At 38.7% G+C, this 57,690-nt stretch overlaps 5 protein-coding genes across 6 annotated transcripts; 4 read left to right on the top strand and 1 right to left on the bottom strand.

The window, feature by feature from the left end:
- Positions 1–1,192: 1,192 nt before the first annotated feature.
- LOC585996 (pancreatic triacylglycerol lipase) lies at positions 1,193–4,823 on the bottom strand. Its single transcript, XM_030986303.1, has 4 exons — positions 4,549–4,823; positions 3,871–4,102; positions 2,753–2,892; positions 1,193–1,846 (listed from the first exon to the last, which is right to left on the bottom strand). The coding sequence occupies exons 1-4, from the start codon at positions 4,777–4,779 to the stop codon at positions 1,553–1,555; spliced, it is 897 nt and encodes a 298-aa protein (XP_030842163.1). The 5' UTR covers positions 4,780–4,823; the 3' UTR covers positions 1,193–1,552.
- A 6,858-nt stretch (positions 4,824–11,681) lies between these two features.
- LOC584482 (pancreatic lipase-related protein 2) lies at positions 11,682–16,024 on the top strand. The gene is made up of 6 exons (XM_030986084.1): positions 11,682–11,770; positions 12,549–12,826; positions 13,615–13,847; positions 14,077–14,081; positions 14,560–14,699; positions 15,706–16,024. Exons 1-6 carry the CDS (start codon positions 11,722–11,724, stop codon positions 15,994–15,996), a joined length of 996 nt encoding a protein of 331 aa, XP_030841944.1. The 5' UTR covers positions 11,682–11,721; the 3' UTR covers positions 15,997–16,024.
- A 4,281-nt stretch (positions 16,025–20,305) lies between these two features.
- Positions 20,306–25,874, top strand: LOC586017 (pancreatic triacylglycerol lipase). Its single transcript, XM_030986083.1, has 5 exons — positions 20,306–20,354; positions 21,066–21,243; positions 23,179–23,345; positions 24,074–24,213; positions 24,995–25,874. The coding sequence occupies exons 1-5, from the start codon at positions 20,306–20,308 to the stop codon at positions 25,397–25,399; spliced, it is 939 nt and encodes a 312-aa protein (XP_030841943.1). The 3' UTR covers positions 25,400–25,874.
- An 8,787-nt stretch (positions 25,875–34,661) lies between these two features.
- LOC586032 (pancreatic lipase-related protein 2) lies at positions 34,662–39,834 on the top strand. 2 transcript variants are annotated; one of them, XM_030986302.1, is made up of 5 exons: positions 34,662–34,765; positions 35,778–36,055; positions 36,510–36,762; positions 37,736–37,869; positions 38,859–39,834. In XM_030986302.1, exons 1-5 carry the CDS (start codon positions 34,717–34,719, stop codon positions 39,147–39,149), a joined length of 1,005 nt encoding a protein of 334 aa, XP_030842162.1. In that variant the 5' UTR covers positions 34,662–34,716; the 3' UTR covers positions 39,150–39,834. The 2 variants fall into 2 exon arrangements, with proteins under 2 accessions (XP_030842162.1, XP_030842161.1); XM_030986301.1 differs by having other exon boundaries at positions 38,846–39,834.
- Positions 39,835–45,325: 5,491 nt separating this feature from the next.
- On the top strand, positions 45,326–56,361 carry LOC589218 (pancreatic triacylglycerol lipase). The gene is made up of 6 exons (XM_030986300.1): positions 45,326–45,412; positions 47,058–47,257; positions 49,114–49,206; positions 50,042–50,267; positions 52,557–52,684; positions 55,537–56,361. The coding sequence occupies exons 1-6, from the start codon at positions 45,361–45,363 to the stop codon at positions 55,819–55,821; spliced, it is 984 nt and encodes a 327-aa protein (XP_030842160.1). The 5' UTR covers positions 45,326–45,360; the 3' UTR covers positions 55,822–56,361.
- The last annotated feature ends 1,329 nt before the right edge of the window (positions 56,362–57,690 follow it).

Genomic DNA, 57,690 nt, shown 5'->3' with positions numbered 1-57,690 from the left:
AACATCAGTGCCAGCGTTTCGGTAGGGAAACAAATGACCTGTGTTTTATCAATTACCTTTAAACTTAGACATGAATAGGACTTTTAGAAAAATCTCAAATCAAGAAAAAACTTCGACCTTGTTCGGAATATTATTTTGCCAAGATGTTCAGATACATTTAAATGTATACAACAGAAGGAAATAAAACATTACAGCATCACTAAAGAAAAGCTGTGACCCTTTTTATAATAATTGTAATCATGCAAACAATATTAGAAATAACATTATTAAATCGTATAGTTGTGGAAAGTTAACCAATAATTTTTTTTTAAAAGAACACTATTTTTAAAAAAATCCCTCCTTTCCTCTTTCTCCCCTCTCTCACTCTCTCTCCTCCCCTCTCCTTTCTCTCTGGCTCTTTCACCCTTTCTCACTCTCTCTCTCTCTCTCTCTCTCTCTCTACCTATTTCTCTGTTACTTGCTCTTTTGTTCAGGCTAAGTAGAACACAAGAAAATCCTATTTTACATTATGTGAGCTGATGTTATTGTTTATTCCAATTCATTCTTTTCCCAAATCCCTTGAACGCCAGCGTCTGTTTTATAATCAATATCATTATTTGAATTTGCATACTAAGCGTTAGATATATTTTATCGATTATTCATGTAGTAATTATATTTGTCAAAGAATAGAAGTGAAATAAATTAAATCACTAAAAACCACTCTTTTGTCACATATACTTTTTCGCTATTCTGCTAGCCTGCCCAGGTCGGGAAAAATTCGTGCAAATTTATGAAATTTCTGTTATGAGGAATTTGAGAGGACAACTTTATAAGTGACAACTCGATTATGTTGCAAAACAATATATGCCAGCACAACAATAGCTTCCTGAGAAAGAATAACAATCAATAAATTCTAAAGTGCGTATTTCCACCGATTCATTGTTTCATTTCTAGTTACATGAAACGAAAATAACAAGAAGTCCTCTCCTTTTGAAGTATAAAGCCCAATAACATTACAACGTTCAACATCTTTAATAGATTCACTAAAATCCCAATCTCAATTCCACATTAGCAATTGTTAATAATTCTGTAAGCTTTGATTAAATGGGTTGTTTTGAGAGTCAAAACTTTCTTTCTACGTTAAATACGTTATACTATCTATAACATTCGCACAGTTAAACATTTTTGTCCATCAGTAGATCAGTAAATTTTGTTATGATATATAGATCTCAGATCTATATTCAATTTTGTACAGCAGTTGATGTTTCTTCACAAAATATACTCCCAAATACAATATCAAGTAAATTTGATGATAATATCCGCATTTACAACCGTAAAACAAGGAGTAAAAACTGCTTCTGATAGTTGGAAAGTTTCATATGGTTTCGAGTCTCCCTATAATATGGAATATCATACCGAGTAATAAAGTCAACGATTATTACACCAGTAAGTCTACCGATGTTAAATTTGTGCCTTACACCTCCATTACATAACCCTTACCCCTCCTTTAGCCCTATCTCACCCCCTCCCTAACCCTTTCCTTACCCCTCCTTTGCCCTCCTTTATAACTTCTTTACCCCTGGCAGTAAGGACTATCCCCGTTGGTCTCAAGATAGAATGCCCCTATCCCTTTGTTGAGGTCCGCCTTGTACCCCATCTGAGGGCAGCTCCAGCTGGTACACGGCGTCCATCTTCCAGCGTCGATGTCGTCCCATGTCGACCCCGTCCTCGTGGAGGAAAACGTACAAGATGACGAGATGCTTTCGATGTAGTACTCGACGGCTCGGCTGTGATCGCATGAGGCGTCGAGTCGAGGGCAACCAGGCATTTCCATGCCACCGTTCGGGTAGAAGTCTTGATGGCCAAGCTGTGACAGAAAGTAATCATGCAAATCGCAAGTTTTGGTTATTAGGACAACACAACTACACAAGACGACATTCTGAAGGGCAATAACCGGTGTTAAATCCCTTCAGGATAGGTTCCATTTTGGCTTTTAGTACACAAATATAATAGTCAAAAGGCGGGAAAAGTTTATAAAATCTGAAATTGTATTTGTTAAATAAATGTCAAGCTTTCATCTTATTCTTTATATCTTTCAATATCAATGCCTGCGTGTTTTGTTTATTCCTCTATTGCTCAATTACTCAACCATCGAGCCATTTTTACATGATCGCAAGCTGAATTGTACCGCAATCATTCACAATAGAGATATGGCCATTAAACTTTGTAGAGGTTTCATTCTTAAACTAGATACACTTGAAATATTGTGAGTACGTTGAATCTTAAAAATTGATGTGCGGGTTCTGTGACTTGTTTTTGTTTTTAAATATTGCTTCGAAACCATCTTGTAAGAAGTTTGAAGCCCCTCTAAATTGTTGGGAGCCCAGAAAAAATCTGATGGCAAAATTTCACTTAAATTGTATCATAATGTGAAAGAAAATGTAATTTAAGACACATTTCTGGAAGGATTTTCAAAAATGTGTTCGTCAAAAGTCGAATATTGATGAAAGAATACAAAATTTAGGTTTTTCGCGTACAACAGAAAATCCAAATTATGTATTCTTTTCTCAATATTTGTCCTCAAACACATTTTGGGGGGGGAGAAATCTTTGCAGAATTGTGTCTTAAATTACATTTTCTTTCACATTATGATACAATTCAAACTTATGTGGCTTCAGAGAATAATTGTTCTCCCCCCCCCCCCCCCCATGTTTTCTACAGCAGATGTTTGTCAACAAAGTCGTTTTTTTAAGAAATATGTCATAAGCCATACCTCATCCATGAGTCCGGCACCACCACCAATAAGGATTTCACCATCAGTATGCATAGCATCGACGAAGAGGGCGTCAGACCGATCCAGTCTACAGGCGTTATCAAGATCACCACTAAACTCTGGACCAGCGGGATCCATTCCTGAGGGGAAAAAAATCCAGAATAATTATCAATCAATTTCATTCCAAAGTGTGTCGAAATTATATTATGCATTGATGTAGAACTTTCATCATTGAGCAAATGAAACAAGGATATTTCTCAAGCGACAAATTGATTACTTTTAATTTGTTAAATATCTCTTCTTAAATTATCCTGTGAAACCATACCACAATGTTCAATGTTCTTATATATTTGTTATGTTTATGTTATCATATTTTATGTTTTATGTATTGTTTTACCCATCTTTGAATTTTATGATAATAATGCAGACATGTGCAGGATTTGATTTTCGCTGACGATGGTCTAGTACTTAATTTATCCTGGGAATGTCGCTCAACAAGCCTAGCTTTTTTGAGATTCCCCTTTTTCCCCTTTCAGTTAAAACAAGCAAGGCGCGTACGCAGGATTTTTTGAAGGGGGGGGGGGGGGGGGGGGGGGGGGGGGGTAAGAGGACATTTTTTTTGTTTTTTTTTTGGTCTCGAAATTTGAACATTTGACATTTTGCTCCGTTGGGGGGGGGGGGTTAAGGTCACCTTTTTTAGGTCAGCCATGGGAATATTTTTTTATTTATTTTTTATTTTTTATTATTAAAAAAAAAAGGGGGGTGGGTTTTTTTTTTTTTTTTTAGGGGGGTTCATACACATAACAATACCAAAGGGGGGCGTACGCGCCTGAAACAAGCAATATAAAATATTTTGTCTTATTCTCAAACTTAAATGTATTCTGTAAAACTTTTTTATTACGTACATACTTTTAAATACAGTATTTCGCTACTTGCATCATTCATTTGATCTATTATATATTGTAATGCTGTGTGGTATATATGCCATTTTAATTTGTGGAAATTTGAGTGGAAAAATAAATCGAATCATATAAAAAAAAATATATATATCTCTCTGCATAACAGGGGTTCTATAATGTGATGACGTGACAGAAAGGATTGAGAAGTAAGGTATATACCTGATACTCGACCAATGGTGCCCGAGCATGCCTCTCCAGCGTAACCACCGATGTGAGCGCCCAGGCTGTGACCAATGATGTGCATGGAGCCGAAGGTAGCACCGGTAGCAGCGTTGAGAGCCTCAATGAGCTTAGCGATCTCCCTGCCGACCACGCGAGTGTTAGCTCTACTCCGAGTGTACCCCATCAAAGCACCGTCCGACCAGTCAACCATCACGACGTTGACGTCGTACTGAAAATCAAATGGACGCATCAACATACAAAGGGTTTTCCTTCTATCACGTCGACAATGATTAACTTTGTAGATTTTTAGTTCGTCATTATTGGGAACTTTAATATGACCATGCGACTGTAGCTGTTATCATTTGGCCTGTTATTCTATGGGTATAAAGGAAGATCTCGAGCTCTTAAGTTAAGCTCCATTTGCTACTCTCGACCCAGGTCTAGATCTCCGTGGCGGCTACCCGGTTATAAATTATTCCTTAAATTCAATATTATTGTGCACTGAATAGTTTTCACTGCTGTAGCATAACGCAAAATACGCTTTACAAAACGGTATATAATCATTGTGATGTGATGTGATCAATAGATTAATAATCACGATAACTTATTTTCCCTCAGGAAAACTATCTCTTTCGATATCTCGATTAATAGCTTTTGTTGTCCGTCATTTCTTACGTTATCAAGTAGGGCATCCCTCATGTTGATCCAGCTACTTCCTCTCATACTATCAGTCCAGCCGTGGACGATGAGTTTGGTATCTCGACTCGACCCGAAATTCGATGAAGTGATCGTAGCGTCGTCCGTACGATCGAGGACATCGCCTGAGTATCTATTCTGTCTGGTATAGAGCTTGAAAGTGGTTCCTATGTCGGCAGGAGAGCTAGGGTTTCTCCAATGGCACTCCATCGAAGTGGCGAAACATCCAAGATCATCGTAACAAACACTACATGAAACTGATCATCATCATTGAGAAAGAGAAACAAAATTATACAAATCGTTGATTGAAGTGAAATACTGTTATTTCACTTATAAGTTGTATTATAATGTACCCATGTACCTCAGCTGGTACACCCTCTTTGACTTCCTTTTTCTATCCCCTCCTTTGTTGGTAATAATAATCTCACTATTGCATGATACTTGTCAGGTCACGGACGACATAGGTACAATATTATATAACGATGGTTGATGATGAAGAGATAAACCCAAGTATACACGATGCCATAGCCTGTAAATATTACCTTCCTCATGAATTTAATTAAAATGTTATGAATCATAAATAGTCATTCAGCCTATTTCATACGAATGATCGTAGTCGTGACTTCTCTTACTATACACTTTTCAGTAATAGGTGTTACTGAAACTTGGTTTAGTGACAACTCACCACCTATAATATCAATGATTATTCACTGATACGCTCTGATAGACAATCTGGTAGAGGTGGTGGAGTTGCAATGTATATATCTAATTTGTTGTCGTATAAAACAAGACCAGATCTTACCTTCAACAATTATTTCATTGACTCAAAAAGTGTAGAAATTAACTTGCATAATAAAAAAAAAAATGTTATTGTTTGTACGGTCTATCGGCCTCCAAATACGAGCGTTGATATATTTTGGAAGATTTAAACATTTTATTAGAACGGATAAATCATGAAAATAAAGATGTATACTTGATGGGTTATTTTAATATAGACCTGTTGAACTCGGATAATAATTATTATAATACTTTTGTGAATACTTTACAAGCGAATTCTTTCATTGGAGCCATTGATAAACATACACGAATTACGTAGAACACATCAATATTTTTACGAATGTTGTTTATACTGAAGATATGAATGCTGGTCTAGTAAACAGTAAAATATCTGATCACATTCCTGTATTTCTTATTTGTAATAATGATCTCATGTCTCGTACAAAACAAAAGGAAATATGAATGTCTCGTAAATTTAAAACAGAAAATATATTATCTTTAAAGGCCCACTGCACTACTTGTAGCTACTTGCGCCCTCTATATAACAAACAATGCCTAATCGGTGACCATTGGTCCCCCATGATCCTCTTTTTCTTATGTTAACTGAGAGCTGAGTTGATGAGATAACCACCTGTCCAGTGACCTTGCAGGGCGGTCTAATCCCTCCTGTAAACTATGGCAGATAAGCTTTAAATAATGATTTAATGATGGAAACATGGAATAATTTAGTATCTTGTAGTGAAACTGATACTGCATATGGACTATTTAAGAATATATTTTCAGCCAACTTTGATAGATGCATTACAAAGACGAAACAAATTATAAATAAAAGAAAACCACAAAATAAGTAATTTTAATTTGTTAAGTTATGTTAATAATATTTTGTTTTCTTGGTAATTTGAGTAATGTTAATTCCATTCGTAATATTAATCCTCTTTTTTTTTAAAGTAATTTTGATTTGTGTACATGTACAGCGCTTTGAAACTTTTGTCACAAGCGCTATATAAATTGTTCATATTATTATTGTTATTATTTAAAATCCATGGATAAGAAAGGGAATTTTTCGTTCGATTAAGAAACGAAATATATTGTACAAACGTAGTGTCCGACATCCAAGTAACGAGAATAAATACGAATATAAATTTTATAGGAATAAATTAACAAACAATAATTAGACTATCTCGTAATATGTACTGTGTAAAAGAATTTAAAAATGCTAACGGCAATATGGCATCTACCTGGAAAGTCATAAAAATCTCTTTGAAAGCAAAAGACTAAGTCAAAAAATAATATTAACAAAGATGGTCAGACAATTTCAGACTCTTAAGATAATTATAGCAGATTGTTTTAATAAGTATTTCGTAAATGTAGGCCCTATTCATGCATCTAAAATAAATTCCAATGGTTCAGATCATTTACAATACCTTTCAAATCCATGTGATAAATCGTTTTTCTTTATGCCTACAAACTGTGTTGAATTTTGGAATATTGTCAATTCATTGAAATTAAGTTATTCTTGTAGTCATATTGAGATGAGTACGCACTTTTTAAAACAAATAGCAGGAAGTATTGTAACGCCTCTAGTACATATTTGTAATGTATTACTTACAATAGGAATCTTTCCGGACTCACTGAAAATAGCAAAAGTAATTCCAATATACAAAAAAGACGACTCTTATCTAGATTCAAATTACCGACCTGTTTCTATCTTACCAAGTATTTCTAAAGTCTTAGAAAGACTGATTTATAATAGACTGTATGATTTTCTAACAAAAAATGAAATGTTGTATGAAAATCAATATGGTTTTAGAAAAGTTCATTCAAATGACTTAGTATTGTTACAATTATTTGATAGAGTGTCAAACGCCTTAGCAGATCATAAGCATGTTATTGGAGTATTCATGGATCTGAGCAAGGCATTTGACACTCTTGACCATACAACACTTATATGTAAATTGGAATATTATGGATTGAGGGGTGTTGCTATACAATGGTTTAAAAAATTATTTAGCAAATAAAAACCAATATCTATGTTATGATTCAAATGAGTCAGAATTATTATCTATAACGTGTGGAGTTCCACAAGGGTCAATCCTCGGCCCTTTGTTATTTTTGATATATGTAAATGATATTTATAATTCATCAAATGCACTACAGTAAATTTTATTCGCTGATGACACAAATGCATTTTGTTCCAATTCAGAGTTTCAGATCCTTTTAAGAAATATTAACACTGAATTACCAAAATTATCAAAATGATTTAGAACTAATAAACTGTCTCTTAATTTAAAGAAAACAAACTACCGTGTGAGTCAAACAAAAGTTTACACCTAGAAAATTGCAAATTATTAAAAAAATTATCTATGAACAGTAAATTATTATACATCTCATGAAAGAGTGTTTCATCCCCAATCATTTGGTATCACTTTTGTGTGGTATGTGTTCACGCTTGGATGAACATGAGGCATTGTTTGCGAGAGTGCAAAAATCGAGTCGATAATAAACGAGTGTCCTCAAATGAGAAAGGTACAACGTTGAAATAGGCCTATAAGATCTTTGCCAACATGGTGACAATAATATATCATACACTCTTGCCAATAAAGTTGGAATAATTTTTCTGTAACTCTTGTCATGACATTACATATAGCGGTATGAATTATTCTTAATAGACAAAGTATGTCAGAACTTTATTGATCAATCAATCTCTATAAAACTTTCGATTAATCGATAAAGTTCTAAGATGATGCAAACTTTGTGATTTATGAATAATTCATATTGTTACAATCATGTCGTGAGAAGATGCAAAGTCAAATTATTCCAACGTGATGGGCAACTGTGTATCTGGTGAGAGTAAATGACAAGTTTTTATCATTACCAAATTGAATCACATCACACGCACTTACACAAACACATACAAATAGAAGTTTATACTTTACAAAAATAATTTACCTGCTGCTATAAAACATGCGAAAACCAGTATATGAACGAGGGATTCCATGATACTAGAAATTGATAATCCAAACTTCAGCGATCTCTTGTAATACTGCAGTCGAAAACGTCCGATTTACAAAATCGACCACCTTTATATAAATGTTTATGGTCATCTATAATTAGTTAATATTAATCTGCCCAAGATAAAGCAGCCAATGACGTTCATTATGACGGTGTTAGATAAGGTATCAAAGTCAGAAAACAAAGCGATTGGTTATAATCCCTTACGAAATATTGTTTGTAGGCTACGTCGGACGTTCGTTTGGCATCAATACTAGAGCGCTTTCGCAAACACGACGGAAGCAGAGAACAAGGGAGAATGACCCCAACCGATATCAATTAATGTATGCAGTTGGAATTCTGTCTATTGAAATACTATTATTCTTATCAGGTGAATAAAATAATTTGTATTGAAGCACTTCACACAGACTTATGCATTAAATTTGGTTACATTCCGAAAATCGGAATTGTATGGCGATACAGCTCTTTCGTCGTGTCTAGGGAACAAACGCTAGTATGGCCGACGGACTGTCGTGAAAATCAACCAGACTGAGAAAATTTTGTTTCGTGCATGCGCAGATTGATTGTTTCGCTAGGTTACCCTCGTCTTTACATTCCGTCGTGTTTGCGAAAGCGCTCTATCGTCTAACCTCGTTTTCTGTGAAGGCCCATACTCCCATACTTTTCCAAGAACATTTCTAGAGTAGGTAGCAAATATTTGTTTTTGTGCTTTTATTTTGCTTCGTGGCAAAGGGAACCCTCTTAGACTACCTCGGATAAGAAGTCAAGACTCCCTGGCTAATCCATTCCTGCAAATTCTCCTTTTGTATACCATTTATTCAGATGGTCAAGGGTGTTAACACCTCTTTAAATGTCTTTCTTGCTCTCAGTGTTGGATTTTGACAGCTATACGTCGAACCTGTGCGTTGAGGCCATCCAATGGAAACATCTAGAAGTATAGCCTTTCTAAACAGGTTCTGTCAATCCACAGTACGTGATAATTCGCGTGCATTTATTAATTTTTATTCATTTAAAACAAAATGGTGCGTGCATACGTAATAAGCGATCCATGGGGCTGTTTAGATCTTTAATTTTGATTCTTAGAATCGCTCATTTTGCATGACTTTGGTCTCACTTAAAAGATGAGATTTTAAAGTTTTTTGGGCAATGTATGAAAATTATGTCGGTGAGGTGATTGGAAATGACATTTAGGTTCGGATATTGGCTAATAGAGATTCCTTTTGTTGGCAATTAAGTGCTAATTTTCACCATTAAATTACTTTTTCGTCAACAAAAAATTTACATCTCTCGAACGAGTAGATATTGATCTTTATATAGGTACCAACAGTGGCGTACCCAGGATTTTTTCAAGGGGGGGGGGGTTAAATTTGGCCCAAAATTTGCTTCCGAAAATTGAAAATCGCGCCGGCCGAAAAGTCGCTCATGGGGGGGGGGGCGGGCGGGGGTAAGCGGACACTTTTTTTTTGGGGGGGGGAGTCCCAACAAAATCGCTACGACTCAGCCAGCCGAAAATTCGCTCAGTGGGGGGGGGGGGGGGGGGGGGGTCTCGAAATTTGAAAAATTGACATATTGTTTCGTGGGGGGGGGGTAAGGTCACCTTTTTTAGGTCAGCCATTGGCATAATTTTTTTATTTATTTTTTATAACAAAAACAAAAACAAAAACAAAATCAAAACGGGGGGGTTTCACAAAAAATATATACAAAACATACACTTAAAAAAAACTTAAGGGGGTTGAACCCCCCCCCCCCCCCCCCCCCCCCCTGCGTACGCGCCTGGGTATCAACATGTTGAGACGAAATGGCGTAGCTGGGTCAGGAACCAATAAAAAACACATGTTTTTAGATTAAAACAATTTTAGATAGCGGAGATAGCGAGTCAGGAGTGGGGGGAATAGCTGGCGTGCGTGAGCTTACAGAAATAATGGCTTTGAGAATACCGCCCCTAGCCTCTTGGAAGAGCCAACTGGGTCCTAACGTATAAACCAAACTTCGTGCAATAAGCATAATTTCGTGCCCGCTTAGAATTATTAAAATGTTTAGTTCAAATATTTTGTATTTTTAGGCTAAATTCGTATTCTAAATTTCCAAGAATACAGTTTTGCGTCAACATTCAATTTGACAAATTTTGCTCACTGGAATGATTTTGGTAAACCATTCGAATTATGCGATGTACCGAAATGATGGTCAAATATCAGAGCAATAAAATAGTCATTAAGTCGTCCCTTTATAATAAAAGCAAGAGTAAAGAATATTTGATAAAATAACGACCGATTTTTATCTTGCCAACCTTTTCCAGAATGTTAGGAAAAAAATCTTACTGATTAAAAACAATATGTTGTACTCTGCATAATTAGGATCTAGGAACAATATACTAAACTTCCTTGGCTTTATTTGTTTAGTTATAAATAATGTATCTAGTGCAAAAGAAAATAAACTCAGTTGGTATTTTCCTTGATTTCTCGAAAGCTTTATATAATGTGATTCGTTCATTTCTCTTACAAAAACTCTTATTCTATGGTATTAGAAGCATTACTTTTAAGTGCAACGAACTTCGACATACTTTACCCAAGACAACAAACAACAGAGAGGGAAAGAAGGAGAGAGAGAGAGATAGAGAGGGAGGGAGAGAGAGAGAGAAGGGTGATATTTTTGCAAATAACTTTAAAGGGAAACAACCAAGAAAACTATTTTTAAAAAGAAAAATATCAGAGAAGCAGGCTGGTGAATATTTGAACAAAAATAAGAAAATTATGAATTTCCGGAAGTTGCCATCACTACACGTATCGGTATGGCAACTTCGAATTGGCTCAATAGAAATTGTCACTGTGATGTAATGGCGGACAATTTTCCACTTTGTTCCAAAACAAAATGACTAAAATTACATCACCATGCAGGAAAGCCTTTCTTCTTTTTAGATGTCCTATAATGATATACTATCCAAAGTATACTTTGAGTAGTGTCCCAACAAATAGGCACTCTTTTATTATCACCGATTTACTTTTCAAACTTTCGTCATCCTATCTCTCATTTTTTCTGTTTTTAGTGCTTTCATACAAATTAAATCATAACACAGATTGGATAGCCCTTTAACGTATAATGCTAGCTCTCTGGCACCAATTAAAACTCTTTTCTCTTTATTTCTTTACAGTTTACTTATCAGGTCGTAAACATTATCGTAATTACCCCATAGCTTGTTTTAGGACCATTAAAGCCAAGTGCCGAAATAAATTATTAATATCCAGCTGTAAATGACTTACAAATTTCTTTATAAAAAGGGGATATTTTTGCTGGTGAGTATACTTCCTATCCGAGAGGACTTTTGAAGCAGATCGTTGAAAAGTCGGACCGACGTCCTCAAGTATCATGGCAACTTTAGTCCAGCTACTGGTCTTCGCATGTCTTCTTCTAGCAGGTATCGTTGCTTCTAATTATCAAAATCAATTTTTTTTTTCATTGCATTTTGCCCCGACCCCCAACATAAAAAAAAATCTTCTATGGGGGCATGCCTTGAACCATAATGCATGGCCCTACAAAGGTTTTTTTCCTGCTGGGGACTGGGGGGAAATGCAATGAATTATTGAAAATTTATTGCATTTTCTCTCTTTTTTGTTTTTGTGGGGGCGTCGACGTACCCTAGCGCCCGCTGCGTACAGTCATGATTCATTGGCTAAGCAATGGCCTCGTAACTATGAGCCCCCAGGATCAACACCGTGTCGATGTGCTATATTAGTGCCCTTGTATGAGGTATTAATCTCCATTACTGTCAGTTATGACTTAAGGACGTAGGTCCCTAGTTGATTAGCATAGCAGCACACATATGTTTTAGCAGTCACGCAAAACAAACTCTCCCCAATTGTCATTCAATAAAATCTGAGAATGTATACTATTATCTAGATCTATTAGGAATAAATCATTGTCAAAATCATTCAATAAATTGGGGTAAAAATAATTATTCCACCATTATGACCAACAGTGTATAATCCAAGAAATTACAAATAGCACACCATGGTTCATTGTTTTTTTCGTCGCATTCAACGTCAGTATCATGTGAATTATGTTACGACGATCTCGGCTGCTTCGAGACGTCGTTTTCATGCCATGATCGGAAAGCAAACACCCCAGCCGAAATCGGAACACATCAATCAACGATTTGTATAATTTTGTTTCTCTTTCTCAATGATGATGATCAGTTTCATGTAGTGTTTGTTACGATGATCTTGGATGTTTCGACACTTCGATGGCGTGCCATTGGAGAAACCCTAGCTCTCCTGCCGACATAGGAACCACTTTCAAGCTCTATACCAGACAGAATAGATACTCAGGCGATGTCCTGGATCGTACGGACGACGCTACGATCACTTCATCGAATTTCGAGTCGAGTCTCGATACCAAACTCATCGTCCACGGTTGGACTGATAGTATGACTGGAGATAGCTGGATCGACATGAGGGATGCCCTACTTGATAACGTAAGAACAACATATCATTTTCAGAATTGAGTTACTATGGAGCGCCTTGAACACCTTGCAGGTGGATATATGCGCTATATAAATATCCAATAATATTATTATTATCCATATTATCCCAACTCTTGTCTCGCAACTTTCATGAATTTGATTTTTTGTTTGTTGTTTGTATAGTTAAAACTGTAATAGAAAAGATCAGAGCCCACTCGTTTTACATAAATGATACTTCACGACTGTAGTCTAATCAGATTTGCAATGTTTATAATAATATTCCGCTATCATATAGCGCTAAGTAATATGCTGTTTAAGACAGTCACTGGTCTTCATAATGGTTTAATACATTGCCACTAAGTGACACCAGTCTTAATGCTGTTTGGGCTTTTCACCAAGTACGAATAAACATATGAATCCAATAATCAGTCCATCCATAATCTTGGCAAATAAATATCACAAACAGTGGGCACCTTTGCCCTTGATGCTGGTTTATTCTTAAGCTTAGTATTTGTGACAATACTAAAACGGTTGAAATAATGTGTTTTTTCTTCTAGTATTTTCTTAATTAGACTGATGTCAAAGTTACCCTATTATGTTGTTTTACTCAGCCAAATATTACTCATTGCCTTTACCGAAAATACGTCGTAATCATTAAAGATCATTGACAGTATACATGGGATAATAACAAAGAGTTTCTTTGCTTAGACAGACAATATAGGCAGACAATACTTCATCGGATGAAGTGTATAACGTACATAAAAATGAAGAAAAAAAAATCAACGTTATTTAATTAACAGTACGACATCAACGTCGTGATGGTTGACTGGTCCGACGGTGCCAAAATGTTCTACACGAAGAGCAGAGCTAATACTCGCGTGGTCGGCAGGGAGATCGCTAAGCTCATTGAGGCTCTCAACGCAGCTACGGGTGCTACCTTCGGCTCCATGCACATCATTGGTCACAGCCTGGGGCGCTCACATCGGTGGTTACGCCGGAGAGGCATGCACGGGCACCATTGGCCGAGTATCAGGTATATGTTTTATATCAATCATTTTTGTCAGGTCATCACTATCTTAAAGATGTAGACCGGTAGTGGTAAAATTGCGGTTTAAGGGTTTTGGGTGCAAAATATCCATTCAATATTGTTAAATATTGCCTTCAGAGGTTTAGATGGTAATACTTCAACCTAAATTCGCAAAAACAGCAGAAATATATGCCCAAATGTTCAATGTTAAAGTGCATTCTCGATATCTATCCAGGCCGGGTGAATACGATAATTTATCAAATAAATCAATTAGTAGGCGGTTTCCCGGCATATTTTGTATCATCACGTATTAGTGGGACATTAAAAAGCAAACTCCTATGTAAACAGATTTTAAATCTTGAATAACTAAAGTTTTCCGTCATCGTCTATCATTCCATGATATGTATGCAACAATTATGATAGGGAGGATCGAAACACATTTCAGTTTCATTATGTAATTATGTGGAAGAGGGGTCTGTACATTAAAGAAGAAGAAAAAGAAGGTATGAACTTGTTTTCTTAAAACAAAAGTTTTTTAATATTATTTCACTTTCTCTCTGTGACTGTCTGCCTGTCTCTCTCTCTCTCTCTCTCTCTCTCTCGCTCTCTCTTTCTCTCTCTCCCTGTCTATATTCCTGTCTCTGTATGTATCTCTCTCTCTCTCTCTCTCTTTATCTCCCTCTCTCTCTCTCTCTCTCTCCTTTCTCTACCTAAATAGGACTGGATCCCGCAGGTCCAGAATTCGCTGGTGATCTTGACAAATCCTGTCGTCTGGATAACACAGACGCCAACTTTGTCGATGTCATGCACACAGACGGTGAAATCCTGATACTCGGCGGGCTTGGACTAATGGATGAGGTATGTCATTTTGTATGTTAAATGTTTGTGGTCTTTATATATATATATATATATATATATATATATATATATATATATATATTATCTTTGAGACGTGTTTTCAATATGTTATGACAATGACCAAAAATCGGAGAGAGAGGGAGAGAGAATGTGTGTGTGTGTGTGTGTGCGTGTGTGCGTGTGTGTGAGAGAGAGAGAGAAATATGCGTGTGTGTGTGTGTGTGTGCGTGTGTGTGTGTGTGTTCGTGTTGGTGTGTCTGTTGGTGTGTGTGTGTGTGTGTTAGAGGATGAGAAGAGAGAAAAATAGAGAACTGGGTCGCCATTGTTATTTATCTAGAATTCCCTTATACCTTATTTTGACCAGATATAGACAAATCATAATCAGTATTACCCTGCAAAAATTTCAGTTCTGTCACCTGCAAAAAACATTATTTATTTCTTCTACTGGTTTGTGTTTGAATTTTTTTTTTTTTGACCGTGTACTGAATCGGTTAAACAAAACGGGGGTCGTCAGCAAGGATATTAACAGAACACAAACAATGACACCGATGTTCTATTCCTTTTTATCATTTTCAATGTGTATTAATAAGAATACTGCTATGTTGACTATCTTTTATTTTGATGGTTCGTCTGTGATTATAATTACAACGATATAGTTTTTCATATATATCTTATGTATTTTTACAATGTGTGACAAAAACAAATTTCCATGTATTCCTGTGAATTTGGATGAATAAAAAGAATTGAATTGAATTGAATTGACTCTAAGTTATAGAGTAAGAAGATGAAAAAATTGAAGCCCATCTGTACTAGTTTGGCCAGGAAGGATTAGACCACCTAGGGTGGTCACAGACAGAAAAAGAGGATCATGGGGGACCAATGGTCACCGTTTATGCATTGTTTTCTATATAGAGGGAGCAAGCACCTACAAGTAGTACAGTGGGGCTTTAAACAAAAAGAAACAAATTATATATGTATTTTATTTTATAATCATTTTTAATCACAGCTTGGACATCAGGACTTCTATCCCAATAACGGGCAAGAAATGCCTGGTTGTGAAGGAATTTCACCAACTTGTGATCACCTCAAGGCCGTCGAATACTTTATCGAGAGCATCTCATCAACGTGTTCATTCACCGCTACGAAGAAAGGTTCGACCTGGGACGACCTCGACGATGGTCTCTGGACATCGTGCACGAGCTCCACCTGCCCTCAGATGGGGTACAAGGCGGACCTTAGCAAGGGGCAGGGGGCATTCTATCTTGAGACCAACGCGGATAGTCCTTACTGCCAGTAAAATGCGTAACTATGGTACAACGTCATGCCATAAAAAGCACAGCGATTAACTCCTTGTAATCGTATTGAGATTAAAATGAAAAATATGTAACATTTATGAATCTCTTAGGGATTTAAACATAAGCAGTGTCCTAGTATTCAATTTATACAAGGAAACTCTTTTACCTTTTAGATTTCATTGTCAGACACTATGAGTGACTGTCTGATATCTCTTTTCTTTGGTAATAACATAATATAAAATGAGCTGTACCAGGTACATGAGCATGTGTCTACATCAATAACCCACTACTTGTAATGGCCAAATTCAAACTGATTGAATTTTTGTGCAACACAAAACGTACAACCATTTTGGTAAAAGGGTCTGAAAATCAGTCTATAACTTAGGTGATTGCAATCACTTAAGTCGATTCGACAACTATTGGTCGTTATTTTTCCACTTAAACTTATTTCCAAGCCCTTTCGTTTTAAGGGAAGTTCTAAGTTAGTATTGTCTTTCAAATGCCGTTGGAATCTAACTTTTTTCATTTTTTCGGCCTGCTAATGGAAATAATTATTTTAAAACATGCTTAGTTTGTAAGAATGTTGTTGCTTAGACCAGGAAGCTTTGACCTTTTACAGCTCCCTTCTTAGACTGCATAAAAAGGCTAACATTATGTTTCATTTGGAGCTCTCTAAGTTCTTTGGTGTTATCCAGGTAATTGCTTGGTTCAACTATAGGGTGCTGAGGCAGTTGTACAGCTCCTTGGTTCTTGAGTGTAAACCGTTCCATGTGAACTTTTAAATCTAAACTGATTTCCCAGTTGTTGGATGTACACAATGTTAGATGACGTAAGCAATCGTTCAATAAAAAGCATGACAAGCATGATTACATCGCACTCTCTACTTCTTTAAATATTGTACAGCATGGATGAGAAGGGAGATTGAATGCTTGTCATTGAAAAGGAAATGAGAGAAAAGGCGAGAAGAGTTAACGATAGGAGAGAGGGAGAGAGAGAGAGAGAGAGAGCTAAGAGCGGGAGAGAGAGATACAGAAAGAGAGGGGAGGAGGGATACAGAGAGAGAGAGGGTGAGGGGGAGTGGGAGAGATGGATACAGAGAGAGACAGAAAGAGAGACAGAGAGAAAAAGACATAGACAGACAGACAGAGAGAGAAAGAAAGAAAGAAAGAAAGAGAGAAATTATAAGAGCGGGAAAGAAAACATGAGATCAAAATTTGAAAGAAAGAGAGAGAGAGTCAAAAGGGCATATACATGTACAATGTATATAGAGAGATTGGTAAAGCCAAAAAACAGTGGGAGCTAGAAAGGGAGACAAACAGACAGAGACGAAGAGGACGATCAGACAGGGGCGTCGCTAAATGGGGGTGTGGGGTGCAACACCCCCCCCCCCCTCACTTGTCAGGCATATTTGCTCCGTTTAGTCTCATTTGACAACGCCCCCTATCGGCATAGCCCAGCAGCCTAACATGTACGTTAGCCTATGGACTTTTACCCCCCAAAAATCGTTACAAATTCAATTTTTTTTTGTTTAAACGAAAAGCACGTCCACCCCGACGTACGTTATCACTAGCTCTTTCATTGGAACCCTCATGTCCCATTGACTTTTGAAAGTTCACCTACCGTAGTTCGTTCAAAATAGGTCGCAAGCTCGCCATTGCCTATATAACAAATGTACAACAAGTCAAATTTGGACTCAATTTACCACGCGATTGTAAGGTTATAAGTCAAGCACACGAAGCATGCGAAGCATGAACTATCATAAATCAGATCTGATTTGCTCATTATTTTTGTTTCATCCAACCCCCCCCCCCCCCCCCCCCCCACCGTATTTGTCCATTTAGTATAGGCAAATATTCAGCCGAGGTAAGCAAAAAAATGAATATTCATGAACACCATGGAATATTCGATTATTAACAGAGGGGTGCAATTGTGCACCACATCAAACTCCCCTACTTTCAGTCAAGTATTTCTTGTATTATTTAGTTTGGTAGGTTATTTTACTACTGATCAATGATAGTTTAAAGATATGGAAAAGATTCTTGTATTTTATAATAAGCAAAGCAATCAAACATACCAAATCACTATCAAGTGTCGTCTGATCCGCCGATTGTCGTCTGCTATATACGGGAACGAGCTACGTATGTGCTGGCGAAAATGAGACAGCCGGAGCAATATGATACTGTCGTTAAAATTGCGCTGCCGTCGGGGAAAGGGGAAGGGGAAAACGAGAGGGAAAGGGAAAGAAAAGGAAAAAGAAAAGGAAAAAAAGAAAGAAAGGAAAAGAAAGAGAAGAGAAGAAGAAAGAAAGAGACAAAAGGTAAAGATGAAAAAGAGGAAAGAAAGGAAAGAAAAAAAAAGAAAAGAAAAGAAAGAAAATGAGAAAGGAAAAAAAAGAAACAAAAAGGAAACAAAAGAAACGGGGGATGAAAGAGAGGAGAAAGAGGGGAAGGGTAAGAGCCAGAGAAAGGAGGGCTGGGAGTAAATCCCCCCCCCCCCACATCGGGAACGGAGAGATCGCATTTATGTTCCCAAAATCTCCGGCTCGTGACAAACAAAAAGATACATACACCAATTATTGTTGTTGTATATTTTATTAAAATAAATCATGAGAATCACATATTTAAAAGATTCGTTGAAGTGAAAAATACAAGATACAAACAACAACAACGACAATATTACAAAAAGAGCATTAACTATACTTCGTGCAATATAGTATTTGATTCCCATAATTGTATTTTTATGCTAATATTCGTATTATATATTTTTCCAAGAATACGACTTTGCGCCAACTTAACTTTGACATATTATGCTGACTGGAATGATTTCTTTGGTAAAACATTCAAATTATATGGTGTACTGACCCGACGGGAGCGGTCTTTACTTTATTTCTGGTCTTAATAATATCGGGAAAATAGTGCTTAAGTCGTCCCTATAAAATAAACACAAGGGTAACGAACAATTACGGACCGATACTAAAAATCTATCCTGCCAACCTCTTCCAGAATTTTAGAAAAAACTTGTTTTCAGACTTCTGACTGATGATATTGTTAAAATAATATTTTGTACTCATCATAATTTTGATCTATATATAGGAAAAATACTAAAATTCTTTGGCTTTCATTAAGTTATGAACTATATATCCAGCGCAATAGAAAACAATTCAGTTGGCATTTTCCTTAATGTCTCGAAAGTTTCGATAATCATGAATCATTGATTTCAGTTACAAAACTACCATTCTTGGTATTAGAGGCATTACATTTCAGTGGTCCCAAAAATTATTTAAATAATCGGATATCATTTTTTGTTATTGATCAACAGCCGTCGATTTATGTTGACGCCAATGCCACCATATAGACTGGGGTGACGCAACGGAACTGCCACATACTGTACCAAGACCACAAACAACAGAGAGAGAGAGAAAGAGAGAGAGAGAGAGAGTGGGGGGAGAGAGGGAGAGAGAGAGAGAGGGAGAGAGGGGGTGGGGTAGAGATTATTTACAAACAGCCAAGATTAATAAACCTAAAAGAGGCAGCAAATCAGAGGAGCAGCCTGGTGAAAGTTGGAACAAAAATTGGAAAGTTATGAATTTCGGAAGTTGTTATTACTACACGTATCGGTATGGCAACTTCAAATTGTCTAAATAGGTAATATGACTATGATGTAGTAGCGGAGAACTTTCCAATTTGTTTCAACACACAAAAATACTCAAATTAGACCACAATGTTGACCTATAATGATATACTATCCAAAGTATACTTTGATCATACTTTGAGTGCCCCAAGAAATGAGGCACTTACGAGAAATAGAGAAATTAATGATATTTTTGTACATGGCAAACGGGAGAGTTTGTCCATGTCTACGTCATAATCCACTCACAAAATTGCCCATTTCGAATAGCTATAGTGATCTCATATTTCAAACATTCATAACTCTCTAACAATTGGACCGATTTTATTCAAACTTGCGTCATCATGTGTCACTCATTGTCCTGCTTTTATACATATTAAATCATTACAAAGATTGGATAGCCCGTTAACGTATAAAGCTAGCTCTGTGACACCAATCAAAACTCTTTTCTCTTATATTTCTTTACCGTTTACTTATCAGGTCGTAAAATTATCGTAATTACCCCCAAGCTTGTTTTGGGACCATTAGAAGTTCCGGAACAATTATTAATATTAATATCCAGCTGTAAGTGACTTACAAATTTCTTTATAAAAAGGGGAATATTTTTGCTGGTGAGTATATTTCCTATCCGACAGGACTTTTGAAGCAGATCGTTGAAAACTCGGACCGACGTTCTCAAGTACCATGGCAACTTTAGTCCAGCTACTGGTCTTCGCATGTCTTCTTCTAGCAGGTATCGTTGCTTCTAATTGAATCAAAATAAAATTGGCTGTTTGATTTGAAAGTTTTATTGAAAAAATAACACTTTAAATATTCATAACGAAAAAGAAAAAAATTGTCATTTTGTAATAAAAAGAATTCGATCGACGCTATGGCGGAAATCATCCACGACGATGGAAAACGCCATAAATACCAACAACAGCTTTAAACTTTCTTCAATTATCGGGTAATTATCGTCCTCGTTTCTTTTTTTAGTAGGTATAGATATTTGCATATTTTTTTGTTTCTTTCAAAACATAATGTTTTTTTCAAAATGGTGTGATTATTATCTTCACGTACAACGTTTTGCATGGTAATTTGCATCTCATTTGAAATCTGACTTGTTTGGATCTGAAAACGGTATTGATTTGATTTTTTTTTTTTTGATTTTTTTTAAAAAAATCATTAAGTTAGCAATTAGAAGTTAGATATTTGTATTATAGCCAAAGATGATAGGCAGGTAATAGATGTACGACATGGGAACTAATTATTCAATAATTGAAATAGCACCAATAAAATACATCAAAATTGGCGTGAAAATTCAGACACAAGAAGAATAAACCGTGTGGCGGTCATCTCAGTTTTTTTTTCTTAATTAATCATCATTATAACCACAGCACAACTTGTTAATGTTATATCTAATATAACCTGGTTCATTGTTTGTCTTCTTCTCATTCGTCGTCAGTATCGTGTGATTTCTGTTACGACGATCTCGGCTGCTTCGATACGTCGTTGAAATGCCATGATCGGAAAGCAAACACACCAGCCGAAATCAAGACCAGTTTCAAGGTCTATACTCGACAGAACCGAGGGAACGGTGATTCACTGAACCGCAATGACCTCGCTTCGATCACCGCATCCAGGTTCAGAGCGAGTCGAGATACCAAACTCATCGTCCACGGTTGGACTGATAGTATGACTGGAGATAGCTGGATCGACATGAAGAACACACTTATTGACACCGTAAGAACAAAATATATCTTTAAGGAATTTAGTCATTAATGTACACATTTAATTTATCCCAACCATCGGAGCTATCATGACTAAGATGTTCAAGTATTGTTTGTATATAGTTACAACTTTTATGAACAAGGTCACAGCCTTACTACTATATACGTTCATATTTATTTTATGTATTTTACATAGTCATTATCTAGTCCAATTTGTCAGATTTTCAGTTTATCAGATTGCAATGTTATCAAGTCACTGGTCTTCAAATTGTTTAATACATTACCCTATAATGGAAACCAGTCTTAATGCTGTTTGGTCTTTTTACCAAGTATGAATAAATATATGAATCAATCAATCAGTCCATCCATAATCTTGGGAAAAAATATCACAAACAGTGGGCACCTTTGCTCTTGATATTGATTTATTATAAAACTCAAGTTTTAAGGCAATCTAAGTCAACAGTTATGTTTTTCTATCAATACTAAAACGGTTGCAATGATGTGTTTTTCTTCCAATATTTTCTTAATTAGACTGATTACAAATTGACATTATTATGTCGTTTTGCTCAGCCAAATATTACTCGTGGCCTTTACCGAAAATGCGTAGTAGATATTCAAGATCATAGAGGCTGTTCACATCGGCAGAGATAGCGCGCGCTAGACCGCGCTATCCCTGCGGTTTTGAAGGGCGTGTTCACACCGCAAGGGGGGACCGTGGGCGGACCATGGATCGCGCTATCGTAGCGCGACCCACGGTCCGCCCATTGGCATTCGCCGGATCCACACCGCAGTGAGATAGCGCGGTCTAACTGCACCCCCTTTTTTGAGAGGTCCTGTTGTCATGACGCGTGACGTTCTGAATAGGCCATTTTTCGTAATGTAACCAAATTTAATGCATACGTCTTTGTAAAGTGCCTCAATACAAATTATTTCATTCACCTGATAAGAATAATAGTATTTCAATAGACAGAATCCAAACTGCATACATTAGTTTTTGTCAGGTTGGACAAGCATTATGGCTTGACCTACCTATATAGCAACACTTAATATATGCAGTTGCATTCTGACTATTGAAATACTATTGTTCCTATCAGGTGAATGAAATAATTTGTATTGAGGCACCTCACAAACACTTATGCATTAAATTTGGTTACATTACGAAAATGGCCTATTGTACCGATTCAGATTCAGATCGCACCAAAATAGAATGAGTATAAAATTCCCCGCGTGTAGAACGATGAAATCCGGCGTGCTATCGTAGCTCGGGTTCACACCGGCAGAGATAGCGCGGTCTAGCGCGCGCTAGACCGCGCTATCTCTCGTGGACCACCCCCAAGAGGTGCTCCAGTGTTGGCTCGCCGTGGCTCGCTGTTGGGCGGACCGAAACGACGTTGTACCTTCCACACCGCAGATAGCGCGCGGTCTAGCGCGCGCTAGACCGCGCTATCTCTGCCGGTGTGAACAGCCTCGAAGGTACAACGTCGTTTCGGTCCGCCCAACAGCGAGCCACGGCGAGCCAAAACGGCGTGCCACTGGAGCACCTCTTGGGGGTGGTCCACGAGAGAGAGCGCGGTCTTGCGCGCGCTAGAAAAAAGGGGGTGCTTCGATAGACCGCGCTATCTCATTACGGTGTGAACAGCCTCATAGACTGTATATACATGGGATAGTAACGAAGAGTTTATTTGCTTATGATGTAGACATACAATACTTAAATCGGATGAACCGTATAGTGTACATAAAATGGCGACACAAAAAAAAAATCACCGTTGTTTAATTAACAGTACGACGTTAACGTCGTGATGGTTGACTGGTCCACAGGAGCCGATAAGTGGTACTACAAAAAAGCAGAGCTAATACTCGCGTGGTCGGCAGGGAGATCGCTAAGCTCATTGAGGATCTCAACGCTGCTACCGGTGCTGGCTTCGGCTCCATGCACATCATTGGTCACAGCCTGGGCGCTCACATCGGTGGTTACGCTGGAGAGGCATGTTCGGGCACCGTTGGCCGAGTAACAGGTATACCTTACCTCTCAATCCTTTCTGTCAGGTCATCACATTATAGAAACCCTGTTATGCTTCCCTGCTTCTTTTTGTTTCTTTGTTGTCCCCTTAGAAATAATGTTTATGTATGTATGCATATTGCCCATGGATTTTGTCATCATAACACAGGAAGTGTATAATTAAAAAGATATATCTTAGGGGAAGGTGAGAAACAGACCATTGGTACAAGAGAGAAAATAGGACGGATAACAGGTTGGTAAACTGTCGATTAATCGCTTCTTCCTCCTTGGAAGTATCTTTGGTGGCAAATCTCATCACCCCTTTAGAAAATCTTTGTTTTGACCCCCTTCCTGAGGTAGAAATTCTTCCAGTGAGACATTAAATCAGCAAACTCCTATGTAAAAAGAGCGATTCCAAAACATTTTCTAACTTTGAATAACTGAGGTATTCTGTCTTGAAGTATTCGATACGACTACAGCTATCCCAAGTTATGTCTATTTCATGAAATGGTAGGCATAGTACTATGATAGGAAAAATCGAAACACACTATCGTTAAAGTACGTTCCTATTTCAGTTTCATTTTGTAAATATGTATGAAAGGGTCTGTACATTAAAGAAGAAGAAAGAGGAAGAGGAGAAAGAGAAGGAGGAGAAGAAGAAGACGAAGGAGAAGGTTTGGCACTTGTTAATAACGAGAGGTGTAACTGCTCTTATCTGTCTATCTTTCTCTCTCTCTTAAATAGGATTGGATCCCGCAGGTCCAGACTTCGCTGGTGATCTTGATAAGTCCTGTCGTCTGGATAAAACAGACGCCCGCTTTGTCGATGTCATGCACACAGACGGTGAAATCCTGATAGGCGGCGGGCTTGGACTAATGGATGAGGTATGCCATTTTGTATGTTAAATGTTTGTGGTCTTTTTATATATATTTTCTTTCTAATATGGGAGACGTTTTTGCCCAAAATTGGAGAGAGAAAGAGAGAAAAGGGTGAGCCGCCCTTGTTTTTGATATAGAATTCTTTTATACTTTATTTTGACCAGATATATATATATAAAACAATAATAATCAGTATTATTTTTGATTTTATTTTATTTCTGCATTTTCCAAATATAATAACTGAATGACAAAGAACATATAAACGCAAGGTATAATACAAAATATACTGACAATAATAACTTCATGTCAAAATGTTAATTTTTTTTACATATGTACATAAAATAACGAAACTTAATATTTCTACAACATATTATTATAAATTTAAACTTAAAGCATTATCCAAACTATCTGTTGAAAAAGTGCAGGAGACCACAATTTTAAGCGATGCTTGACTTCGATGGCGGCCTCAAACAAAACAACAAAAAAACAAAAAAACAATCCAGTTCTGTCACTTTAATACAGAAGGTGTTATTTATTTATTTTACTGGTTTATGTTTGAAAATTAGTTTTGACCGTGTACTGACTCGGTTATACAAAACATAAACATTAATAGGAGGCGGGGGTCGTCAACAAGAATATGGACAGAACACAAAAAAATGACTATGCAGATGAAGACGTTCAAGATAAAGAGTAAAATGATGATAAAATAGATCAAGTGTGAATAATGTACCTTAGACAAACAGAAACAAATGATATGTATTTTTAAAAAAATACTTTTTATTCACAGCTTGGACATCAGGACTTCTATCCCAATAACGGTCAAGAAATGCCTGGTTGTGGAGGAATCTCACCAACTTGTGATCACAGCAAGGCCGTCGAATACTTTATCTCCAGCATCTCATCAAGTTGTTCATTCACCGCTACGAAGAAGGGTTCGACCTGGGACGACCTCAAAACGGTCCCTGGACATCGTGCACGAGCTCCACCTGCCCTCAGATGGGGTACAAGGCGGACCTTAGCAAGGGGCAGGGGGCATTCTATCTTGAGACCAACGCGAATAGTCCATACTGCCAGTAAAATGCCTAACTATAGATACAACGTCATGCCAAGAAAAGCACAGCGATTAGCTCCTTATAATCTTATCGATATTAAGATGAAAAATAATTATGTAACACTTATGAATCTCTGTTAGATATTTTTTCTAAATTATGTAGACTAGTTGACTGCACAAACGCGAATTCCCACTTTAAGATCTACATTAAGAAGATTTTTAACGTTCCAAATACATCAAGACGAAGTGATAATAGATGCTATTAAATTGAATGTACTTTAAGAATATTAAAACCTAATTAGTTTTGAAGACTCTCTTTGCTTTGACCAGGGAGCTTTGACTTTTTACGGCTCCCTACTTAGACTGCATAAAATGGCTAACATTATGTTTAATTTCTGTTGGCAATGTCCTACCATGGAGCCCTCTAAGTTCTTTGGTGTTATCAAGGGAAATGTTTGGTTCAACCAGGGTGATGTGGCATTTTTACAGCTCCTTCGATCTTTAGTGTAAACCGTTCCATGTGAACTTTTAAATCTAAATTGATTTCCCAGTTGTTGGATGTACACACTGTTAGATGACGTAATCAATCGCTCAATAAAAAGCATGACAAGCATGATTACATCGCACTCTCTACTTCTTTAAATATTGTACAGCATGGATGAGAAGGGAGATTGAATGATTGTCAAACCAGAAAGGGAAAAGGGGAAATGAGAGAAAAGGCGTGAAGAGTTAAGGAGAGGAGAGAGGGACAGAGAGAGAGAGAGAGAGAGAAAGAGTAAGAGAGAAACAAAGACAGGGGAGGGGGAGACATACAAAGACCGAACGAGAGAAACGGAAAGAGAGAGAGAAGAGAGAGAGAGAGAGAGAAAGAAAAAGATGAAATGGACAAGAACAATATTAATCATGCTAGCTGAATATTTCCTCCACATGTTGATGGAATAAGAAGTTAATATAGAAATCAAAAGAAATATGACATTTTACGTAAACTAAGAGGAAGATGAATCAAAGCAATTTTAGGTACTCACATAATCATTTAATATAAAACCAGGGACGTGATAGAGAAGGACTGGAACCAAGCCGCTCTCCTTTGACCCCATGCTCCAAGCCGCCGAAAAGTTTTGCACTAATCTGCAACTCTTGTCCATGTGGTGAGGTAAAAGAGCGCATGAAATATCAGGAATTAGAATTCCTACATCAGAAAATGGTATCACAGCAACTGTTCGCTGTCCCTTTCAATGATTTCTCATCCATTGTTGAATGTGTAAAGAGTAGAACAAGCAAACACAAACTGGTGTAATTTCATCTTTTTTTTTTTACCTTCAAACACTATTTTAAAAAACGCGCGAAAACACGCAATAGCAAACTTAATGTTAATGAAGATTGTAAATCATGGATTAAATAACGGGACATTAAAACAAGCACAAATTAGCGCATTATCCTAAAATATTGAGTTTTTGTCAGGGTGTAATGTTTCTTTTACCAACTCTGGCACACAAATTATAGGAAGGACGGAGTACTAAATTTGAAAATTTGTTTGATGCACTATTCCCAATACAATCCCCATATAAAGTTTTTGATTTTCACTGAAATTTTGCCGGTAATTTAATATTTTGTAATAAATGTAAAACTGGTGCCTGGCTTCAGAAAGTCCCCGCAGTGGAAGCGCGGTCCGGAAAATGGAACTACAAAGCCACGTGGAATGTTACACATCCCATTGTTACGCTTTAGAACTCACGAATGCGTTTGAATAAATTACACGAGTTTCGCCTCCTTTCATTCACCTCCCTGATATAACTACAACTTTTCCAGAAAAAGGGGAGAGACCATCGAGAGGAGGTACAAGGTGGACCTAGACAGGGGGAGAAGAGTTCTATCTCGAGAATAGCAAGGAAAATTCTTTCTGCCACGGGTAAAGAAAGCGTGTAAAAACGACATCCCAAGTTTGTTTGTTTGTTTGATTGATTTTATTTCTGCGTTCAAATAACAAATACAAGGTTATACCTTTTTACATAAGTATTACGTGCATAGCAAATTATATCTAATAATATTATACAATAACAATAATACAAAGCATACAAACAAGTATAACGGATATTTGTATATATTTTTCATTGAACTAAGAACGCAGGAGACTGCCATCGTGAGCGGTTAGGCTGGAAATGGATGGCGGCCTCGTGAAAAAATGGGGGGAAGATTTAGCAACAATACTCTCTTGGTAAAACCTAGTGATCAAGTGGGTGCAGTGCAAATGCAGGTGCGGGTACAGCAGACGGCAGTTGAGTAAAAGGAATATTAAATCATGGTTTCAGACAAAGCTATTAAACTACAAGTCATGTTTTTTTTCGCCGAGAATGAATGTACGCAGATTTGTATTGAAGGTAATTCCTTTTAAAACCAATCTTAATATCATTTATAGGGTGCAAGTCTGCAATACGTGGCTGCTATTGTAGAAGCGGTCTGCACTCCTAAGGGTGCTCGTTTGCACCCCTAAGGGTGCAAGTCTGCAAAATTGCACCCTATAGGTGGCTGCTATTGTAGCAGCGGTCTGCACCCTATAGGGTGCAAATTTGTACCATTATTTTTTAGTGTGTATAGTCAAGCTCTGTAATTTTTGAAGTATGGGCACAATTGATTTGTTCCGATATAATTATGTTTATTGATAATGGGACGTTTTGAAGCTTACATCATCAAGTATTCCTCAAAGGCTCCAATTCAACCAGTCTACTTTTCATTCTTGGGTTACGACAAAAAAAATTACAAGAGGTAGGAATAATTGAGTTGCTTACTGTATGTCCACTTTATGTACGAGATGTCATTTGGAATGTGTAAAATAAAGAGCCTGCGAAATATCCACAAAAAAAAGTTGTGCTCTGAGGGGGCTGGGTTTCATTATATCGGGAATATTTATCTTATCTTATACAGATACACGCTATTGTACTTAGTTTCGGTGTCATTACACGACTTATGACTAAAATTAAACGAAATTACTAAAGAGAGAGGAGAAGAAAATCCATGCAACTGGTTACTTTATGTTCTATACAGTACGATCATAACACGGGTTATTAAGTGGTCGGGATTAGACAGACAGAAAGCAAGATAAAAATTAATAGAGTAGGAGCGTCAAACCATCAACACAAAAGTGAGACAGGAGAAATGGGGAGGGGTGAAGGGATTGAGAAGGGAGTGGAGAAGGGGACAAAGAGAGAGAGAGAGAGGGGGGCGGGGGAGTAAGTGGGAAAATTAGGGGAGAAAGGGTAGGGAGAGTGAGAGGGAGAACCGGGGAAAGAAGAGAGAGAGAGAGAGAGAGTGTGTGTGTGTGTGTGTGTGTGTGTGTGTGTGTGTGTGCGTGCGTACGTGTGTGTGTGTGTGCACGTGTGAGAGAGAGTGAGAGGGAAGGGAGAGAGAGAGAGAAAGAGAGAGAGAGAGAGAAGAGAGAGGAGAGAACGGGGGAATAAGAGAGAGAGAGGGGAAGAAGGAGGAGATAGAGAGCAGGCGCGGATCCAGGATTTTCCAATAGGGGGGGCCGGAAGTTTGAAAATTGCGCCGACCGTTTTTTTCAAGGTCATATTAGAAGCACCATACCATTACAATTTTTGACATTTTCATCGGGGGGGGGGGAGCTATAGCCTCTTATCCGAAAAAGTAACTTTCTGGTTGCACAATTCGGCTAGTGAGCGAAGCGAGCGAGCAACAATTTGAGCAAAATATGTATTTTGTGAAAGTGTTATTTATAACCAAAATAAACAAGAAAAGATATCAAAAAATCATATGCGGGTAGCTCGCTAACCCCCCTCCCCCCCCCCCCCCCCCAATGACGCGCGAAGCGCGGAAGCTTTGACCTATCATTAATTATTAGAGAAAGAAGACGATTTGTTGTACCATTCTCGACTCTTAATCCTTCTCTGAATTCAGTTTTCCCCCCTCCCGCGCAAAGCGCGGAAGCTGTGACATTTTATAGTTTAATGAAATTATTAGAGAAAAAGATGATTTGTTGTTCCATTCTCGACTCTTAATCCTTCTCTGAATTCAGTTTACCCCCTCCCGCGCAAAGCGCAGAAGCTTATCGTTTCATTAAATTATTAGAGAAAGAAGACGATTTGTTGTACCATTCTCGACTCTTATTACTTGACTGAATTCACCCCCCCCCCTCCCGCGCGAAGCACGGAAGCTTGGCCTTTTATAGTTTAATGAAATTATTAGAGAAAGGAGATGATTCGTTGTTCTATTCTCGACTCTTAATCCTTGTCTGAATTCAGTTCCCCTCCCCCCCCCCCCCTCTCGCGCGAAGCGCGGAATCTTAGACGTTTCATTAAATTATTAGAGAAAGAAGACGATTCGTTGTACCATTCTCGACTCTTAATCCTTGGGTGTATTAAGTTCCCGTCCCCCCCCCCCCCTCCAGCGCGTTGCGCTGAAGCTTTGACGTTTAATTAAATTATATGGAAAAGGAGACGATTCTTTGTACCATTCTCGACTCTTAATCCTTGTCTGAATTGAGTTCCCGTTCCCCCCCCCCCCCCCTCCCGCGCGTAGCGCGGAAGCTTTGACGTTTAATTAAATTATAAGGAAAGGGGACAATTCTTTGTACCATTCTCGACTCTTCCTTGTCTGAATTAAGTTTTCCCTTGCCCGTGTGATGCGCGTAAGCTTTGACGGTTCATTAAATTATTAGAGGAAGAAGACGAATCGTTTTACCATTCTCGTCTCTTAATCCTTCTTTGAATTCAGTTTTCCCCCTCCCACGCGAAGCGCGGAAACGTTGACGTTTCATTAAATTATTAGAGAAAGAAGATGATTCGTTGTACCGTCATCGACTCTTTATCCTTGTCTGAATTGAGTCCCCCCCCCCCCCCTCCCGCGCGAAGCGCGGAGGCTTTGACGTTTCATTAAATTATTAGAGAGAGAAGACGATTCGTTGTACCGTTCTCGACTCTTAATCCTTGTCTGAATCGAGTTCCCGCCCCCTCCCCCCCCCCTCCCTCGCAAAGCGCGGAAGCTTTGACGTTACATTAAATTATAAGGGAAAGGAGACGATTCTTTGTACCATTCTCGACTCTTAATCATTGTCTGAATTGAGTTCCCGCCCCCCCCCCCCCCTTCTCCCGCGCGAAGTGCGGAAACGTTGACGTTTCATTAAAGTATTAGAGAAAGAAGATGATTCGTTGTACCGTCATCGACTCTTTATCCTTGTCTGAATTAAGTTTTCCCTTGGCCGCGCGTAGCGCGTAAGCTTTGACGGTTTATAAAAATATTAGAGAAAGAAGATGAATCATTTTATCATTCTCGACTCTTAATCCTTGTCTGAATTAAGTTTTCCCTTGCCCGCGCGTAGCGCGAAAGCTTTGACGGTTTATTAAATTATTATCCTTCTTTGAATTCAGTTTTTCCCCTCCCACGCAAAGCGCTGAAACGTTGACGTTTCATTAAATTATTAGAGAAAGAAGATGATTCGTTGCACCGTCATCGACTCTTTATCCTTGTCTGAATTGAGTTCCCCCCCCCCCCAATTCTCGCGCGAAGCGCGGAATCTTAGACGTTTCATTAAATTATTAGAGAAAGAAGACGATTCGTTGTACCATTCTCGTCTCTTAATCCTTCTTTGAATTCAGTTTTCCCCCTCCCACGCGAAGCGCGGAAACGTTGACGTTTCATTAAATTATTAGAGAAAGAAGATGATTCGTTGTACCGTCATCGACTCTTTATCCTTGTCTGAATTGAGTCCCCCCCCCCCCCCTCCCGCGCGAAGCGCGGAGGCTTTGACGTTTCATTAAATTATTAGAGAGAGAAGACGATTCGTTGTACCGTTCTCGACTCTTAATCCTTGTCTGAATCGAGTTCCCGCCCCCTCCCCCCCCCCCCCTCCCTCGCAAAGCGCGGAAGCTTTGACGTTACATTAAATTATAAGGGAAAGGAGACGATTCTTTGTACCATTCTCGACTCTTAATCATTGTCTGAATTGAGTTCCCGCCCCCCCCCCCCTTCTCCCGCGCGAAGTGCGGAAACGTTGACGTTTCATTAAAGTATTAGAGAAAGAAGATGATTCGTTGTACCGTCATCGACTCTTTATCCTTGTCTGAATTAAGTTTTCCCTTGGCCGCGCGTAGCGCGTAAGCTTTGACGGTTTATAAAAATATTAGAGAAAGAAGATGAATCATTTTATCATTCTCGACTCTTAATCCTTGTCTGAATTAAGTTTTCCCTTGCCCGCGCGTAGCGCGAAAGCTTTGACGGTTTATTAAATTATTATCCTTCTTTGAATTCAGTTTTTCCCCTCCCACGCAAAGCGCTGAAACGTTGACGTTTCATTAAATTATTAGAGAAAGAAGATGATTCGTTGCACCGTCATCGACTCTTTATCCTTGTCTGAATTGAGTTCCCCCCCCCCAATTCTCGCGCGAAGCGCGGAATCTTAGACGTTTCATTAAATTATTAGAGAAAGAAGACGATTCGTTGTACCATTCTCGACTCTTAATCCTTGGGTGTATTAAGTTCCCGTCCCCCCCCCCCTCCAGCGCGTTGCGCTGAAGCTTTGACGTTTAATTAAATTATATGGAAAAGGAGACGATTCTTTGTACCATTCTCGACTCTTAATCCTTGTCTGAATTGAGTTCCCGTCCCCCCCCCCCCCTCCCGCGCGTAGCGCGGAAGCTTTGACGTTTAATTAAATTATAAGGAAAAGGGGACAATTCTTTGTACCATTCTCGACTCTTCCTTGTCTGAATTAAGTTTTCCCTTGCCCGTGTGATGCGCGTAAGCTTTGACGGTTCATTAAATTATTAGAGGAAGAAGACGAATCGTTTTACCATTCTCGTCTCTTAATCCTTCTTTGAATTCAGTTTTCCCCCTCCCACGCGAAGCGCGGAAACGTTGACGTTTCATTAAATTATTAGAGAAAGAAGATGATTCGTTGTACCGTCATCGACTCTTTATCCTTGTCTGAATTGAGTTCCCCCCCCCCCCCCCTCCCGCGCGAAGCGCGGAGGCTTTGACGTTTCATTAAATTATTAGAGAGAGAAGACGATTCGTTGTACCGTTCTCGACTCTTAATCCTTGTCTGAATCGAGTTCCCGCCCCCTCCCCCCCCCCTCCCTCGCAAAGCGCGGAAGCTTTGACGTTACATTAAATTATAAGGGAAAGGAGACGATTCTTTGTACCATTCTCGACTCTTAATCATTGTCTGAATTGAGTTCCCGCCCCCCCCCCTTCTCCCGCGCGAAGTGCGGAAACGTTGACGTTTCATTAAAGTATTAGAGAAAGAAGATGATTCGTTGTACCGTCATCGACTCTTTATCCTTGTCTGAATTAAGTTTTCCCTTGGCCGCGCGTAGCGCGTAAGCTTTGACGGTTTATAAAAATATTAGAGAAAGAAGATGAATCATTTTATCATTCTCGACTCTTAATCCTTGTCTGAATTAAGTTTTCCCTTGCCCGCGCGTAGCGCGAAAGCTTTGACGGTTTATTAAATTATTATCCTTCTTTGAATTCAGTTTTTCCCCTCCCACGCAAAGCGCTGAAACGTTGACGTTTCATTAAATTATTAGAGAAAGAAGATGATTCGTTGCACCGTCATCGACTCTTTATCCTTGTCTGAATTGAGTTCCCCCCCCCCCCCAATTCTCGCGCGAAGCGCGGAAGGTTTGACGTTTCATTAGATTATTAGAGAAAGAAGACGATTCGTTGTACCGTTCTCGACTCTTTATCCTTGTCTGAATTGAATTCCCGTCCCCCCCCCCCCCCTATCGAGCGAAGCGCGGAAACGTTGACGTTTCATTAATTTATTAGAGAAAGAAGATGATTCGTTTTACCATTCTCGACTCCCAATCCTTGTCTGAATTCAGTTGCCCCCCTCCCGAGCGATGCGCGGAAGCTTTGACATTTCATCAAATTATTGGAGAAAGAAGACGATTCGTTGTACCGTTCTCTATTACACCTACCATGGATAAATCACGGCCGGGAGCGTCATAATTTTGTGTTATCGGGCGAGGGTCGGGGCCGGGGCGTAGCGACCAAGCGAGATTTTGCAATGTTGAATGCTGGAAATTATGCATTCTAAAAAATCCCTAAGCCCGATATGTACGTTCTTTCCGCTATATTTATTTCTAGCTATATTTCTAAATTTCCTGGGAGACTTGTCCCCATATCGGGCCCAGGATCGCCGCCCCTGTCCATGATTACTACCAACATGAGTTCTAATACAATCACAAGCGAGTCGATACGAGCTGAATCCAAATGAAGGGCAAAATAAGAGTTGTGAAGCGGCCCTACCGTTAATTTTAAATTTGACTGTTGAGTATATAACTTCTATTTAAAAGACATCCAAAATATTGTGCCCTTTTCAAATTTCTCACTAAAGAGTGATGACCGCAGGGGCTGTTCTTAACGTTTAACTTTGAATCCGCGGCTCGAGATTTTATGCGGCCGGCCCGGCCCCCCTCTATTCAATAACGTTTGCCAATGAGCCTTCTGAAATGTCCCCTAATCTCCCGATTATAGTTTTCCCATATTTGTCGTTACTGTCACTTAGCGCCATTTCCTTGCCTTTCCCCCTTTCTCACCGACTTTTCTTTTCCCCACCCCCCCCCCCCCCCCCTCACCCTCTCAGTGTTATCTAGGGTACGCACATGTATGTTCCCTCTCTTTGAAAGCACCCCTCTGTCTCCGGTGTGTAAAGTCAGTACGGGCCGGATTTTTGTGTATTGCGGGCCGGACTTTGTTTCGTGAAAAGTAACTCTTTATCGGAAATTTAGGGAACACAAATTCGGTCCCTCCGACCCCGGAGTTGGAGGGAGGGGGGTGGGGGACGGCTTTTTATTTATCTTTTCTCTTCTATTTTCTTTTCTCTTCTTTTTTCCTTTCTCTTCTCCTTTCTTTTCTCTTTTCCTTTTTTTTCTCCTCTTCTCCTTTCTTTTTTTCTCTTCTTTTCTTCCTCTTTTTTTTTTTCCTTTTTTTTGCGCCGCCAATAGGGGGGGCCGCGGCCGTTTCGGCCTGGATCCGCCACTGGAGAGAGTTAGTAAATATACTGGAAGAAAGGAAAATAGAGTGCAAAGATAGAGTGAGTGAGAGAGAGAGAGAGAGAGAGGGGGGAAGAAAGAGAGGGAATAAAAGAGAGAAAGAGATAGGGAGAGAAAGAGAGCAAAAGAAAAGAGAGGGAGCAAAGGGGAATCAAGTGGCATACATGTACGTCACACGAGATATTGACCCATTTCATAACGAGTTTTAGTTATTTATATAATACAAGTTTCTATCTATTCCTGTACTCGTCTTATCTAGTACCGTTCCATCAGTGCCATTCTTATCATATAGATATGATAACACGTCACTTCAAGCTGATAGCATGGTGAAGATAGCTTTAAAATATATTTTCAATATAACAGACTGGTTTATAGATATGAATACAGTTTGATCTGAGGTTTTAGGTGGATTGGTGTTTAAAACTCTGGTTATTAATATCAATTACCATGGCAACGCTCCCCCGGCTATTGGCCTTCATGGGTTTTATTGCAGCAGGTATACCCATTTGTTTATTTGCAGCTTTATTTAAACATAGCATTCAATTGAAGGCATTTGCATAATTATGGATGTTAGCCGTTAATGTAAACAAATATATAAATTCGTTCTTAAGACGTTTCAGCGATTGGTATCGCTATTTTATCGCTTTTATTGGTATCGCTATTTTATCGCTTTTATGGCAAATAAAGAAGGGCTTATCAATAAATTCATATATAGTGTCTGTTTCCTTTTCTTTGACTTTATGTCTACACTCTTTTAAGATACTTTCTTAGTAGATGTATAAAGATTTACACCCTGTAAGAACCAAAAACAGAGCCATGGTACAAAGCAAACCAATTCGATACCACGTCGGTCAATTCATTTTAAAAATATCCATGTTTTGATAATATTATACTCGCTTAAAAGTTAAATTGCATTCTTTCATTATTCTTATTGTTCCTTCTTTTGTTGTATATTTCTATGTTTTCGTTTTCTTTCTACCTTCGTTCTTTTTTCTATCGTATCTTATTTTGTTTAAATCTTTCTTTTATTTCCCCCTAATTTTATTTTGTTGTTGATCTAATACGCTCTATGAATACCTCGTTTGTTTTGTTGCGAGAAGCAACAAGAATGCCTTTTCTTGAATTGAATACTCCAAATGAAGTGGAACCGGTGGCACTGTTCATAGATTTTTCACTTGAAATCAGTAAAGATTATGTCAACACCAACATGATACAGAAACCCCTCTTCTTCGAAAAAAACAGTAGCAACAACGAATCACTGAGTAATGTTCTTTTTGATAGAACACTCGTAATAAGCACTACGGATAGTATGGTAACATTTTAAGTAATACCACAAATGAGACGAAATACGACAAAACGGCTCATTCTGCAAAATAATGATCTAAAATCTCGGAATGAGGAGGTTGAGATATGATCATCCAAACTCACGATTGCGATGAGCTATTCTTGCAAGTTCTAACTGCTTTAGAGCTTGATTATGGTTCTCTTTTTGTATCATCCATGGTCAGTTTGGTGCAATACTTGCTTTGATGATCTGGGTTGTTTCGATTCACCCCATGACTGTCACAGGATGACCCCAAGCAACCCTGCCGACATCGGAACCACATTCCAAGTCTTCACCCGAGACAACCCGAAGATCGGCGATGTCCTGGATCGTAAGAATTTGGATACCATCAGGGGATCGCGTTTCAGTCCGAGCAGGGAGACCAAGATCTTTGTGCATGGATGGAAAGATAGCATGCAGTGGGGAAGCTGGGAGAAATTTAGAGATAGATTCCTTGATACGGTAAGGTAACCTCACTGCCCGGCTCCATCAAACTAATAACTATAGTAACAAGACAATGTTGCTCATAAAGTTGGAATAACTTTTAACCTTTCATCTATTCATAAAGTGATAGTTACAATATGGCTTATTCTTGATAACGTTTGCAGGTATATATTTTCAGAACTTCATTGATCAATCTTAAGATTAATAGAGATCGATGTAGGCCTATAAGATTTGTTTTAAACATCAACAAGGAAAAACCGTTGTCACAATCACTTCATGAAAAAATGTAAGAAAAAATTATTATACACATAGAAATCTAATTATAAGTTTAACTATAAATTTAAGTTATATGCATGTTAATTGCACTTTACTTGTTGAAAACTATACCTTTGAAAGATTCAGCCCAAAAAGTCATATCTGATGTTTATATTTATCTCTATCAAATTCAAATTTTGGTCTTGATTCCTTTCAGTATGATGTGAACGTGATCTATGTAGACTGGTCGAAGGGTTCTGGGATGGGGTACCTGAAGAGCACAGCCAATACCCGCGTGGTCGGCAGGGAGATCGCTAAGCTCATTGAGGCTTTCAACGCTGCTACCGGTGCTACCTTCGACTCCATGCACATCATCGGGCACAGCCTCGGGGCTCACACGGCGGGGTATGCGGGAGAGGCATGCCAGGACCCGACATCGAACAAGGGAGAGGCAGTCGGCAGAATTACAGGTACTTATCGTATTCCTTCTGCACACGAAGCGTTATTTCAACTGCGTTATTAACTGCGCCAATTAAATAAAGGCCTATTTCAATTTTATTTGTACTGTCCGATGGAAATTTGCTTTGCTCACAGTTTACGTGCATTCAAACATAACATAACATAACACAAATATATAATTGTTTAGCAAATGAAGACAATTACTGCATACACCAGTTATGAAACGCATTGTTTGCACTTATCTGTTTGTGTTCACCTTTAAAAACAATATTGCTTTCACATTCTGTATACTGACACAGTCCTACGTCACACAAATAACGCCTCGTGTGCAACGTAGTCTGCAAGCACAGGTCCTGATTTGACACTTTATCAAAAAATAATTGTGCCTTGGGAGAAGCCTAGCCCAGCTACATTACTGTTTGAGTCAGTGTCAGGAGCAGCTATATAGTACATGGCCTATGGTAGTCTTATAGTGCAGACTCTCTTTTACGACTGACCAGGGTTTGTGCCTGCAAACTATGTGCAACGGGCCAGGCATTTGACAATTGTTGTCATTAAAGTTTGCATCAATGCTCCCTTGGACATGTTGGGCATGTGGGAATATGGTTCGGTGAGAAGTTGGATCAGAAATTGAGATTATTGGCGGAGAAAAAACAGTGACAAGAAAGATTTCTATGATTCCATTAAACTTGTACGACTAAAACAAAAATATTATGTAGTCTTTCGGGGGGGGGGGGGGGTTCGATTTACTGTATGACATCCCCCCCCCCCCCCCCGATATATAATTTCGTCATCATACTCTGTAGATCAACATCTTCTGAGTAAACTGGTAATTAATAACCAAATAACACCCATTTTGCTATCAAAATCACCCAAAATATCATTCGAATACAGATGCATCCATATTTTTTAGTAAAAATCAATGAACAGTGAGATAAAAAGCCAAGCCATCATCATGATTATAATTATTTTCAATGTTTTTAGGATTGGATCCTGCCGGTCCAGAGTTCAGTGGTAATCTTGATAACGCCTGTCGTTTGGATCGGTCGGATGCTCCCTTTGTTGACATCATGCATACTGATGGCGAGGTCGTAGGGGGCGCTGGACTCATGGATCAGGTAGGAAGTAAAGGAGAACCCAACTTTAATGGAAAAGTACTCTAAAATAAAGCAGACAAATCTGAATCATGCTGGTGAAAGTTTGAAGTGCATCGGACAAAAAAAAATACAACATTTATGAATTTGTACGTATGGGAACATCAAATCGGCTGATTCGGTAATGTCTAGGGAACGTAGTGCCGGTGCCGGACAACTTTTCAATTTGTACTAATACATTTCTAAAATATCAATTTTTCAAAAAAGTGTGACTCAGGATGGTCTTTATTTTTCCATAGTTTACCAAGATACAAAGCACTAAGTAGAAAAGCAGACATTAATGATATCGTTGTCCCGATTTATTTCAAACTTTCCTAGCTCGGTTTCTCTTATTTTTCTACTTTCATACAAAATAATGATCTTATTACAAAGGTTGAATTGCCCTCTTTTCCACATGAAGCTGCAGGTCCACATAAAGTGTGTTCTTCAGTAGCGGTACTAAATGGGGGCTTAGGGGGGGGGGGGTTGGGGCTCAAGCCCCCTCCCCCATAGACTTCTTGATTAAAAATTAATTTAAGCAAGGCACATGTAGAAAATGAGGGTAAGTACTCCCGAACCCTCGGGCCCTTAAAGCCTGCCCCACCAAAATATTATCACTGTTCGACAAATTGGGTGGGCTGAAGAAAAGAAATAGACAGTCGATTAAATGCAGGTTATGTCATCGTTGTAAAAGATTGTGCTTATGTTAATCAGCTATCACAAACAATTACAATATTCTCTGCCCTCTGCCTCTGTCTCATAAATTAACTCCATGTTTTGCTTTTTGTTTGCTTAATCCTTGTTCTGTAAAAAAAATTAAAATAAAAAAATAAAAAAAATAAAAAAAATAAAAAAAAAGTGTATCCCAGCTTCATCGTTGAGGAGCACTCAACAACATAATGATAATGCTAAGCAATTTGAATTTGAAGTTTAAAAAATTAATTTGCTTTCCCACCCCCAGTTGGGTCATCAAGATTTCTACCCTAATGGCGGCAAGAACATGCCCGGATGTTCGGTGGTCGCTCCGATGTGTGATCATAACCGAGTCACGGCATTCTTCCTGGAGAGCATCGCGTCATCATGTTCGTTCTCCTCAACGAAGAAGGGAGCGACGTGGGAGGACATCGAAGCCGGACGAACGACGAGATGCACGACTAAGACATGCCCTGATATGGGCTACAAGGCGGACTTCAACAAGGGGGAAGGGGCATTCTATCTGGAGACCAACGCAAAGAGTCCTTACTGCCAGGGGTAAGGGAGGGTGAAAGAAGGGGTAAAAGAAGGATAGGTGCAGTAAAGGAGGGGTGGGGAGAAGTAAGGAAGTGGGTAAGAAAAGGGTAATGGAGGATAATATTGAAGGGTAAGGGAGGTGAGCGAGGGGTGAAGGAGAGATAAGGGAGATCGAGATAAGGGAGGGGTTACGGAGGGGTAAAGGAGGGATGAAGAAGGTATAAGCGTAGGGAAGGGGAGGGTTAAGGGAAGTGTGCACGAGAAGCATCGATTGTTTGCCGTTACTATGATTATAAACTATAAGATATTTGAATAAATGAATCATCAAACTTAAGAAGAATGATATTTAGTTGACAACATTAAAGCATAACGATGAACTGAAGAAATGAAATGTACATATTACTGTGCATCTTTAATAAATAGCAGAAAAAGAACGTATCGTCGAAAAGACGTTTTGCGAATGTGCACTCAATGATAAGTATAACAAAGTCATATATTTGCAAAAAGAACACGGGTATGATAATTATTTCGAATTCTGATTAATAAACGTTAATTAAAACAAATTACAACAAAATTATGGAGTACTATGGACAATGTAGTACCTATGCGATTTTGCGAGATATCCTGATTTTATTCGATTCCACTACCAGCATGGCATTTGTTTTTATAAATTATTTGTTTGTAATTGATAGATAATGTTATATACAATGACAGTTGAAAGAATAACAGATACAGAATCATGCCAACGACTGAGAGTTATTTAATACATTGTACAGTACGGTTAACATGATAAACGTATTGTGGCATTTTACGGCCATTTTCGCGAAATCTTTCCCACCTGACTTGAGATGGCTCCTTCCCACAAACTCAGCAATGTGATAACACGCCCAGAGAGAGAGAGAGAGAGAGAGGGAGAGAGAGAGAGATAGAGAGAGAAAGAGAGATATATATATATATATATAGAGAGAGAGAGAGAGAGAGAGAGAAAGAGAGAGAGATAGAAAGGGGGAATAGTTCGATATAGGAAAACTGAGAGAGAAACGGAAAGAGTAGGATAGATAGGAAGAGAGAAAATGAGAGAAGAAGGTTATGAGAGACGAATTATATTGAGTGAAAGAGAGAGTGAGAGAGAGAGAGAGAGAGAGAAAGAGAGGGAGAGAGAGAGAGAGAGAGAGAGAAGAAAAAGAGAAAGGGGGAAAGGTAAATGAGTATGTATTGCTCCAATTGCTGACTATAATGCGGTTCATTATTATAAACACCAACAACTTAAACAAAATCAAACGATTTATCATGCTTGATGCAGTGGTTGGTATTAAATTATAAATTTCACCCTCCTTTTACTAGAATCTTGCTCACATGAACCTCGTGACGAAGGGATCCACAATTTGCATAAAACATTGGAAATTGAGGAAAAGTTCTCCATACTTGAGTGCGGAGTGCTGCTTGAGTTCATGCAGAACATGAGCACAAAACAGAAGAATACGCTATGTTGTGGCCAATTGAAATAAAGTTGCAAAACTCTTTTTAAATAATTGCTCTGCTTGAGTACGAAGAAGACCGCCTTCTGTGGTTATATAGCTAACGGAACTGAACAGATTCTTAGGTTTATAACTACATCACACGACACCTCCACAAGACAGTGATTAATATTGCCCTTAAAAATGACCTTCACGTCCTTCATCTGATCACTTTTTTATGCAGTTCAAATTATTAAAGCTGGGATTGCCTTGTATACTCAATGTGTGTCACCTTACACTCGAAATACAACACGGGTGGAGGGAAAAGTGAACAATTATTACATTAATTCTGTAAAATCTTCAAATACCAACCATGATGCTAAATGGTAAGGTAATCATGCTGATTCTGGTCAGACTGAAGGGAAAATACAAGGAAATGTTTAATGGTTTGAAATAAAAATGGAATTTCTACGCTCAAATTACAAAAACAAACAATACTCGAAATGAAACAATACAATTTATTGTACGTTTAAAAACAATTTTTAACTGCTGACACATGAATTATAGTTTCTTCTTGCAAGTTCGATTTGGACTTGTGACAGCCAAGTCTATGAGAAACTGGCAGGTGTTTATCGCCTAGAGTGCCAAGATATAAATGGGGATATTTAACTACTGATTACCGTCAGATAAGTCGTAATATTTACTCGAAACTAGGGCTAATGAGGAAAAGCGGATATAATTTGGGTCATGTGCTACACATATGGCAAACAGAGTAGAGAGGTGGGAGTGAGAGGTGAGTGGGAGGGGATTGAGAGGGGGAGTTGGAGGGGTGTGGGAGGGGAGTGAGTAGGGAGTATGAGGGCATTGAAAAGGGGCGTAAGGAGGAAGTGGGCGGGGAGTGAGAGGGAGTGAGGGGAGTGAGGGGAGTGAGGGGGAAGTTGGAGGGGTGTGGTAGGGGAGTGAGTGGGAAGTTGGAGGGGTGTGGGAAGGGAGTGAGAGGGGAGTTGGAGGGGTGTGGGAGGGGAGTGAGAGGGGAGTTGGAGGGGTGCGGGAGGGGAGTGAGAGGGGAGTTGGAGGGGTGTGGAAGGTGGAGTGAGAGGAGAGTTAAAGGGGTGTGGGAGGGGAGTGAGGGGGAAGTTGGAGGGGTGTGGGAGGGGAGTGAGAGGGAGGTGGAGGAGTGTGGAAGGGGAGTTGGAGGAGTGTGGGAGGGGAGTTGGAGGGGTGTGGGAGGGGAGTGAGAGGGGAGTTGGAGGGGTGTGGGAGGGGAGTGAGAGGGGAGTTGGAGGGGTGTGGGAGGGGAGTGAGAGGGAGGTGGAGGAGTGTGAAAGGGGAGTGAGGGGGAAGTTGGAGGGGTGTGGGAGGGGAGTGAGAGGGGAGTTGGAGGGGTGTGGTAGGGGAGTGAGTGGGAAGTTGGAGGGGTGTGGGAAGGGAGTGAGAGGGGAGTTGGAGGGGTGTGGGAGGGGAGTGAGAGGGGAGTTGGAGGGGTGTGGGAGGTGGAGTGAGAGGGGAGTTGAAAGGGTGTGGGAGGGGAGTGAGGGGGAAGTTGGAAGGGTGTGGGAAGGGAGTGGAGGGGTGTGGGAGGGGAGTGAGATGGGAGTTGGAGGGGTGTGGGAGGGGAGTGAGAGGGGAGTTGGAGGGGTGTGGGAAGGGAGTGGAGGGGTGTGGGAGGGGATTGAGAGGGGAGTTAGAGGGGTGGGGGGAGGGGAGTGAGAGGGGAGTTGGAGGAGTGTGGGAGGGGAGTTGGAGGGGTGTGGGAGGTGGAGTAAGAGGGAGGTGGAGGAGTGTGGGAGGAGAGTGAGAGGGGAGCTGGAGGAGTGTGGGAAGGGAGTGAGATGGAAGTTGGAGGGGTGTGGGAGGTGGAGTGAGAGGGAGGTGGAGGAGTGTGGGAGGAGAGTGAGAGGGGAGCTGGAGGAGTGTGGGAAGGGAGTGAGATGGAAGTTGGAGGGGTGTGGGAGGTGGAGTGAGAGGGGAGGTGGAGGAGTGTGGGAGGGGAGTGAGAGGGGAGCTGGAGGAGTGTGGGAGGGGAGTGAGATGGGAGTTGGAGGGGTATCGGAAGGGAGTGAGATGGAAGTTGGAGGGGTGTGGGAGGTGGAGTGAGAGGAAGGTGGAGGAGTGTGGGAGGGGAGTGAGAGGGGAGTTGGAGGGGTGTGGGAGGTGGAGTGAGAGGGAGTTGGAGGGGTGTGGGAGGTGGAGTGAGAGGGAGTTGGAGGAGTGTGGGAGGTGGAGTGAGAGGGAGGTGGAGGGGTGTGGGAGGGGAGTGAGAGGGGAGTTGGAGGGGTGTGGGAGGGGAGTGAGAGGAGAGTTGGAGGGGTGTGGGAGGTGGAGTGAGATTAAGGTGGAGGGGTGTGGGAGGGGAGTGAGTAGGGAGTATGTATGAGGGGATTGAAAAGGGGTGTAAGAAGAAAGTAGACGGGAAGTGAGAGGCGAATGGCAGTAGATTGCGTGTGTAATGCCCATACCAACTCATTACCGAACGTAAAGTATTGAATATCTCGACCAAAATTTAACACGGAATATTGGAAGCCAGTGTATATCCACCATCATTTCGCCACGTATTAGGTAAACCTGGATAATAATCACACGTATTGGACAATTCTGTACAACGTCGACGACACGCCACACCCTTATACTCAAAAGGTGTTCGTTTTTACTAAATGTACGCTTTAAATCGATGCAGGTGTAATAACATTTAAAAACTTCCAGGACTTTGGAGCTCTCTTTCTTTACGCCTTTCTTGAAAGTTTTGAGTGTTCTCCATACTAAACCAGGTGCAATACATAAGTTCATCTCCCATAGTTACTTGGATGAAAATAAGTGTTTAAATATTTAGATATCCTTCGGCCACTTGTACTAATTAGTGTATGGTGCGATAATAAAGTCGATAGCCACATTAACGAGAGTTAACGACCCCTAATTATCATTTGGTAAGTAAACTTAATTAACACACCAATTAATCACGATAGACCACATGCTTGGTTCACAGTGAAAATGGGGCGATAGTCGGCAATGTCAAGTTGAGGCTATCGATTAACCCCCTGATTAACACATTCAATCTTTACGAAAAATATGGTACGAAAAGACTTATTTTGTTCGTATATACCGCTAGCGTTCATTTTATTTGAGTTTATTATTATTGTAATATAATAGAATTACACTTTAGCTTTTCTTTTCTTTTATGATTAAGAAATAAAAGAGTATTATAAAAATCCAAACTTTTCCAACACTGAAACTGAGTTTTGAAAGTGAGTATTTTAAAGTCAGATATCATTTTGTAATTCTGTAAGAGAAAATTGGATGTTCGTTCAATTAGTCGTAAATAAAAACAGACTTAATGATGGGAAGTTAATTAGTTAATTTTGAAATCTGGCAGCGAATATTTAAAATGGCAATTTAATGATGAGATCTCTTCGAAGTCTCGTTGTAGCCAAAATGTCAGTCAAATGTATAGAATGAAATATTTTGTTTTTCAAATCCTGATCTCAAATGACAACCCGGAGGGTTGAAACTATTTTATCCACACGCTGACAGAGTTATGTATGGTGTGCTACACTGTGAAAAGGTTGGGCAATAGTTTCCAACACTTTGCCCAACGTTGTGCCAATAGTCAACCAACCATCTATTGGGCAATAATTTGCCCAGTGGTATTGGTAAACGTAAGTACCCGACTTCACACGTGCATAATTGTTTCGTATTTTTACCGAAATTTGGGCAAAGATATGACCCTTCAACTGCCCGACTACGGTAGCCCACTTGTTGGGAAAATCTTGACCAGCTGTTGGGCAAAATACGAAACAATTATGCACGTACTTACGTTTACCAATACCACTGGGCAAAATATTGCCCAATAGATGGTTGGGTTGACTATTGGCACAACTTTGGGTAAAAAGTGTTGGAAGATATTGCCCAACCTGTTCACAGTGTATCATGATTATGTATATAAGCAAACAAAAAATGATGTAGTGCCATTTTATTGTTGATATTCCTTTTGCTCGGACATCTCTAACTGTTCTTTGTGGACAATGGACATTCTTCTTCTTCTCCTTCTACTTTTCTTTTTCTTCTTCTTCTTCTTCTTCTTCTTCTTCTTCTTCTTCTTCTTCTTCTCCTTCTTCTTCCTTTTCTTCTTCTTCTTATCATTTTGCTTCTTCTTCTTCTGTTTATCTTATTGCAGTTGTTTTTACGGAAACACGTTCATACTACCAAAAAGCAAACAGAACAAATTTAAACGTTTGACAACCTAAAATCTCTCCCTAAAGAAAAGAAAAAGTAAAAAGGTAACACCTAACGTAAAGATTGTGAAAAATTAGGAGCTTGAATTAGTCATCACCTTTGCCACAGATTCGAGCCATCCCAGCCAGAGCTTATCTTTCCTGTTTCCTAATCATCAACTTTATATTCTTTTTCAAATAGAAATATGGCAAGCAAAATACTGCACAAGGGTCGAACCGAATACCTTATTTAAAAAACAATCACATGTTTTTATATCCAAATTATCGTTAAAATAACAGATTAATAATTTCCAAGTTTAGGAGCTTATTTGTTTTTTCTGAATAGCATATCATTTTTTTAAACTACTTATCCTCATTAACAAGTATTTTACATGATTATAATCGCTAATTAATAACCCAGCATACAGCAGTTATCATCCACTATTGACATTGGATGTTTACGTAAGGCTAGATATGATGGGTTTTTAATAGTATAAATAGGGGTGATTTGATTCGATTAAAATCACATTTCTGCTACGAGTAGGATCAGGTCATCTAGCATCTATTCATCAGCTACAAAGATGGGGAGTCTTTCCTTAGCCGTCGTGTTTCTGGCTGCTGCCATTATTCAAGGTAAGATTCAGACTATATTCATGCTGAGGAGAGAAAATCCACTCTTTCAAAGGATAATCTAAACTTATTAGCATATTATTCTAAAAGAAAACAGAACAATCAGAGAAGTGGACTAGTGAGGGTTTGTATGGAATCGGACTAAAATAAGAAAGTTATGAATTTTCGAAAGTTGTAATGCGATTCGAATTGGCTGAATCAGTAATTTCCTTGTGATGTAGTGCTGGAAAACTTTCTCATTTATTTCAACACACAAAATGACTAAAATGTCAATTTAAAAAAAAATTAAGTCTAGGACCTATACTATTATGCTAATCATGTCATATTTTAAGTAGTGCCCCCATAGGAGGAAGGCACTTCGAAGAAAAACAGAATATTAATGATATTTTGTAAACGACAGACGGGAGAGTTTTCCGTGACTTCGTAACTACAATCCATTGACCAATTTGCCAATTTGAGATTCGCATAGATTTAGGGATCTCGTTGGCCTGTTTCAAACATTAATAACTCTCTTATCATTGGTCCGACTGATGTCAAACTTTCCCTATTCTGTTTGCCTTGTTTTTCTGCTTTCATACAAATGACCTTCTCACAAAGGTTGGATTGTCCTTTAACGATTCATGTCACTTCATTCGGAGTTGAATCCATTCCATATACTGGTATCACTTACACTTTTAAAGGTACTATGTCCCATTTGCAGGCCAAAAAATGAAAAAGTTAAATTCCAACTACATTTGAAAGATGATACCAATTTAGAACTTCCCTAAAAAAGGTGGGACTTGAAAATGTCTTCAAGTGGGAAAATAACGACTATTAGTTGTCAAATCGACTTTAGGGCTATAGAGCCCAAAAGTAATAGTCTTGATTTTCAGACAATTGTACCGAATGGTCATACGTTTTATGCTGCGCAAAGATTCAATCAGTTTAATCTTGGCCATCACAAGAAGTGGGTTATTGATGTAGAAAAATGCTCATGTACCCTTTACAACTCTTTTCATGTATGATATTACCAAAGAAGAAAAAAGCCAGTCAGTCACTCAATAGTGTCTGACAGTGAAGTCTAGCAAGTAAACGGGTTTCCTTGCATAAATTGAAAATGAGGACACTGCTAACGTTTAAATTTCACAGATAGGACATACAGTACATGACATATAATTCCTGCAAACTTCTACAGAATGTGAGGTTGGCTGCAAAAGGGACATAGTCAGTACCTTTAAGAGTGGATTCCAAGAGCGATTAAGCGCGAAGTCATCTTCGTCACGGGGTTCCAGCCTTGTACGTTTCATAGAGAGCATGCCACCCCCCCCCCCCCCCCCTGTCTTAAACCACTGTGCTTGCAATTGTATTCAGGGTAAAATCAAATATTGTTTACATACAATTAGTGTTACTTAATAAATAATAATAGGCCTAATTAGAACGAATATTTTAGGCTATATTCCAGAGTCTCATCGTATTAATTTGTATTTTGTATATTTATTAGGAAAACTTCATGCGCATGGTGGATGAATATTATGTTTATACAAAACCAAAGTATAATCACAAAATTAAATGAATCTAGTAAATTTTAAAATATCACACTTGGACACTTCGAAAGAAACTTTATTCACGATCGTCACTTCCACAGAGTCATGTATCTTTTTTTTCCCAGGGTGTCAAGCTGAGTCCGTACAGTACGATGACCTAGACCGGTTATACTACGGCAGTGGTGCTCCGGCATGTCATCATTCTAAACCAGAAAGCCCAAGTGCCATCGTTATTAGATACTGGCTCTATACAAAACAAAACAAGAACAGTGCACAGGAACTGAAGAGAAAAGTCTCAAGCTCCATCACCAACTCCAACTTTCAGGTATGTTTGTTTAATGGATACTTGCTTGCGATAATAATGGTCTGTTCAAAGCTAAAAGGGCGTTGACCCGTATCGCTTATCACAGAGTTAAGTGTTTTGTAGCTCTCAACAGAAGATATTAAAATAGAAACGTCATACTTCAAGTAAAGAAATATAGGGGAATGTTTAAAATAACAATGAGGCAATTAAGTATTAAAGCAAGTATATAATAGAACAACTTGTTTATATTAAAGCCTGTCTGTACTAGTTTGCCCAAGAGGGATTAGACCTCCCTACATGGTCACTGACAGGTGGTTATCTCATCAAATCAGCTCTCAATTAACATAAGAAAAAGGGGTTCATGGGAGACCGACGGGTACCGCCAGGGGCGTCGCTAGACCGTTTTCAGTGGGGGTGTAGAGGCCATTGATTACCGACAAAACCAGCCGCTAATTACCGACAAAAATGTCCCAATGTCTACAAATTTAACTCTATAAACCCGGGGCCGAAGGCTAAATTATTTTTCCGATGAACTATCTATAGCACTTGCGTATGCGCACATGGTCATTTTCCTCGACGACATAAATATACGATTCATTTAATGAAGGCGCGTAGCTAGGATCTTATTTGTGGGGGCAGTAGTTAGCACGCAAAGCAGGCGAATCGCTTAAGAGCGCGACTCTTCATCCTTGTCTGAATTCATTTTCCCCTCCCGCGCGAAGCGTGGAAGCTTTGACGTTTCCTTAAATTATTAGAGAAAGAAGACTATCCGTTGTACCGTTTTCTGTTTGGCCAGGGGGATTAGACTCCCTGCAAGGTCACCGGCAGCTGGTTATCTCATCAATTCAGCTCCCAATTAACATAAGAAAAAGAGGTTCATGGGGACCAACAGGCATCGATTATTATTAGAAATATTCAAACACAGTGTACCTCCATCACACCAATGAGATTACAGCTGACCGAAAACATACAGAACAAAAATTACAATACCCCGAATGGCTACGAATCGGTCAGTTTGGTGTCGGTCGTGACCGAGGTATTGGGTACATCGTAGTACATTGTTGTAGGTCCATGGTAGTTGGTACATTGTTCTAATTCGGCTCGATTTTGAGCAATGTAATGAAATATTAATGTAGTTTCGATGCTTGATGTTTTTAATAGATTGAACCGTTAGAGCTCCCTCTATGTCAGGGCAGTCAACTCTGTTGTTCAATCATATCCCAGAAATTACAAGCCAGTAGCCTGCAAATCAAATAATAATAATATATTCATTTATATAGTGCTTAATACAAAATTTCTAAGCGCTTAAATTTCAACTTTCCAACTGTTTTCCCCTCACCAAATTATTTCATGTTACTTACCAATCTCGTCCATCCCACTTTCAATTGGTAAACATGAACGCCAATGCAACTCACTTATTACAATGATCTCAACAATGACTTTGGTAGATATTTTTCTGATTCACGCTCATTTATATTCCTTGTGCTTTTAAACATATTTTTAAATGCTTTTTATGTTTTCATACCTAATGTAATTTTGACATGAAACTCTATATTTCATTCATTTTTTTAATATATAGTGAATAATCTGGATTTTGGATGCTGAATTTTGGATCTTAATTGTTAACTCTTCAATTTAGACTCTTGAATCTTTTTACAATTTTGAGTAGCATAATCGCAAAGACTTGAAAAACCAATTTTGAGTTTTGTGCGTCACCTTTTAAAAACGGGTAAACTTTACAATGACATCTTACGTCATCTTAAAATCGAATCTTTAGGCAATACAATATGATATTATAGGTTCACATGAGGTGATTTCTTGAAAGTCTGTGCGATCAATTTAAGTATGATTTTTTTTGTGTGTGTGAAAACTTTCAGTCTAGTCGCGGCACCAAGTTCATCATCCATGGCTACACAGACGACTACAAGGCATCTTGGGCTCAATCGATGAAGAACGCCCTTGTTGATAAGGTAATTATCACAGTCACACCAAAAACATAGACAACAGATAGACATTAGATCGACCACACATTTAAATTACCATCTACGACCAAAAATCGGTTGGGTTGGAGTAGGTGCACTGTGGATTTAGTTTGGCGGTGTGGCTGATGTATAATTCCCGCAAAAAAATGCGAGAATTCGGTTGTAAAAAAATGGCAAGGCGTATGACACTTGCTCCGGTCTATTCCTACACTAACCGTGGTTAGTTTCCTACATTAACCGAAGTCCAAACTTCAACCTTCAACCAAACACTATGCCTAACATAAATCGTAATCGCAAACTTAATCTAAAACCATAATCCAGCCGATCAATATCTTGTACGACATAAAGCCCACAAAAGATCTTAAATTAAAACAGCATTTTCAAAGGTTCTACATTTAGAGGGTTTTCTTTTGTTAGTAAGTTTCTCGACAAGAATGGATTCTTCTTGGTTTCCGTAAAATTGTGCCCCACTTGAGAAAGAAGTGAATGGTAAACCACTTACCGATCATGTCAATGTTCCAAATCTAAGCAACAACATCACGTACCGTTCTGGAAGGGTGGCGCATTTCTTATGTGTGCCAGCATCTCTATAGATTTGCCACTGCTTTTCTGAATGCTGTCATGTTAGAAATGTTATTATTTGCTAAATAATCCAAAACAACGGAGAATTATTGCAATAGACTCTCTCCTTTTGAAGATGTCTTTCTGTTTCGTTTTTTTTTTTTTTTTTGCTTTGCTTGTTTTTTGTTTTTGTTTTTTATTTTTTTGTTTCTTTCTTTTTTAATATGTCAATTTGTCTGTTGTTTTTTCCACTCTCTCTTAGAACATGAACGTGATAATGGTTGATTGGGAGGTAGGAGCGGGTCGTGTTAATTACGCTCAGAGTAGAGCTAATACTCGGGTAGTAGGTCAAGATATCGGTAAACTCATCGGCGTACTGAACAGCAAGGGAGCGTCTTATGGTAGCATGCACATCATCGGCCATAGTCTGGGGGCCCATACTGCTGGGTACGCTGGCGAGTCCAGGTCTGGCATTGGACGACTAACTGGTAAGTTGTCAAAATTCGTTGCCCAAACTGTTGGATTAACGTTTGATAACCTCTTTTCATAGGTGATTGTGACAATGTGATTTGTTCTTGATAGATAAGTTTTTACATTTTCTCATAACTTCATTTATCAATCTCTTTGATTCTTATAATTCATAAATGAAGTTCTGAGAACATATCAACTTTATCTTTTAGGGAACAAATCATTTCACGAAAAGAGGTCAACAAAAATTTATATCAACTTTGTATGGACAGCAGCGTATTTGCGATTGTCCGTAAACTTAAGGTTTCAGGTTGAGGTTTTAAACTTCGAGGGGGTCCCTATTCGGAGCTACGCCTCGGTCACAAATACCATTACGAACTACTACGAACGATTTTCAGACAATTTTGTAAGATCTTCTTAAGAAAGCCGTACGAAACCAGCATTCGTAAACCGTTCGTTAACTTTTCGTAAGTTCGCAGACCGGTCGATGGTCTGAATTTTTTCAACCGCGTACAAAAGCCTCTCTTCGTAAGACGGCCGTACGAACGTCGTAATAACATCGTTAGAACCACGCAAGATCTTCGTACATTTCGTAGGGTCGGGAGAAGGAAATTCTAGAAGCCTCAAAATGTTTACGACGATCGTAAAAACGCCTTAAGTTGGTCATAGAGGGCTCTTACGGCGTTCGTAAGAACGCATTACGAAGGAGACTCGTATGACCTTTATACGAACGTCTCCTGGCGTTCGTATGGTGTTCGTAAGGTTCTCGTCAATTGTACGTACACAATTTTTGCAATTTATGCAGTGTCTTTTTTTTTTTTTTGCCACCCGACAAAATATACATCAAACATTGAGAATGCCGTCTTGCGAGAACAAAAACTCGTAAGATAGCCGTAAGTCTAAAATAAGAAGAACTCAAGGCATTCTTACGAAAGAAAAAAACAAAAAAATAAACGGCGTTCGTACGATGCACAAAGGACGTAAGAAACTATGCCCCATCTACGAATCTCTACGAACTCTGGAATTCGTGCGAACCTTTGTGACCGTAGCTTTACGTGTCATGAAATAAACTTCGAGGTTATGACTGCTTGCCCGGCTTGTGGTTCAAAATGTTAAATACTCGTTGTTTCGGTCACGTGGGAACCCTCGTTTTTGGTAGTGGATTGTTGTTCCACAGTCACGTGTTTATAATTATAACGTCACCATGGTTATGCAGACACAAGTCAATATTGATACTAATATTGTTATTATCATTATTGTCATTTTTTTTATTATCGACATCATCTTCATCATTATTATACCAACGTAATAGACATTCAAAATACAGATTAAATGTGATTTGCCCCCCTCCGATGAAGACAAGACGAAAAGCCTTACTCAGGGGCGGATCCAGGAATTTCTTCTGGGGGGGGGGCACACGGGGGGGGGCACACAGTGGGAAAGAGAACATATATATATATATATATATTTGTTTAGTCCCAACAAAAATCACCTTTATAGGTGAGCCATTGGCATTTTTTTTTTTTTTATTACATTTTTAATAATTTGTTTTGGCCGGGGGGGGGGCACGTTCCCGTTTTTCAGTACATTTTGGGCGAATTTAGAGCTGATTTTAACATATTTTTCTTGGTCGGGGGGGGGGGCACGTGAATCGAGATGTAAGAAAGGATTACCAATATTGTAAATGGAATTGTGTTGTGATAGATTTGAACCAAATCTAAACATATATTCATCAAGAATATATTTAATCTTAATACTATTTAAAATGTTAAGATACAAACAACTGGTTGTAATAATCATTAGCGAATAATACAGAATTAATTTGAAGAATTGTGATAATGATTATGTAACCTTGTTTTACAACGCATGATGCACTTTTACAGAAAACAGGGAATCATGGTATTTTGATACATATTTCTGCTATTCACTACTATTACTATTACTAGGCATGTAACTATTCCTATTACAGCTGCTGTTGCGATCACTGTTACTATTACGATAATCATTACTATTACTACTACTATCATTACTATTACTATCATTACTATTACTATTACTATTACTATCATATACTTACTATCATTATTACCATTACTATAAATTTTACTATTATATCACTATTTGTATCACTATTACTATTTCTAGTAATTACCATTACCAGTAATTGATATTACTAATACTATTACTAATATTATCACTCTTACTATTTGTATTACTCTGACTATTACTATTACTATTACTAATAACTACTATAATTGATATTACTCTTTTGATTACTTATTTACATTGTTTAATTTGTGTGTACATAGGATTGGATCCAGCAGGACCTGAGTTTACTGGATATGGCAGCGAGTGTACCATCGACAAATCAGACGCCACCTTCGTCGATAACATACACACCGATGGAGAGTTTACAGGAGCTGGACTTCTTGATCAGGTACGAGGGGCGTTCATTTAATTTTTTTTTAAAGTTCCAGGTACTTCAATTTGAAAGGCTGCTCTAATACAGTGGCGTACCTATGGGGGGGCAGGGGGGGCAGAGTGCCCCCCCTGACGGGCTCCAGGGGAAAAAAAGAAAAAGGGGAAAGAAAAGAAAAGAAAGGGAAAGGAGAGAAAAAGAAAAAAGGAAAAGGAAAGAAAAAAGGAAAGAAAGAGAAAAAAGGAAAAAAAGGAAAGAAAAAAGGAAGAAGAAGAGAAAAGGAAGAAAAGGGAAAAGAAAAGGAAAGGAATAAAAATGGGGAAAAGAAATAAAGAACATGGCCGTAAGCACCGGGGGGGGGGGCAGTTGACCCCAGATATTTTGAAATCGTACAGTTTTTTTCCTGAAAATGTAGTGTAGGCCTATACCAAATCCTTCAATTCTACTTTTGAAAGTGCAAAAGTACCCTCATGACCAGTTCGGTCGCTCGAACTCCCTTCACTCCTTTTGCTTTTGAGATTCTTCGAAAACTTTTAACGCATCTTTCCCCCTTCCCCCATCAGAAAAATATTTAGCATACGGCCCTGAAAAATTAAAACAAATGAAAATAGGAAAATATAAGTGATATAACAAATTTGAAACTCTTCGCTGGCGCGAACTGCTTGCTAGCCTATTTTGTATTAAATGTTTTCACTTCCTCGTCCCCCTGAAAGAGAAAAGGATTAGTATTGCCTAGAATACAATTGTGCCTGCCCCGACGGGCCCCGACCTGCAACCATGGCAACAATAACACACAATATATGTACCAAATGTTACTAAAAGAGACTAATTCATTTTTCTCGCTCGCTACACTCGCTCGCGAATAAAATGAATAGACATTGCTTTGGAAACAATTGTGCCCACCCTTGACCTGCAACAATACCATTAAAAATGGAAGAGTTTTTTCGCCCTCTCGCCAAAAAGGAATTGAATCGCGTTAAACGCGATTGCGTCCATCCTGACCTGCACCAATAAAAACAAGTTTATTTATTAATTTCTATTAAAAGATAATTTTTTTTTTTTGCTTGCTCGCTATGCTCGCTTGCCAAAATGGACCTAATCACCTTAGACATGATTGTGTAAGCCCTGCCCTGCAACAAAAAATCTGAAATTTATGAACCAATTATCATTACAAAAATTTTGCTCGCTCGCTACGCTCGCTCGCCAAAATAGAAATAACACAGCTTTTAATAATCACGTCCCTGACATGGAACAATTAAACCAAGTTTATATACCATATTTTCCCTATAAAGAGAAGTGATTTTTTTTTGCTCGCTCGCTACGCTCGCTCGCCAAAATAGAATTAACACCGCTTTTAATAATCACGTCCCTGACATGGAACAATGAACCCAAGTTTTATGTACCATATTTTCCCTATAAAAGAAAAGTGATTTTTTTTTTCGCTCGCTACGCTCGCTAGCTCGTGGAATTATGTGCCCACCACTAACCTGCTACAATATCATTAAAAAGAGAAATGTAGGGGGTTGCCTGCCCGCCAAAATGGGATTGACATTGCCTTAAACACGAGTGTGCCCGCCCCCTACCTGCAACAATCACCCTAAACACAATATTGTTCCCGCGCCCTGCATGGGACAATTGAACCAAGTTTAAGTGGCAATTATTAAAAAAGAAGTGATTTTTTTCTTGCTCGCTACACTAGTTTGCAAAAAAATGAAATTAACGTTGTTAACAAGTGAATGTTCCCACCCCCAACTTGCAACAATACCAGTTTATATACCAAACGTTACTTAAAGATTTTTTTTGCTCGCTCGCTCGCTCGCCAGAAGTGAAAATTAGCATCGCCTTTTTTGTTTGTTTCGGTCGCTTGCCCCCCCTGACGGAGTACCCCAGGTACGCCACTGCTCTAATACCTAAGTGGGGTGCTGCTAAACTTAAATTTTGTCATTTACGTCGCCTGTTCCTTCAAATTCGGGCTATGAACTTATTGAACGCCCAACGTAAAACACTAATTGCGTAGCTACAGGGGAGCAAGGGGACATGTGCCCCCATCGAATGGCGAAATAAGAAAACAAAACTACAGAAAACTACGAAAATATGAAAAGGTGGGAGAGGAAGGAAAGTGAAAAAAGAAGATCTTACGGCCCATCACACGCCTTCCCCACAATACATCCGTGTTGATCAGTAACCTAAAATTTGTAGAACGAATGTAGTTTGTGATTTTGGTTAGGGTTCGGGTATTATTTTTGTTTTCGGATTTAGGGTTTAGGTTAGCATTAGGATTACGATTTGGCTTCCGAGTTCCGATCGATACGAGTAATGCGATTGATCTTTGGTCAGACTGACCACACATGTAGCTTTCATTTATATCTTCACTTGCCATCCTATATAGATATATTCGCGTGCCACCCCCCCCCCCTCCCTCTTCCCATTGCACCGGTGTCCCTTTATTGCATTTTCCTAAGTTACTCATAGACATGTTAAATCGAATAATCTATTTTCATAAAGCCCAGTTTAATTGTTGTAATTCAAAATAAAAATTGAATTCAAATTAAATGAAATCGCAAATGAAGCGATTCAGACCAGATCAAATCCATTCAACATAAATCAATTTAAATTTCAAATGCGATGAAATCAAATCGAATCTAATCAAATCAAGTCACAACATGAAATTAAATTAAATAAAATCTAATCAAGTTCAATCAAATCAAATTAAATCAAATCAAATCGAAACGAGTCAAATTGAATAAAATCAAGACAAATTAAATTAGATCAAATCAAATCAAATTAATTCAAAGCGAAAAGATTGGAAAATGGAATCACATAAAATCACCTTAAATAAAATCAAATATTTCTTTTCTTTAACGTTGCAGCTAGGACATCAGGATTTCTACCCAAACGGAGGAGAATCCCAGCCAGGATGTGCGGGTACAAGCATTGCGGCAGCCTGCGATCACATGAGAGCTGTATATCTCTTTACAGAAAGTGTATATTCTAGTTGTAACTTCTCACCCACCAAGAAATGTACTAATTGGAGCAGCTATCCAAACTGCAACAATTGTGGCACCTGTCCGGAGATGGGTTACGGTGCCTTGAAGAGTAAGGGCCAAGGAGCCTACTATCTCACGACAAATAGTAAATCTCCATACTGCAAGTAGAGAAGGTCCATGAACTTACTATCTCACGACAAATGGAAATGCTATCTCACGACATATAGAGAATATCCATTCTGCAAATATAGCAGGTCCATGAATTTACTTTGTCACAGTAAAAATAGTAAAAAATATTTCATTTCAAATATAGAATATCCATTATATTAGTAAATCCGGAATGAGAGATCCAAAACGTACATTGAAAAAGAAAGAAAGGACATCAACACAAATTCAGGAATAATAATACTACTAATAAATTCATGATAGACGTGTGTAAAATCATTGAAACCTCCGTCAGTGCAGGGAGGTGGGAAGCAGGCCAATGGAAATGAGACTAAATAGTACGAATAAAAGAGTTTATATCTCATGTTACAAATCTTTTAAAGCAAAATAAATTAGGGGAAGAAAGAAACATGCCCATACTTTAAGGGTTTTGATCAATTTTGATAAGCCATTTTAGAAGTCACATATCCAACCGATGAGGGTTTTTTAAATGCAACAAATAAAAAAATAAAAAAATAAACAATTTCAGAATGAAAAGTGATAGTAATATTGATGATGATATTGATAATAATGATACTAAAAATAATAATACGAGTAATTATAATGATAATGAACACTATACTAATAACAATTCATTTTAACGTTTTAGCCCTTCATAGGCTATTTCATTGAATCAATAATAATTATAATTTATGTTGCTTTAAGCACCAAGTTGGATGGTATAAAACCAAGAAAATAAAGCAAAATATAGAGCTTTGTGGAAAACGGGAGTTCTTGACAAACAAACAAAGATCTAAGTCAAGGCAAGCATCGAAACTTTTTATTGCCCGCAAAATAAAAAAACAAATCTGTATTTAGTGGATGATTGGATAATTCATAATAACAAATTATGAGAAACCAGAAACATTTAAAAATGGCACATATATTGTACTCTTGTTTTTGTTGTCGTCTAGTTTCTTAATTTTCTTTTTGATCAGGTTGATAATCAGTTATTTCATCTAATTGCCTTTTCCCTTGATTTGCTTTGAAGTAGTTTCTTCAGAAAGATTTGATTTCATTGGAATAATTTTTATTGACGCTAATAAAAACAAATATGGTGCGAATTCGATTATGACTCGGCTAATATTATGTTAAAAGTTGTCGATTTTGTATATGCTAATTGTTTGTATATGAGCGTTGCTATTGGAGATGTTTCGTTGTACGCCATATTTTGTTGATTTGTTATTGGGAATTTCATCCATTGCCATATCCACACTCTTTGTGATCTGCTGTGTTTTTTTCTCCAACCATCTTTAACCTCTTGATGGGATGTCATCTCGGTACCTCATTGTACTGTGTTGGGTCTTCCTTGACCATTTAAAGAGTGTTAAAGGAGCTACACAATCAAAATTCACTAACAAGTGATAATTAGAACAAATGACATATGGATGGAAATATTTTTCTTGAAAAACACGAACAATTTGCTGAGAAATCATATAGATATCATGGAAAGGCGTAAAATGCAATTTTTCAAGACCCTCCTTAGACCCCAAAGCGCCCCCGAACGTAAGCCAAACACACGAGCGTAGCGAGCTCTGAATAGTGACGTCACACACTGGACAAATCGCGGGTGTGACGTCACAAATATTGACGCTCTACAAAGGACCGCTGAAGGCGAAAAATCTGGATCTCAAAACTAACATTTTTGAGAGTCGATTACTGCGGGCCCCAAACATATTTTGAACTTGAAGAGGAGAGTTGTTGTATTTGATCCCCCCACCCACCCTTTGGCGGCTTTAAACAAAATGAAAGAACAACGGAGGAAAAGGAAAGAGGAAATAGAATAGAAGGTAAAAGAGAAGTGGAGAGGAAAATGAGAGAGAGAGATGAAAA

The sequence above is a fragment of the Strongylocentrotus purpuratus genome, unplaced genomic scaffold (genome assembly GCF_000002235.5).
Source record: "Strongylocentrotus purpuratus isolate Spur 01 unplaced genomic scaffold, Spur_5.0 spur5_scaffold_15, whole genome shotgun sequence".
In the NCBI taxonomy this organism is placed as follows: Eukaryota; Metazoa; Echinodermata; class Echinoidea; order Camarodonta; family Strongylocentrotidae; genus Strongylocentrotus; species Strongylocentrotus purpuratus.
This window is presented reverse-complemented; position numbering and strand designations above follow the sequence as displayed.

Coding starts and splice junctions, on each gene's coding strand:
- LOC589218 (XM_030986300.1), top strand. CDS start 45,361: ATGGGGAGTCTTTCCTTAGCCGTCGTGTTTCTGGCTGCTGCCATTATT. Junction 47,258..49,113: donor TCACCAACTCCAACTTTCAG/GTATGTTTGTTT, acceptor GAAAACTTTCAG/TCTAGTCGCGGCACCAAGTT. Junction 52,685..55,536: donor GAGCTGGACTTCTTGATCAG/GTACGAGGGGCG, acceptor TTAACGTTGCAG/CTAGGACATCAGGATTTCTA.
- LOC584482 (XM_030986084.1), top strand. CDS start 11,722: ATGGCAACTTTAGTCCAGCTACTGGTCTTCGCATGTCTTCTTCTAGCA. Junction 11,771..12,548: donor CGCATGTCTTCTTCTAGCAG/GTATCGTTGCTT, acceptor GATGATGATCAG/TTTCATGTAGTGTTTGTTAC. Junction 12,827..13,614: donor GGGATGCCCTACTTGATAAC/GTAAGAACAACA, acceptor TTTAATTAACAG/TACGACATCAACGTCGTGAT.
- LOC586017 (XM_030986083.1), top strand. CDS start 20,306: ATGGCAACTTTAGTCCAGCTACTGGTCTTCGCATGTCTTCTTCTAGCA. Junction 20,355..21,065: donor CGCATGTCTTCTTCTAGCAG/GTATCGTTGCTT, acceptor ATTCGTCGTCAG/TATCGTGTGATTTCTGTTAC. Junction 24,214..24,994: donor GGCTTGGACTAATGGATGAG/GTATGCCATTTT, acceptor TTTTATTCACAG/CTTGGACATCAGGACTTCTA.
- LOC586032 (XM_030986301.1), top strand. CDS start 34,717: ATGGCAACGCTCCCCCGGCTATTGGCCTTCATGGGTTTTATTGCAGCA. Junction 36,763..37,735: donor GGCAGTCGGCAGAATTACAG/GTACTTATCGTA, acceptor CAATGTTTTTAG/GATTGGATCCTGCCGGTCCA. Junction 37,870..38,845: donor GCGCTGGACTCATGGATCAG/GTAGGAAGTAAA, acceptor TCCCACCCCCAG/TTGGGTCATCAAGATTTCTA.
- LOC585996 (XM_030986303.1), bottom strand. CDS start 4,779: ATGGAGTGCCATTGGAGAAACCCTAGCTCTCCTGCCGACATAGGAACC. Junction 2,893..3,870: donor CACCATTGGTCGAGTATCAG/GTATATACCTTA, acceptor TTTTCCCCTCAG/GAATGGATCCCGCTGGTCCA. Junction 1,847..2,752: donor GTGCCGGACTCATGGATGAG/GTATGGCTTATG, acceptor TTTCTGTCACAG/CTTGGCCATCAAGACTTCTA.